The sequence below is a fragment of the Pyrus communis genome, chromosome 3 (assembly GCF_041283825.1).
Source record: "Pyrus communis isolate YQ-2024b chromosome 3, ASM4128382v1, whole genome shotgun sequence".
NCBI lineage: Eukaryota > Viridiplantae > Streptophyta > Magnoliopsida > Rosales > Rosaceae > Pyrus > Pyrus communis.
In genome coordinates this window covers 11,644,127-11,705,074 of record NC_142567.1, presented here as the reverse complement: position 1 = coordinate 11,705,074, position 60,948 = coordinate 11,644,127, and the positions used below count along the sequence as shown (strand labels likewise).

Below are 60,948 nucleotides of genomic sequence, written 5' to 3'. Positions count from 1 at the left end.
GCCGAAGCTTGATGATTTTTGCTGCCAATAATTGATCGAAAATTGCATCAGCCTTGGTGATATCAAAAGTGTATACTTTTGATGACTTACTCGTTTCCTCGGTGGCCAAACGGGTTTTGGCGTCTTTGGTATTTACTTGCGCCAAGGCCTTGCAAACATAGGGTTTGTCTATTATTATCTCGGCCGCATCCACACTAACATACTGAGGGTCTTCACTTTCGGCCGATGCATAGCTCACCGTGGGGTTCTTATACAACGTCCCCCGGGATGGTGACTTGGATATCTTTTCTTCTCGGAGCAGATACTCATATTGTTCGACGTGTTGAGCAAGTTCGTACATATCTCGAATATTTGCCCCCAGAAACTTCTTTTTGTACTCCACGTCTAATCCGTTAAGGGCGATCCTGACGAACTCCACCTCCGGGAGTGGTACTCGGCACCAATTCCTGGCCGACTTAAACCTTGTTAGGTATTCCATTGGAGATTCGTCAGATGCTTGAGCCATCCTGGCCAACGATGATACGGACATCTCCATCCCTGGCCGATAAAATTGTTCATGGAACTTTTCGACCAACTTTTCCCAACTTTGCACGGAGTTGGGTGGAAGATTAATGTACCAGGCGAAAGCTGAGCCTGTCAGTGAAAAGTTAAACAGCCGTAGTTTGTAGAAATCGCTATTGACGTCCCCACACTGCGCTGTGAACCGAGCCACATGTTCTAGTGAGGATAAAGATGATTCTCCGGCGAAGAGGCTGAAATCGGGGATCTTAAATCCTCGTGGGTATTCAAACCTTTCTACATAAGCTGGGTATGGATGGATAAATTTTGGAAACTTCGGCCCTTTCTTCAGGGCCGAGTCAATCATTCTCTGGACTTCGGTGATGTTTACGGAAGCGGCTTCTTCTCCCTGGCTTGGTCCCTCGGCTCTATTTCCTGGTCCTCTTCTTTCCAAGAGGACTGGTTGTGGCCGAGCGGACCCTCTCTCGGCTGGGATGGGCAAATTCGTCGGGAGCTGCCGAGGCTGGCCGACCTGGCCATCTTCGAAGGCTTTACTAACCAGTAGTTCAAGCATTCTGGTCTGTGTATCGCTGTTACTACGTATTGCGTCTAGCAAATCATTCATCTTCTGACCAATCGACTGCTCGACCTGACGATATTGTTCATCTAGTCGTCTCCGAAGGAATGTCCTAGTTGGTGGATCGGAACCTTCCCCACCATCGTCATCACAATCTTCCACAATCCCTTCCATGAACATCCCAGCTGTTTGATTCGGGACTGCGGGGTTGTAAGGTTGCCCGCCGAGACAGACTTCATTCTCTCGGCGTATTACACTTGTGGCCTCGGGCGGCGCTATTATGATCGGATTTTTTGTAGAGTGCAAATCCTGCCCAAGGCCTTGCACTGGCAAGTCAGTCGTTGACTTTCCCATGGTTGTTTTCTGCTTCGTAGACCGTGTCTCAATGGTCATGAACTCCGAAGGTTTAGCACAAATGGTCCCACTGGGCGTGCCAAAATGTTGACCCTAATAATTACAAAACCTACGTGGCGCGCAGGCCGAGCAACTAGTAAGCTAACTACGTCCTTCGGTTGAATGCGGGGCGTGCCAACTCGTCGGCCGAGCTCGGCCGAGGAGTAAAATTTGTTGATGTCGCTTGGAGCGCGTCGTTGACTTCTGTATCTTGCGATTGCGACCGAGGAAGGAACGCTCTCGGTCTCTGAGTTCTACAACCTGAAGACAAGGCTGCCAATTCTGCGGAGTTCAATAATCGTCGGAGCCCGATTCGGTCACCGTGATTATATTCGTGAGAGTATAAGCACGTCGAATCGAGACCAAGGTGTATGGGCACAGGTACTCGAACGTGATGTATGTCTTGATGGTAAACGTAGTTCGGCCGTCGGAATGCCGAACCCTGAAACCTACTTGCGAGTATCCAATCATAAAACCACTCGGCGTCCTGTACGCCGAGCAATGCGATTCGTAACACCTAACTATGCCGAGAAAGCTTAGCAAGGTGACCTCTGCCAACAAAGGTTCGAAAACCTTTCTCGACCGAGACTTGGATAGATAATCGGTCGACCTCGACGCAGTGCTGTTTATCCAAACTGAAGGTGCTTCTCGGTCGGCTGATTCTGCGGCAGCAGTGCTGTTTATCCAAACTGAAGGTGCTCGCCGGGCGCTTCCACAGTGCTGTTTATCCAAACTGAAGGTGTGTCGGCAGGAAAAGAAAAGGAAAAATCTCAAGGTGTTTGAGAGGTTTTGCGCAGGGCAATTGTATGCTGATTGTGAAAATCCTTTTCTGTTGCATGATTTCTTGTATTTATAGTCCCCCATTCCCTGAATCTGACTCCGATTTGGATCGGGAGTCCTTTTCCCAATTCGCCTCTTCCTCGAACAATCCTACTCCTACTGGGATTCTGAATTTTCCTTCTTTTCGGGACTTCATTCCTTGCTGGTCGAGAATCCTAATTGCATCAGGATTTCCTCGACCTTTCTATTTATCCGGATTACCTCTGATGGGATTTGGCCGACCCTGCCAGCTGGCCCGGGCCTTATTATTCGGCCCATAGTATTTATCATCTCCTTGGGCCGAGCACATCCTGCTGCTCGGCCCAGCAATAATATTTCGGGCCCAAACACCAACAAAAAGAAGCAATCAATTAAATCCATATAATAAAAAATTTACAAAACAAATCAAGCAATCTAAATTCCTCATCGTTTTTCCATTGTTTCTGGAAGAAATCTATGCAAATAATAACAAAATTGTTTAGGGTTTTACCTAGGGAGATTGATGAATTTTGTACCAACGTCTCGTTCTTACGAGTCTTCTTTATTTGCCAGCACGAACGCTACCATTTTTGTATTCCGATGCATCTAGCCCAGCTAAAGGACGCTTAAGCCAGGTCCACTATGCAAAGAATATTCCATATCCTTTCGTTGTTAAATAAAGATTTAACCAAATAGATATTTTTATAATCCACATCTTATTTTGGTGGATTATATTGTTTTACCAAGTCCAATAAAGTTAGAAAACTTTAACAAAAATCTTCCGATACTATTCACTTTAATGAAAAATCATATTTTTACACTAAAAAATTAATTTTGGTACTATTCATTTTACCCCTTATTTTGTCATTATCGTTAAAACTTAAATTTTTCAAACCATTTTCATTAGTTTTCTTATAAAATTATCATCTCTCACCCAAATAGAAGTGGTGTCCTCAAATTCACAACACTATCATCATCCTCTCGTTCTCATATTCACAAGGGCGTATTGTGGCGCGACCTAGTGAAACCGTATACAACATGCGAACGAAAATCAATAAACTATTCTCATAGTTGTCAAAAAGGTTCACCCAAAAACATATCGCTTATACCCAGAATGTTTGTCACAAAACACCAACAAGACATTCTTAATCCTTAAGAAAGCAATGTCTTTGTCCCACAAGCGTTATATGTACTCATGTTCTCGTATTTTACATGAAAGCTGACCAGTTAATGAGCCATATTAAATGTGGTGTAATAACAAATTGTCTTCTCTAAGCATTCATGTCAGTTCGATTAGACTTGATCGTTTTCCCAGACATGCAGTAATGATTGCCGACCTCCGTATATGAGTATGCTAAAGTAGCAATTGTCAAAGTATCTTCTTTTTGACATTGTCTTTGGTCCAAATGCTATACATATTGGATTAAAATCCAGTGGCTCACATAGTAATGAAGAAGGGATTCATTCATTACACCCACTACTTTGGTCAACTTAAGCACATATAGTTGTCTGAATCATCATACGAATCTTATTACAAGCCCTATGCCAATACTCGACCTGAATCTCTCAATATAGATGCCCTTTTGGCGCCCACCTAACAACTCACATTCAACTGTAATCGGGCTACTTGGAGTAATGGAAACACATACATAAATTACTCCAAGATCGACATTCTCCATAATAATAAGGTCACATTTTAGTTCTCTCTCTAAGATGACATATCAGACAATATATGGCATTCTTTGCTGTGCCAAGTAATGCATGCGTCCGGATGCATTCTCTACGCCCAGGACATGTCTGGATGCACTCTATACATTCAAGACATGAATCTCTCAACTTGCTCACTATCTCAAAGCGTCAAGGTGAAATTTCGTGTGAGAGAACCAATTCAAAGCCCAGTGACACATAATGAAGATGTGTCTGCATCATTTCACTTACATGTATGAAATATGGTACCAAACATTAATCATCACAAGAGCAACTCGTGGATATAACCATGTATGTTGCTCAAGATGCTTCTCTAGACTGCACCTTCTTTGTGCACTTTTATTTGAAACAATCATTTCTGATAGGGACAACCATATGTTTGGATCTTCCTATATTAGAGACTAATTGCATGGACTAGGGCAGTTATTTTCTGCATTCGAGTACAGCTCCCAATCTCTTAAGCTATCTAGTCTTTGCAAGATCCTCAAAACCTCATCCTTTGAGAGCATTTAGGTGTTTCACCTTATACTATGTTGCCTCTCTCTCTCTTTCCATTACCTACCCTTAAGGGATGTCTCTAGTCCACCTTAAGGTCACTAGTAGGGAAAGGCAAAGGTCCCACCGTGATTTTGAAGCTCTCTTCATTTATTCACATGAGTATGTTCAAAAGTTTGCTTAATGAACACAATTAACTCTAAGTTAATTTTAAGATTGCTCATATATATATCAATATCAAAGGCGGCGTGACTCGTTTGTATTTTTTTATTTGGATCGGCACTGCCTAGAAAACACAAGGCGGCGTGAGTTTGTTTGGGTTGGCTTTAGGTTTCAAAACCAGCTAGAAAGGGTTTGGTTAGCTGTAATTTGCACAACGACATTGAGTTTAGGGTTAGGGAACAGACTGGTCGAAACATGCACTAACGGCAAGATAAAAGTTGATTTAGGATTTTGAATTTTTTTTCGTCTTTTATTTCTCTCAATAGGAGGACAATATACATATATAAAAGTATAAGGATGTGTGGGATATGGAATCCATATTCTGGGAACACTGAATTCCTATACTAGATATTTGACCACGCCAATATGTATTGAATTCCTGCAGTACATTGACTCTCGCCAACATACATTAAATCCATATTCTAAGTATATTGACTCACGCCAACAAAAATTACATCACAATTTTGAAACAATAAAAAAAAGGTGTGTGAGAAAGTTGGGGAAACATTGATGGTAAGTAAAAGGACACATATAACACTCGTCTTAATATGATGGATCTAGGCACCAATCATAATTTGCACCCCGTATAAGTTGATGGTCAAATACGGATGCACGGGACTTGTGACACATTATATTTGAAACATAATAGGGGTCTATGCGAATTCGTAAATTCAGTGAACACTAAACCCCAAAACCAAAGTTTTTACGCACATATACCTTTGTTGTAGAACTCGTATGAATTACAAGTTATAGTCCAAACAAGGTAACTCATGCGCAGAAGATAATTTTTAGTCGATATGGACACCCATTTGTATTTGGGACTTGTGTTATGAATGTGAATTATCACAAAATTCATATATAGAAGTAGGGATTTTGAAAATCAGAAGGACAAATCTTGTCCGTTTGATTATTAGAGCAATTTTGAACAACCAGAATGGATAAGATTTAGATGTCTGCAAATCAGCAAGGTCCTCCAAAGCTTGCAAAGTACAAAGCTGCATTTGTACGAAACAATTTCGAAAAATCAAGCTGTACCACATTGACATTGTAGTACATTTAAATCCAATATATAATAAATAAACGTGTATATGGTCAAACAAGAAGATTTGTACTAGAAAGATACACGTAGTACAATGGAGTGAAAATAGTACACAACTAAGTTCTAAGTTGTGCTATATATTACCATACTAAGGCAAGGAAGTTGTACAGAGATAAGCCAAAGCGGTAGAGGGGCTCCACAGGAGTGACCTGAGATCACACGTAGCGTTTGTGTATTGCGCTTGATGTGTTCTCAGGTCGCCCCTGCGGTACCTTCTCTACCATATCATTGCACTGCTGTAGATTTGAATGGACATTGATAACGGCCCCGATGTGCTACATTGAAAGGTGAGAAAGTTCTACCATGTTTCGGTGTATTGAAATATAAGAAACATTACTTGCTCTCGACTGCTTGCATATATTATTTTGACCAAAACTGAGTTTTATAGGTCTCATGGCACTACATTGTTTCAGTTCCCACTTCTCTTCTCTTCCTAGTAATCCAGGAACCTTTTCTGCGACATTATTGACATCCAGCCAGAAAACCCAACAGCTCGAGGCAACATTCCAATCAGACGCCGGTTCCATGATTTGGCGAGAACCCATTTGTTCGTATTTTCGACATCAACATCTGTCTTCTTCAATTCCTTGCTCTTCATTTTGCGACATTAGTCAGTTCTAGCTTCTTTGCCGCTTGACTTACGATTCATCTTGCTTTATATATAGATTATTTGTATTTTGAAGAACACTACAACAGCATCTTCTGCAGTATCCGAATGTGATGAAACTAAAAAGCAGTCCTCTGTCAGCTATGCAAGATGGAGGAGAGAATCCATGAGCCTGTTATTAGCAAAAGCTGATACAACAAGCCATTTGCATAGGAGCTCAACCAGAATTGCTTTGGAGATGGTTTTTTTTCTGCTCAAGAAACTTTTAGTTCCGCTTCAAAATCTTTTTCATGACAAGGTTCTAATTCTTTGAAATTTCTGACGAGCCATGTGAACAGAGAGGAGAGGGGTTCAACCTCTGCCCTGGCAACCAGGATAAGAACATTTGGATACTTCTAAGTTTTGAGCACTTGAGAAATCCATCAGACGCTCAATTTGGTGAAGCAGAAGACTTTGTATATCCAACTTTACACGACGTTGAATTCATGCTAGGAACTGAGAGTATCAAATGCATAATTTAACACAAATTAAAAGCAGGTGTGTGCACTCTGAAATTAGACTCCGAAACTAAATACACCATCCACCTAAAACTGCATCTGGCTAGCTGCCATGAACAATGAACATGCTTACGGGCTCCTCTCCATGACCATAAGCTGTTGTATAGTATTTTATACTAAAAAAAGGACGCTTACACAGAAATTTTGTATGCTCAATGTCGATTATTCATCTAGCCTAATTCAGCAGCTTATGCTCCAGAACCACACATAAGCACACGCTTTTCCAACCTAAGGGAAACATAGTATTTTGTACATTCCTGTTTAGTAGCTACCAAATGTAATACAAAGGTTGAAGTATGTAATTTGATGACAGGAAGAAAGACGAAATATATATCAGCATTCAAACTGTTTCATGTAAATATCATAAGATTCTATGCAGAACCTCAGCATAAGTTTACCAGACAATCTGAATATGGAACAAACAAATACAAAGAAATTAAGGTCATGTGATTACCCGTCTCATACATCACTCCTTCCTGAGTCTCAATCATATCAAGGACTGCGTTCGGAAGAGCCAGAAGTAACTCCGGTTCCTTATTTGAAATTTTTTTCATCACAAGCTTCCATCAGTTAATGAAATATGTAGGCTTGGGAAGTTCGGAAGAGCCAGAAGTAACTCCGGTTCCTTATTACTTCCAAACTACAGCCAGATTCCATTCAATACTGTTATTTAAACCACGTTTGGTTCAACTAACACTACAGATAATAGAGAGAGATGATAAAAATTTATTTACGAAGAAAGCGACTGGAACTTACATGAAAAAAGAAAAGTAATTTGGTAAACTCTCTCTCAAAATCTCACCCATTTTCAAAAAACAAAGTTTGAGAAGAAATTTAGACTTGCTTTTCTCTTTTGTTCTTTCTTTTTCATTCTTATGTTAGAACGAAATGTTGGTATGTGGTGGAATTCAAATACTTAATTTTCTAATCCTTCTTCCACAGGGAAACCAAACAAAATGCAAGCGTACACCAAAAACTTTGCCACCTTCCACTAAATTACTAAAGTTAGGGCTCAATGTAACGTCCAGATTTCTATGAAAGGATATCGCCAGTCATTAGTGACAAAAACTTATTACGTCCATAAAGCCAATTACTATATTTCCACCTATAGAAAAATTGAAATTTGACACAACAAAAATCTGCTCTCATCGGAAAATAGAGGTTCCATTGTTTATATGCATATTTTGATGTGGTGTTTAGCCTGAGATGGGAAGGAAGGGAATGACGACAACAACATGTAACCCTTCCATAAACTGTTTTTTATTTTTTTTTTGAAAACAAAAATAGAAAATCTTTTTCTGTATTGTAGACACGAAACAAACGAGAAAATCCATTCACATTGATTGTTGATACTAAATTTTTTTCATTGTCTTCATAACAAAAGGCACTCGTGAGTTGAAATTTGTCACAAGTCAATTAAGTGAAAATGTGCTTCCTTATTTCTGTAAATTATTATTAAAGTTGAATGGTAAAACAAAGCTCGTTTTCACAGCTTAATAGAATTCAGAAATCTTCTCAACTATTTTGTGCACCCACAAGTAGTTTTCTCAGACACCGAACAATGTCTTAGTAGGAATTTTATTACGATTATTCATCACCAAATAAACTAGATGCATCAAACATAAAATCTAAACATTAAGAGTAAACAACAGAAGAATCTGAAGAAACAAAACTTTGAAGTACCAAGCGTGATCCGTACCTTCACTGATGCACCATGAAGAACCTCAAGTGTGGGAAGATCACGGTGAGATCCCTCTAAAAAAGAATTCAATACAAAGCGAAAGAAAAAAGAAATATCAACATGCAGTATCACAAGTATTCAAAAAAATCACTTAAATACCCAAAACCTAAAGGCTTAACCAATGAACAAAAGAAAAATGTACAAATGAAATGTTGAGTTTCTCACCATGATGAATATCAATCAGTGGACGTGGAATGTCAATTGCATCAGCAGCCACAACAATTAAACCTCTGTTTTCTTCCATGTTTTCTTGGCAACACCATTCACAAGGCTTCAGAAACATGACCACTAGTGTGAAGCTAACTTATTCATGTAGCACTACCTGCGACAAAATTGAAAAGGATGCAAAAAATAAATATGAGCATAAATAATAATCCCCAACGAATTTGAGTGAATTACATTTATTTTTATATGAGCACAAATTCATGGAAGGCCAATCAATTACAAATATCTCTGTTGTATGCCTAACCATGAAAAACCTTCAAAACTATATTGTTATACAACTATTATCACATATGTGATGGGACATAGAGCTTTTACTATTATTAAGGGGAGTGGGGAGTGTTTGAAACTATTATATTAAACTAGGAGAGGGGGGAGTTTTGAACTCGGGACACATGGTTAGAACCCAACACCCTATCGGCCTATCCACTAGGATATTGGACCACATGCAAAAAATTGGAAATAATAAGCGCTATATCAAAAGAACTCCTGACAACAACTTTGGATGCTTAAAGACTTCCAAATGATTTGTACAACAAACATATACATCTGCTATATATGGAGTTTCAAAAGGTTGGAGTTCTTTCTGAGAACTACCAAATTTTAGTAAAACGTTTCCTTCTACATACTTATTGAATGGGAAGGTTCCAGGTATAGCTGAAAGTGTAATGCAGTTGGGATAAGTCAACAACTCAATATTTTTTTTTTTGCCGTGGGTGGAGAGAGAGAGAGAGAGAGAGAGAGAGAGAGAGAGAACACATGACGATAAGGGAGTAAAGAAAAGAACAGAGATGTAAGAACACAACATTTCCTCTGGAAGCGAATTATCACTTGATTGATTCGTTTTACAATTATCTAAATCATGTCCAATCTATAGTTCACAAAACACATACATTAAGTTAGCAAAGTAGAACAAACACATTATCCCCCGCCCCGTCGGGAAAAAAACGACATAAGAAGTTGATCTGAAAAGGCTCCGAGGAGTGGAGTTGGGTGAAAAACGTACCTAAACTGAGGATCTTTTTGCTGAATTCAACAATCGTTTCGGTAACTTCAACCGCAACAGGAGGACATCATCTGCTTCTCCATGCTGATATCGGTTGACAACAATTCAAAGACGATGAAGACCACATAAGAAATTGCCAGAAACCTCCACAAAACTCAATTAAAAGCAAAACCCACTTGAGAAATAAATAAAAAAAAAAAAAAAAAAAAAACAGAAGTATGTCTATTGTTTTCAAAATTATCGCAAAAATGAAGTTGGATTCTCTTACTCTTCTCAAAGCGGAGGCCAGAATCAGGTGAATTCGAAAAGAGAGATTCAAGCCACTCGTCCCAGCTCAACCAACGCACCTATATGTAGCTGTACGACGGCGGCGTTGATATGCCCAGGTCCTCATAATCTCTTGATTCTTCCGAAAACCCTAAAAGTGCCTCCACTGCAACTCTTCCATTCGCTCCGGCAGCACTAACAACAGTCAATGACAGAACATAGTTGAGACGAGTGAACGTGTCTAGATATCCATATATTTCATTTTAGTTTTTATATATTTTTATTAATTAATTAAAAAAAATCAACGAACATAAATTATTAAGAATGTGTGAGAAGTAATATGTAAATAGCACATTCCAAAATTTATATAAACTACGATGACACTATTGATCTATAGTGTCCGGACGGATTTGCCCTTCACCTTCCTTTCTTTTTTTAATTTTTTTGGAAACTTCCCTTCAGCTTCTTCTTGGTTCTATGTTTTTATCCTCATTTGCACCACGAAATGACAACTTCGGCCCTCGATGGCCACGCGTTCATCATCGATGGCCTTTCCTGTTCAATTTCTCTGCTGTTTCTGCTTTTCATTTTGCTTCTTTCTCTCACGCCATTTCTTGTAATTGGCTTTTTCTTTTTCTGCCCCATGTCTACACGTGTTGGTCACCGCGAATTGGAAAACGGTGGAAACTGGAAAGGCGAGGAATACAGTGGAAAAGCCCATTTGCTTCCATTTCATGTTCTCAAAAGGGCATCCCATCCCATCGCCGTTCTTGAGTTCTCTCGATGGCGTCTTCCTTCTCACTTTCTTGCTAAAAATGACAGAACCAGTGCATATCTTTTTTCTGGAAAAATAGAAACGATGGCCTGTTCTTCCCTCATTCTCCAGCTTCCTTCCTCCTCCTCATCCGTTGGACAGCATCCCCTCCATTTGGACCTCTCTTAGAAAGTCAGTGCACATCTCTTCAATTTTCTATCCAGTTTTCTCTGTTAGAATCTCTAGAGAAAAACAAGTTGATTTTTTTTTAAGTTTTTGGTTGGTGGGTTTTTACTTTTTTGATTCTTTGTGCAGGTAAAGGAAGAACCCATAAGAGATATGTTCAGTGAAGTACTTCATAGGAGTGTCCTTCATTGGGTTAGAAAGGTTTGTGAAGAAAAATCATTACCCTCTTCCTTTTTTGGAATTAAAAAAATAAATAAAGTAGGGTTTAATTTTTACAGTTGTTTGATTTAGTTCTCTCAGTAGCATGTTTGGTATTTTACTGCTTCACTACCTGATTAATAAAACCCATATTTTAATTTTTTTAATTTTATGGGTTTTTGGCCTCTGATTTTGGTTTTTAATGTTTTTTTTCAGTGATTAACTTCTTTGGTGTTTAAATTTTTATGTTTTCTCAATGATTGAATTCCAAGATTTCTCAACGTTTTGTCAAAGCTATGGTTTTGACCATTTTATCTTGATCTCACAATCGTCGGTGCAAGACCTTGAGAATATTGGTCTTTGCTTTCGTCTCCAACCACGGAGTTCGAACCGGCTTTCCGATGAATTTTCAGTCCATTCCGGGCACGCCATGCCTTGAAATCATGACCAAGTACATCGTGTGTGTGTATATATATATATATATATATGTAAGTTTTATTTTGAATTTGTGTTGATTCGAACGAAACATAACGACTTTGGTTTCAGGTGTATTGAATCGCTCAGTCTCTCTTAGTTGTGTGTTCATTTGCATTTTGCAGTAATTGAATTCTTCATTTGGATTCTTCTGTTTCAGAGGCTCTCTAACTCATCTTTTAATAAAATCACCCACCTGGGCTTTGTCAAACACTACAATTAATTTCAATTTTTGTAAAGCTGGATCTGCAGGTAAGAGTTCTACTCTGTACAATAGTTATGAACTAGAGTTTGTGTTTGGATGGTTATGATTCATGTTACACGATCTTGATTTATATGTTTAGTCAGAAAAGACATCCCTAAATCAAACTCTATGGTACTGACATCAGTTTCTTTTCTATGATGTTTAAACTTGGGTCGTTTCTTCTTCCTCCTATTCCTTCTCATTGAATCCAGTTCTTCAGGGTGTTGGTCTCTGTTATCATCGGCGATCCCAGAGCTGGGACTGTTGTCGGACAAGTTGAATTGAACTCAGGTATGTTCTAAGATTCATCCCGATCCTATTTGTTTAGGTTTGTTAATTTTTGCTCTATTTTTCTGAAATTGATTGATTAATTTGTTTCATTAGTGTGGTTGTAGATGAGCATTTGAGATAGAGATTTTGGGTTTTCCTTTTGGGTTTTCCCAAAGGCAAGAACTAAAACCTAAACAGATAAATTAGGACATGAATTATGGATAAAAGGCATGCAATAAACCGGCAGAGTCTAAAGCTAATCTAATATGGACAACCATAATCGTGAACTATCAATTTTCCGTCTTTTCAATTTCTACAGAGCACCTTCCTGCAAATGAGTTTTACAAACTTCCACTCGGTTCTATCAATTTTTTTAGAATTAACAATTTTGTTTTGTCGTTTATTTATTCCTGCATACATATATTTGTGCTTTTAAAGGTATGCGCGTTTGGGCGTGAACGCCATCTCTTACATATGAGTTATCCTTGAGCAGATGCATATGAATTGAATTGCAGTTGAGGCAACTATTGTGTCACTGTCCCAGATTCCCCAACCATGCCAGGCATGTAAATTCATTTTGGTAAGTTAAAGTATGTTATGCATGTTAAACAGAAGTTTTGGTTATTTTTGTTATGTAATTAGCTATGTATTTGCCTTAATCTGCATGTGCGTAGTGTAGATAATTTTAACCAACATTATAGAATCCATGTTCTGTTCAAAATTTTGAATGTTCTGAGACGGAAAAGATAAGTTTTGGGATACTTAGTTTCATCCGAAAACAAATAGTGTTTATCATCACCAAGTGGTACAAAGAGTATTTTAAAGTGTTTTTTAACCAATCTATTGTCGAGTTTTCTAGCGGGTTTCTTATTTCATTTTCCGTTGTTTTGCAAGAAACCAAAGCCTTTCCATGCTCGAGAGTTCCACAGGTGACACACCCCGATCGAGATCAGGGCATGCTGGCCGTCACGTGGAAGTGACGTAGCCATGTGCACAGTGCGGAAGCTAATAAAATAGTAATGTAAATAGTACGAATAATAAAAACTAGCATACAAAATGTAATAGAAACAAGTGCTAGCATAAGTGCGATGCTAGTTCAGTTCATAAGCCTAAAGCAGTCCAAATGAAAATGATGCGACAACAGTACACCCGAAGGTGACCCTGCGCTGGTGAATGTCTGTCAGAAATGCCGGAAAGCCCTATGGGAAACCACCAAAGCTGCTAGTCAACTAGAACCTGGAGGGGCGCAAAACAAAAGCGTGAGTGGGCATAAACAAAGCTTTTCGAAAACCATTTAATAAATACGTTCTAATTCCTCGCTGTAAAACCTGTATACTTCCCAGAAAATAGATATACGTATATATATACCAATCATGCTCAAGGATATGCCATGCCAAAACCTCAAAATGAAATGCAAGTGCTCAGGTGTAAATCATATCGATAACATATAACCTGGCAGCCGGAGTCACCTAACGTGGCCTGTACGGCTGGATCTAGAGCTCAAATCTCAAACTCAATAACTGGACCTGCACACGAGTCGGAACCACCTAAAGTGGTATGTACGACAGGTCTGAGTGTAATATATATATACGCTCTAGTGCTACGATCACGTGAAGGCTAGGCGAATAATCGCGGGTCACCTACGAGTCGGAACCACCTAGAGTGGTTTGTATGACAGGATTGTGCACCTAACTTGGATCCAAGCTGAGCGTGTGGTGCGGGAGGTGAACATCACGTGAAGGACTGTGCCATACTCTGGGCGGGAGCACTAACACCGGGGGTGCAGGTTATGAGCTCTCTAAGCATCTCGAATCATTACTGAATGTAAACATGAATAACCCTTACTTGTCACTTACCTGTGCGTCCACAGCACCAAACATGCATATAAATATGAATGTAACTAACCAAGCATAATCAACGGCAATATATAATGCATGGCGTATAACTAATAATATTTCAATCAATTTCTGGGAAAATATATGTATATAGGTATATACGGAAAACCAAAAGTCCACTCACTGGTATGTGGAAGGGTCGTAGCCCCCCTGCCTCGAGTGACCACGCTCGTCCTCGGGATAGGTATCACCTATATGCGAAACAACTACAAAAACGTCAATTTTAAAGCACATAACCAACCTTTAGAAATAACTTCTCATACAATGCTCAAATGGGGTGTATGAATACACCAACGTGATCTACTCAATCTCAGGAACATCCCCATATTTTTAAAATAATTTTTCACCGTCGCACGCGCCCTCACACGCCGGCCACGCGCAGGCACGTGCCTAGCACGCTGATGGCGTCAACTGACGCTGTAGGGAATATTCCGTCAGACTTGACGGAATATTTCGTCGTCTTCTCCGCCGAGCCTCCGACGCCGTCGTCGGCGCCGGAAAATCGGGAAAATTTCAAACTTCGATATCTTCTTCGTTTTTCAACCAAATTTCACAAAATTGGTACTAAAATGAAGCTTAGAACTAGAGGAATACAATCATACCACTTTCAAGTGTTAAAAACCACGAAATCTCACCTGCAAAAACAACCCAACTACGGCCAACTTCGAAACTAGTGATCCCGACGTCCAAAACCTTCAAACGAACCACCCCGAGCCTCCTAGGGACCTCACCAAGCTTCCTACAAGCCTGAAATTCCCTAAAACGTGAGAAATCACGTGTGCATGAACAGTACTCGAAATCGGACATCGAGGATTCGACGTGGAAACGAAGGTGTTCTTACCTGAAAATGGTATGGTTGAACTCCTACAAGCCTCACGAGTTCGAATATGGTCTTAGTTTCCTCGATCTGTGGAAGTTTAATGGGTTTTGGGTGTGTATCCGTACGTATATGGTGAATGGGATGGGAGAAGGGACTCGGGACAGATGCAGGGAAACAGGAGGAAAGGTTGGGGGTGTGTGGCTCCAAACATGCCAACCAAACTCACAACAACAATTAAACGTAAAGAAATCGAACTAGGGGCAATGTCTTTTCACGTTACGTTTTAAATATTTCTGGGACGGGCTGTCACAACCTACCCACCTTAATAGAATTTCGTCCCGAAATTCAAAACAATTAAAATCAACCCTTAGTGATCAAAGAACAACCGAGGATACAAATCCCTCATCCAATCTTCTGTTTCCCACGTAGCTTCCTCGACTGAATGATTCCTCCACAAAACTTTTACTAAGTTCACCGTCCTGTTCCTCAGAACTTTTCCCCTCCAATCTAGTATCGTCACTGGCTCCTCATCATAAGTCAAATCTGGATTAATTTCCAAGGGTTGAGGAGGTATCACATGAGACGGATCAGCAACATAATGTCGAAGCATAGACACGTGAAAAACGTTATGTACTCTAGCCAACTCCGGAGGCAACTCCAACCTGTAAGCTACCTCACCAACTCGCTCTGTGACCATGTATGATCCAATATATCTGGGACTCAACTTACCCTTCTTTCCGAACTGCACAACTCCTCTCCATGGTGAAAGCTTCAGAAATACCCAATCTTCAACCTCATACACTCTGTCCATAGCATGCCGATCTGCTAAACTCTTCTGCCTAACCTGGGCTGCCTTTAGGTTAGACTTAATCACCTGAACATTCTGAGTAGTCTCCTCAACAATCTCTGGACCCACTAAAACTCTTTCTCCGACCTCTGACCAACACAACGGCATGCGACAAGATCTACCATACAATGCCTCAAATGGCGCCATGCCGATACTCGAATGGAAGTTGTTGTTGTAGGCAAATTCCATTAAATCCAACCGCTTGTGCCAAGCATCACCAAACTGTAGCACTGAAGCTCGCAACATATCCTCCAAAGTCTGAATGGTTCTCTCTGACTGTCCGTCTGTCTGAGGATGATACGTCGTACTATAAAGTAATCTCGTAACCAAAGCTTCCTGAAAAGCCACTCAAAACTTGGATGTAAATCGTGGATCACGATCCGAGACAATACTCACAGGAACACCATGATACTTCACAATCTTCGAGATAAACAATTCTGCTAATTGACCCAAAGAATACTTCTCCCTCACAGGAATAAAATGTGCTGACTTAGTAAGCTGATCAACGACCACCCAAATGCCATCAAAACCATTATGTGTACGCGGAAGCTTGTACACAAAATCCATAGTAATATTTTCCCATTTCCATTCTGGAACGGGAAGCGGCTGCAACAACCCAAACGGCTTCTTCCTTTCCGCCTTAACTTGCTGACAAACAGCACACCTACTCACATACTCAGCTATCTCCCTCTTTATACCCGGATAATAATAAAATGGTCGAATGGTATGATACATTTTAGTAGCTCCTGGATGCATAGCGTAAGCCGAGATATGTGCTTCATCGAGAATTGCGTTCTTTAACTCCAAATTATTAGGCACGAACATTCTACTCTCCTGCATTAACATGTCCGATTCACGAACTCTGAGGTCTTTTCTCCTTTCTCGATCTCGAGCTTGGATCAATTCCTGGGTTTCTCGATCAGCTACTTGAGCTTCAAGCACCCGATCAACTAAAATTGGTCTAACTTGAAAATTAGCAAGTAAAGCCACATCTCGGTCTTCTGCTTCCAACCTCACTCCTGTAGAACGTAAATCTGCCAGAAGAGGAATACGACTCGCATACAACGCATTAATGCGGCCCTGTGACTTCCTGATAAGTGCATCAGCAACTACATTTGCACGACCAGGGTGATAATCAATCGTGCAATCATAATCACTGAGCAACTCCAACCAACTCCGTTGACGAAGATTAAGATCTTTCTGCGTAAAAAGATATTGAAGACTCTTGTGATCTGTAAAGATCTTACATTTCTCTCCATAAAGGTAATGTCTCCATATCTTTAACGCAAAAATGATAGCTGCCAACTCCAAATCATGCGTAGGGTAATTCAACTCATGGGGTTTCAACTGTCGTGAAGCATAAGCAATCACCCTACCATGCTGCATCAACACACATCCCAGACCATTCAAAGAAGCATCACTATAAACCTCGAAGTCACCACTATCGTCCGGGAGTGCCAAAACAGGTGCATGAGTGAGACAATACTTCAACTGCTGGAAACTCTGCTCACACTTATCATCCCACTCAAATTTAACGTCTTTCCTCGTTAATCTCGTCAGTGGTAAAGCAATCACGGAAAAATCCTTAACTAACCGCCTATAATACCCTGCTAAACCAAGGAAACTCCTCACCTCTGTGACGGTTCGCGGTTATTCCCAATTCTCCACTGCTGCGACCTTCTGAGGGTCCACCAAAACACCCTGAGCCGAAATGATGTGCCCCAAAAACGCAACTTGGTCTAACCAAAACTGGCAATTGCTAAACTTAGCATACAGTTGGTGTTCCCTCAACCTTTTCAACACCAAAGTAAGATGTCGAACATGCTCCGCTTTCGATTTAGAATACACCAGAATGTTGTCGACGAAGACAATAACAAACCTATCCAAATACGGCTGGAACACCCGATTAATCAAATCCATGAATGCAGCTGGTGCATTCGTCAACCCAAATGGCATAACCAGAAACTCGTAATGACCATAACGAGTCCTGAATGCCGTCTTAGGAACGTCATCCCTACTAATCTTCAGCTGATAATACCCAGACCTCAAGTCAATCTTGGAGAATACACAAGCACCTCGAAGCTGATCAAACACGTCATCAATACGTGGCAACGGATAACGGTTTTTAATCGTCACCCAATTCAATTGCCTGTAATCAATACATAGCCTCAAGGTTCCGTCTTTCTTCCTCACAAACAATACTGGAGCACCCCAAGGTGAAGTACTAGGCTGAATGAAACCCTTATCCACTAATTCCTGCAATTGAACTTTTAATTCCCTTAACTCAGCGGGAGCAATACAATAAGGAGTCAAGAAAATAGGATTAGTACCTGGAAGCAACTCGATAGTAAACTCCATGTCTCGGTCTGGTGGTAAACCAGGTAAATCCTCGGGGAAAACATCGGGAAAGTGCCTGACTACTCTCACATCCTCAACTCTACTAGGAGCGGTCTCATCCAACACCACATGAGCTAGGTACCCCTGGCAACCTTTAGATAACAACCTTTTCGCTCGCAAAGCCGAAATAACGCCATGTCTCACCCCACTCTGCTCGCCCACAAAATTAACCACAGGTAGTCCAGGACGATGAAACGTAACTATTTTTCCGTAACAATCAATATTGGCACGATTGAAATGCAACCAATATGTGCCCAGAATCACATCAAAGTCAACAATATCTAACAGGATAAGATCAGCTGGCATAACCACATCCTCTACTATCACTGGACATCCTAGGTACACACGATCTACAATACATCTCTCCCCTCTAGGCATAGCGAACTCTAAATCATACCCTAGAGGTGTGGGGCGAGGTTGCGTCACTTGAGCAAATGTATGAGAAATCACAGAATGTGTAGCACCATAATCAATTAATACTTTAGCAAAATAGCCAAGGATATTTAACGTACCCATAATCAAATTCGGATTGGTCTGAGCATCCTGCAGAGAAATATTATGAATATGCCCCCTGGGTTTGCTGTCGTCCGCCTCGACCTCTGCTCGCCTGGCCACCACGACTCTGAGTGCCACGCCCCTGACTGGGCTGACCAGACTGCCTCGAAGACCCCGCACTACTCGTAGCAATCTCTCCCTGCTGGAACTGTCCTCCCTGAAACCACTGAGAACCACCTGCTGAAGCTGGAGGATACGACATATAGCCGCCAGAATACGGAGGATAACCACCTTGGGAATATGGGTCATGGGGATACTGATACTGTCCCGAGGCATAAGGAACAACATCGCCCTGATAGTGGTAGGCACCACCTCGACCTGCCTGTCCATAACTACCTGGACCCTGAATCGGCGCAGGTGGCGGCAAGAAAACCTGTTGCGGTTTCTGTTGCTGACTCTGGGGACAATTTGCAGCCCGATGTCCCATCTGCCCACACGTAAAACAACCACTGCTGCCACGCCTACACTCACCAAAATGCCGGTTATTACACCTACGGAAAACAAGGGCCCTGCCTCGACCACCATCACCCTGTCTCTGGCCTCTAGCACCACCAGCAAACCTACCTCCTCGTCCCTGACCAGTGGCACTAAAACCACCGCTAGAAGAGCTCGAACTAGTGCCACCCCTCTTAAAGTTCTGCGTCCTACGAGGTCTGAGTGACGCCTGACCTTTACCCTTATCATCTTTCTTCTGATTGCCATCCTTCTCTTCCTCCTCACTCTCGCTCGGCATGTTCTCTGAATCCTCAATCCTCATCAATATCTCATAGAAATCCTGGTAGGTATCACAGTGAGTAGTGGTCGCCATCGAACGCCACTTCTTCTTAGTACCTAGGCGGAAACGACGAAGCATCTCCGTTGGATTACCTGCAACATCTGGATGGTAGCGAGACAGATCGGTGAACCTCCGATAATACTCATTTGCCGTCAACTTCCCCTGTCTCGACTCAGTGAACTCCTGCTTCTTACGATCAATGTACTCAGGAGGCACAAATCTTCTCCTGAACAACTCCTGGAAAACATCCCAATCAGTCCTCTCAACTGGAGTCAAACAACGAGATTCCTGCTCCCACCAAGCTGCAGACTCCTTACCCAGAAACCATGATGTCGTCTCAACCCACCTCTCAATAAGAAGGTTCCCCTGATTGTGCAACACACGAAAAGTCTTCTCAATATGCTCCAACCATCTCTCTGCACCCTCATGACCTTTACTACCTTCGAACTTATCTAGTTTCAAATTGTACAGTCTCCAGAGGAGTCCTCTGGGTAGGGCGGATCACCGACTGAATGGCTGTATCAATAACTTCCCCCAGCTGAGCAACATCGGGAAAACTAGGCTCAATAGAGCGACGTGGTTCCCGACGAGGCGGCATAATTCTGACAGAAGACACCAAAACCATTAGAATACTCACTAAAACACAGGACTGCCAAAACTAGGCTTTGATACCAAACTGACACACCCCGATCGAGATCAGGGCATGCTGGCCGTCACGTGGAAGTGACGTAGCCATGTGCACAGTGCGGAAACTAATAAAATAGTAATGTAAATAGTACGAATAATAAAAACTAGCATACAAAATGTAATAGAAACAAGTGCTAGCGTAAGTGCGACGCTAGTTCAGTTCATAAGCCTAAAGCAGTCCAAATGAAAATGATGCGACAACAGTACACCCGAAGGTGACCCTACGCTGGTGAATGTCTGTCAGAAATGCCGGAAAGCCCTCTGGGAAACCACCAAACCTGCTAGTCAATTAGAACCTGGAGGGGCGCAAAACAAAAGCGTGAGTGGACATAAACAAAGCTTTTCGAAAACCATTTAATAAATACTTTCTAACCCCTCGCCGTAAAACCTGTATACTTCCCAGAAAATAGATATACGTATATATATACCAATCATGCTCAAGGATATGCCATGCCAAAACCTCAAAATGAAATGCAAGTGCTCAGGTGTAAATCATATCAATAACATATAATCTGGCAGCCGGAGTCACCTAACGTGACCTGTACGGCTGGATCTAGAGCTCAAATCTCAAACTCAATAACTGGACCTGCACACGAGTCGGAACCACCTAAAGTGGTACGTACGACAGGCCTGGGTGTAATATATATATACGCTCTAGTGCTACGATTACGTGAAGGCTGAGCGAATAATCGCGGATCACCTACGAGTCGGAACCACCTAGAGTGGTCTGTACGACATGACTGTGCACCTAACTTGGATCCAAGCTGAGCGTGTGGTGCGGGAGGTGAACATCACGTGAAGGACTGTGCCCTACTCTGGGCGGGAGCACTAACACCGGGGGTGCAGGTTATGAGCTCTCTAAGCATCTCGAATCATTACTGAATGTAAACATGAATAACACTTACTTGGCACTTACATGTGCGTCCACAGCACCAAACATGCATATAAATATGAATGTAACTAACCAAGCATAATCAACGGCAATATATAATGCATGGCGTATAACTAATAATATTTCAATCAATTTCTGGGAAAATATATGTATATAGGTATATACGGAAAACCAAAAGTCCACTCACTGGTATGTGGAAGGGTCGTAGCCCCCCTGCCTCGAGTGACCACGCTCGTCCTCGGGATAGGTATCACCTATATGCGAAACAACTACAAAAACGTCAATTTTAAAGCACATAACCAACCTTTAGAAATAACTTCTCATACAATGCTCAAATGGGGTGTATGAATACACCAACGTGATCTACTCAATCTCAGGAACATCCCCATATTTTTAAAATAATTTTTCACCGTCGCACGCGCCCCCACGCGCCGGCCAAGGCACGACCACACGCGCCGGCCACGCGCAGGCACGTGTCTGGCACGCTGACGGCGTCAACTGACGCCGTAGGGAATATTCCGTCAGACTTGACGGAATATTCTGTCGTCTTCTCCGGCAAGCCTCCGGCGCCGGAAAATCGGGAAAATTTCAAACTTCGATATCTTCTTCGTTTTTCAACCAAATTTCACAAAATTGGTACTAAAATGAAGCTTAGAACTAGAGGAACACAATCATACCACTTTCAAGTGTTAAAAACCACGAAATCTCACCTGCAAAAACAACCCAACTCCGGCCAACTTCGAAACTAGTGATCCCGACATCCAAAACCTTCAAACGAACCACCCCGAGCCTCCTAGGGACCTCACCAAGCTTCCTACAAGCCTGAAATTCCCTAAAACGTGAGAAATCACGTGTGCATGAACAGTACTCGAAATCGGACATCGAGGATTCGACGTGGAAACGAAGGTGTTCTTACCTGAAAATGGTATGGTTGGACTCCTACAAGCCTCACGAGTTCGAATATGGTCTTAGTTTCCTCGATCTGTGGAAGTTTAATGGGTTTTGGGTGTGTGTCCATACGTATATGGTGAATGGGATGGGAGAAGGGACTCGGGACAGATGCAGGGAAACAGGAGGAAAGGTTGGGGGTGTGTGTGGGAAGGTGTGTGTGGCTCTAAACATACCAACCAAACTCACAACAACAATTAAACGTAAAGAAATCGAACTAGGGGCAATCTCATCTTTTCACGTTACGTTTTAAATATTTCTGGGACGGGCTGTCACAATAGGTATGTCACCGCTCTTTTACATATTTCTGCTTTGATTTCCAATACGAGGTTAAATTCTTTGATTTCCAACAAATTTCAGTTAGGTAATTTGATTTCCCTCAAAAGATATAAATTATGTGTTTTCTTTAATCCTCTTGTTATAATATTCAACCCATTTCAATTTAATACCAACTGAATCCTAATTTGTTCAATTTCTTTTCATTAGGCAATTGAGTGTGGTTGTTTGCCGTTCTCTTTGAGGTGAGATAAAATTTATATATGTAGATATATGTATCTTAACAACAACCATGGGAGTTGCTAATGACTTTTCTTTTTCTCTAAATTATTTATTTTTTTCAAGTGCTTCTCAAGAATTTACTTCTTTTTGTCACTATTTATATTGCAGAAATTACAAGCTATGCTACAATTCCAGTTAGTGTTTTAAGTTGTTAACTTACTATTTAAACTTCAATTTTCCAGCCCCATTACGAAAATTTGGTAGGCTTTTCAGTGTTCCTGGTGCTGTACATCCATTGAGACCAAGGTGGACTGTACATCAAAGATATATATCTTTGTGTGTCTATTTACTTACCCTTTTCAAACTTTATACTTCTCGAGTGAAATGGTAATTTAATTTCTTAAGCTTACCGTTTATCACTATAAAAGATGGCCTATTTTCTGAGCATTATAATGTCTACGTTTGCACATTAACCAACTTGCTTCCAGGAAGTTAAGATAATTATATGCATGTATAGAATTTTGTTTAAGGGGAGAAAGAATTTTGAATTTTAGTCTTTATTTGATTCTTCTCAAATATATGTATAATTCAAGGAAAGAACATGTATGCTTTTTTGGTGGATTTGATTCAAATTGGTGGATTTTGGTAAGAAAGAAACTTTAATCTTTTCTTTCGATTTTAAGAACTGAAATGGACCTGCAAGAGATTGAAGAATTTTTTATTTATCGTGCTGGGATGACAAGGTATTAGCATGACAGGATTAAATAATCAATTTGATAAATTAAATAGTGTGACTTAATAAGATTATCTGTTGGGTGAACCTGTATATGCTTAATAAAGTGTTTGATGAGTTCTAAATCTCTATGTATTTGAGATAGGTTTTTTTTTTTTTTTTAATTTAAATTTTATTTGTGTATGGTCAAGGAAAATTCTGGTGCCCTAATCATTTGACTTAATTTTGTTGCCACTTTTAAAAGTTTTTCCTGTAATTTTCTGTAATAAAAGGATTGTTTTGTTGCAAAAAGTAGGGTCACTTTGTTTAGGGCTTGAAGTACATTCACGTCACGTTTATCTTTGACTTCAGGTATTTTGCTTCATTGATGACTTAAAGTCAACTGTAACTACACAGTTTGATTATGATTAGTTAACATAGGTCGATTATATTTCATGAGGATATCAATAGGGACTATCTACCAAATTTTTGTGTGTAAATAGTACGTATATGCACATCAAATATTATTTATCAAATATTATTTTTTGTATGTAAATAAAATTACATACAAAAAAATTTGTACGGTTGACAGTTAGGAGTTCAATTTGTAAAAGATGTAAATATTAGAACAAATGGCAATAGAAAAAATATTAGAACAAATTGACAGTTAGGAGTTCAATTTGCATATTGTATGTATTTAGAACTTTCTGCATATGTTATACAGTTTTAAGACCCGCAACATCGTGCGGGCACCGTTGCTAGTTATATATACTTCAACACAATGGAAAAAACATTGTTCTTAACTGTGGAGCCAAAAATAATCACAAGGCGACACATAGATGATTGGATAATGGAGGAAAAAAATACCCTTAAGGCATACTGGGATTCCTACGTGCGAGCAGCAGGTAGTCATCCCTCAACCAAGTCAAAAGCGCCCAAAGAAGGTAACAAATTCAAAATTATTTCATCCTTCCTCATTTCATATTCTCTACAAAGCAGTCATTCCATAACCTTCAAAACATTCCATAAAAATTAGGTTAATTGGTTAATTAATGAATTTATTTCCTAATTAATCCATTAATCACCAATTAAATCACCCATTACACACCAAAAATACCCCAAAGGGCTGGCCATCTTTTCTCCAAAGGGAACCGGTCATGCTCTATATATTGAACCCCATTTTTTTCTAAAAAGCTAGGTCTTCACTCTTGCTAAAATTCTTCAAAACTCTAAAACATTTTTCTCTTAAATTCTAACTTTGGCATCGGAGGTTCTTCGGCCAAAGCCCCCCCATTCATTGTGGGTGCGTAAGGCTCTTGGTTTTGACCTAAGGTGATATTTGTTTTGTAGGTGCAATTTTGTCCAAGATCAAGGAGGAAGAAATTTGCATCCACACTAAGCACAATGAATTGACGGAAATATCCTTGTTTTACTGTTTAAATATTTTTGTCTTTTTCTTATTTGCACAATAAAATGACCAAAAAGCCAAGACATACGTGTTGCTTTTATATGATAGTGTGTTGTCGTTTACTTCGTGCTGTCGTTTCCTCTCTATTTGGTTTATCTTTACACTGCCATCAAACCCTCACAGTGTAAGATCCCACATCGACCAACGGAGAGGGGGTAATGTGTCTTATATGTACATGCTCCTCCTTCCTATATCATAAGACATTTTGGAAACTCACTAGCTCCGGATCCCGTAAGAACTCCGAAGTTAAGCGAGTTTAGGCGAGAGCAGTCTTATGATGGGTGACGTCCTAGGGAAATTCTCGTGTTGAAACCCAAAAACAAAACCGTGAGGGAATGGTAAGCCCAGAGCGGAAAATATTATGCTACGGCAGAGTCGAGTTGGGATATGGCAATTTGTTATCAGAGCCACTCTGCCGTTCGATGCAAATGTGTTGGCGAAGACGCCGGGTTCCCTTTAAGTGAGGTGAATTGTAAGATCCCACATCAACTAACGAAGAAGGGGGTGATGTGCCTTATATGTACATGCTCCCCTCCTTATAACACGAGGTCTTTTGGGAACTCACTGGCTTCGGATCCCATAAGAACTCCGACGTTAAGCAAGTTTGGGCAAAAACAGCCCTACGATGGGTGACCCCCCCTCGGGGGGAAGTTCTCGTGCCGAAACCCAAAAACAAAATTGTGAGGGAATAAGCCCAGAGTGGACAATATTGTGCTACATGATGCGTGATTTATACGCACACAAATTAAACCCTCTTTTATCAATTGTAGTAAGTATGCAAGTAGGGATCGTTCTGGACCGGGGATTAGGAGGGATTGTTAATCACTTGGATTTGACTCAAAAACGTAAAATAAATTTTAAAACACTATACTAGACTCAAAGAATTGCAAAACTAAACTTTAAAACACTCAAACAAACCAAAAGACTCAAACAGTACCCAAAGCACTTATAAACACAAACTAAATGTATTTCTAATTAATCTAACACTTTAAAATAAATGGGGGATTGGTTTTGGATGAATTTAAACTAAAACAGAAACTTGGAATTAAAACAGATTCTAAAAAAAAAACGAAATTAATGAAATAGAATGATGAAAAACTAGTTAGAGGGTTCCTTATCCACACATGAACATAAGCATATAATTTGACTCCCAGTTATGACTTCAACAAACGATGAATGACAATGCTCCAAGTTAATTAGGTCCGCTTAAATTAACCTTCAGATTTCCCTAGATTCATTGGATTGAATGGGATACGCATTACAACCAAATTATTCCTAATCAAAGTCTCTCACATGGAATACGCATGATAGAGACATTCAACAAAGATCATTAAGTTCAACGGAAATCATAAACATTGACTAGGCATTCATAACTATGGAATACGCATGTTAATCTAGCCTAGGGTTTACTAAACACAATCGTGACTAGCGATTTTTACTACTCATGAATATAAGTTCATAACGATTAGGTGAAATTCCCTTATATCCTAGCATCAAGTCTTAGGCATGCAAATTAAGTGTCGACCCTCAACCCACATACATAAACAAGTTCTTAATCAAAACAGAAAAGTAACCCACATCTAAAGTTCATGAATTCATAACTGGAGTAAATCAAATCATAACCAACATATGTCCATGGCTTCAAATTCGCCTCTAACTAAAAAGAAATTAGTTTCACATGTTTAACATAATTGAATAACAAGTTAAATTAAACATGAAAACAGAAACAAGAAAAGAAAGAACAAATGGATGGAAAGTTAGCTACGGGGTTCATCTCCACATATGTTATACTTGCATAATAAAACGATTTCCAATTGCATTTCAACAAATCATTAATTCTCAACGCCCCTGGTCAATTAGGTCCGCTTAAATTAACCGTCAAGTTTTCCTTAAGTTAATGAATTGGATGGGTTAGCGCAACGCAATTCACCACATTCTCCAAAAGTCCTTTACGTGAACAGCACAATAAAGATACAATCAAAGATCATTAAGCATTATGAAAACTATAAGTGTTGACGAGGCATTCGTTACTATGGAATACGCATGAAACTAGTGCCAAGAATTCATTTAACGCGATTGTTTATAAGCAACCTCCACTACTTGTGAATATAAGTTCGTAACTATTAGGTGAAACTCACTTATATTCTAGCGTCATATTTATGCATGAAAATTAAGCGCGCATTCTCAATAAACATACATAAATAAGTTATCAATCAAACGGTTAAACAAATTGAATCCACAACTTATGAAACGCAATTAGAAGTAATCAAATTATAATGCAAGCATAAACATATATTTCGAATCACCCCCTAGCTAAAGGGGGTTTAGTTTATTATAACATTGAAATCAAAGAAATACCTAAACATTCCAACAACTCAAACTTGAATTGTATGAACGTTTAGGCACTCTTCTCTTCCATTCCTCATACGTACAAACAAAGAGAATTGAATTTAAACATTGAAATCAAAGAAACACCTAAACATTCCAACAACTCAAACTTGAATTGTATGAACGTTTAGGCACTCTTCTCTTCCTCGTTGTTGTAGCACAAGGTCTAAGGATAGTTTGATGGTGTGAATGGTTTGGGGAGTGGTGTTTGGATTAATAGGGAAATGGAAAAATGGTGTGTTGTGTATGAAATGAGATGTGAATTGAATGAATGAATGCAAGGGTATTTATAGGAGTAGTGGAGGGAACATATGGCTATGTCATTTGTAGGTGAAGTAGGTGGATGTTGTAGGTGAAGTAGGTGGATGTTGTAGGTGAATTAGGTGGATGTTGTAGGTGAAGTAGGTGGATGTTGTGGATGTTGTAGGTGAAGTAGGTGGATGTTGTAGGTGATTATGAGTGATAAGTGATAAGTGTATGATATGTTAAGTGATAAGTGAATGATTATGATAAGTGATAAATGAATGTATGATATGATAAGTGGTGAATGATAAGTGATAAGTGGTGATGATATGTGATAAGTAATGAGTGGTGATGATAAGTATGGAGCATGTGAATTAACTAATGAAGGAAATGCATGTGCAATGACAATGTGTTAGAATGGATGTGTGTTATGCATGGCATGATTGGGATTAGGAAAGGTTTTAAATGTCCTAAAACTAAAGAGAACAAGGTTCCAACACTTTGGTCTTCAATTAGGTCTTCAATTTCGTCCAACACTTTGGCTCCAAGCATAAGCTATCCATCCTTAGCCCAAAAGTGCTCCAAAAGTCTCCAAAATGCATCTTTTTGCTCCTTTAGCCCTTTGGACCTATAAACACACGAAAATAGCTTAAAGTACTAAAATAACTAAAGAAACATAACGTAAATGCACGAGAACAAGCCATTTAAGTCGCATGAATATGCTCCTATCAAATACCCCCACACTTAGCTTTTGCTAGTCCTCGAGCAACACAAAACAAAAGAAACCAAAAACAAAACAAAACGAACAAAACACAACCTACACCTTCCAACAATCGTCTCACGGATTTCCAATGCACATGACAAGTTAAAAATCATTAATCCCACAGATTTTAGCCATCTTTACACTTAAGTACATTCTTAATCATAGTCACCACATACTAGTTCACAATTAAGCATTTAAAACACATTTCGAATGTAGTAACATGCCTTAGAGAATTTGCTCAAATCCTTACAAGATATGCACTTGTTTTTCACACAGATTTTCTGACTACACACCCTACACTAGTTATATGTGAGAAGATTGATGTAAATATGAATTCTAACACTCACATATGTTATATCAAAGAAAGCATTTTCTGGAATGTATATGAATATGATCTCATGAAAGGAATGCTACTAATTAGATGCGAGAACCAGGGACACCATATGCTTATATCAATTCCAAACTCCACATTATTGAAAACATAATGATCAAGATTGAAGCATAAGGGTTGTAATGGGTTAAGGGTGATTGGCTAACAATGAAAGGTAAGGATAACAAACGTTCTTTAGGCAATAACAAGCAAAGTAATGAAATTTGACACTTAGAATCACTCGTGATTGCAGAAACTCACTTAGACACACAAGGGGAAAATTCACACAACTCTTAGGGCCATATTCAACGTTTTGGACCCTTTCTTCAACTACCATAAACATGTGAGCTTATTTTCACTTATTTCATACTCTTTTTCCACGAATTTTTTTTTTTTTTTTTTTTTTTTCTTTTTATTCTCACTCATGCCTTATTTCTTTTTTTTTTTTTTTTTTTTTTTTTTTTTTGTGGCATATCAACACACACACAAAAATTCCCCCACACTTGTTGTTTTGCATAATCGAAAGGATTCCCTCTAAATCATGCTTACTATGCTTCAAGAACAAGGGTATGGGTGGTCCTAATCTAGGCTAGGTAGGGATGATATGGATAAACAAATAACAAAGGCTAACGATGGCTCAATGGGGATTATGACCTACAATATATAGTGCATGGGTTGGCTATTTGGTTGATGGCTTCACTACACACTTCATCTTGATATATATTATGCAATCATGCTTTGAATGGAATGGATGCAAGTTCTAGCATTTGGAACTAAGTGATGAAACGCCTTCTAATTAGCAACCAAGCAAGAATAATGAGATCATGCAACGACTTTAGAAAACAAGAAATCACAGAAAATAACTCTCCAAAGAACGTTATAGGCTCAAGTCTCTCAGGGTTGTAGTGTTTGTTTGAGTTCCTTCCTTCAAGCATGTTACAAAAACGAATTTTTTTTTTTTTTTTTTTTCTTTTATGATTGCATGTGAAGTCATACATTATAACCATAACCAACCATTTACCAAGAGTAAATCAAACTTTTCTCTATGTTCATAACTCTTTCTAACCGTCATGCAATTATAAACCAAATCCTTATCATTGTGTTGGAAGGTACCCTAAGACACAAACACACAAAAATGACTCAAAACACTCTTTTTAGGCTTTTCAAAACATTTTCTTCAAATTTTTATGTGATTTTCGGAGTTATAAAACAAAACACACTAAAACACTTAAAAACACCTTAAAACAGCGAGGAATAACATTTGAAGTTATGGGTGATAAAATCCCACGAATTTGCATTAACAACATTAGTTACCCCCCCACACTTAAATCAAACATTGTCCTCAATGTTCTAAGCATAGATTCATACAAAGCATAAGTAAACACACAAAAAGCATTTAAGCATACTAAACATGGCAGAATGTAATTAATCAAAGAGAAGAGTTTAGAGACGCAAATCTGGTTATAGAGTGTAAATTCCATCTTCTCCTTGGTAATTGCATTGAGGCTTTGATCTTTGTGAATCCACAGGCTTACTCTTGAACTGCGCTGCTCCCATCGTTGATTTTCCTTTGTGCTACTCTTGAACTGGGCAGCAGGCTTCTTTTGGTCTCCCCCGAAGGTCTGAGCTTACTCCTTTGGTCTGTTTCTTTGTTCAATCTTTCCAATTCGTATTGAAAAGGGTTGGAGGATAACTCAGCCTATGTTTGTCTCCACATGCTTCAATGTATCATTTTCACTTGCCTTGCTTGCTCCCCTTGCAGAAGTGGTCCCTTCTCCGGAAGTGTGTCAACCGTTGAAGATGACTACTCGAGAGCAACTCTAGGTAAGCAATCAGGAATGGATTCCAGGCAGTCGGTTCCAGAACAGAAGACTGACTCCAAGTGCCTCTGATTGCTTTTGTTTACTTTGCCATGCGAGTAATAACAAGGGCAAAGGAAAAGATAGGGAAAGAGCATGATATGAGATACTTTTGCTTTAGACCTTGATGATATGAGATACCTTTGCTTTTGAAGAAGCGGTGAATGAATCAGCACATGTATTTGTTGTGCTGTTTCCACCTGGGTCATATGTACTCCAGGCATCTGGTATCATCATTGGGGAAGAAGGAAGAATTAAGTATTTCGAAAGGCTTTGCTGGGAGTGCGACCTCAGAGGTGAGGAAGAGTTGGGCATTTTCTTCAAGTTTGCCTTGCCATAAGAGACGAAGGTTGACATATATAGAGATAGTGGCGCCTCTTCGATTTCTGAACGACGCCCCTTCGATTTCTGAGCAGGCGGCCCGTCGATTTCTAAACGACACGTAGTTGTGCGGATGCGACTCCTTTTGAAAAAGCTGCACGCGTTTTCTGAAAAGCAGAGAAAGTGTCGCCGAAATTTACGCTTGTCGGCAAAATTGTAGCTGCGATAATGACCTCCACGTGAACTTTTGACAAAGTTGAACGCGTTTCTGAAAAGCCGAGAACGCGTCGCCTAATTTACGCCGGAAATTCCGGCTTTTTGAATCGATGGACGCATCGCCTTGGCTTCTTATAGAGCTATCGATCACCACAACAAACACACTCTGAAGATTTCCCATTCTTTGAAAATCGACTCCGGCCCTTTGAGAATTAACTCCATCCACCCCATCTCTTTGAACACTTTTGAAAAATGGCAAACCCATCGAACCTTAGCTTAGATTTGAGTCTCAGCAGCGATCTGGTTGCGCCCCGTCAAGGTAATGTATGGCGTCCTTCTTTTTTATCTTCTAACGGTCTTCTTACAGGTGAAGACTCCGTGATGCAGGACGCCACAACAGCTACAATAGTAGCTAGAAACCTCCTTACTCCAAAAGATAGTAGGCTGCTGTCAGGACGGTCCGATGAGTTGGCCGTTCAAGAGTCCCTCGCACTTAGTGTTCAGTGTGCGAGTTCTGTGTCCAACATGGGCCAACGCCTGCTTGCCCGCTCCCGTCAGGTGGAATCATTGATGGCGGAGGTGGAAAGTCTTAAGCAAGAGATCAAACTGCTTAAGTACGAGAATAGAAGTTTGCATGTGCTTGCAAACAACTATTCGACGGGCATGAAAAGGAAGCTTGATGAGCTGCAAGAATCCAATGGTCGTATGCAAAGTGACCGTCAAAGTGACCGTCAAAGGCTTGCGGCTTACTTCCAGAGGCATATTTTTCCTGGGTCATCCAGCGCTTGGCCAAGTATTGAGGCCTGGAATGCTCTAGCTCCGATGCCTTCCGCTCCGAGGGCTTCCGCTCCGATGCCTCCCGCTTCTATGCCTCCTGCTTCTATGCCTCCTGCTCCTATGCCTTCCGCTCCGACGCCTCGTAGCGGGGCTTCACGTAAACAACCTTTGTGAAGCTCCATCTTTCTCCATGTTTAGTATCTTTTTTTTTTTATTTTTTTATTTATTTTTTTTTATTTTTTTTATTTATTTATTTTTTTTTTATGAACATGCTTTGTTTTATTTAGTGCATTGGGTTGCCTCCCAAGTAGCGCTTTCTTTTACGTCTTGCAGCCGGACGAAGAACCCAATCACTCCAGGATATGTTCACGAATCGGATGAGAACTCCGAGTCATAAACTAGTACCTAGAACAAGAAACAAAACACAAATCAGAAACTAAAACTAAAATACATAATAAAGACGAACAATCCAAGGAATTAGCAAATTTTCTAATCCCCGGCAACGGCGCCAAAATTTGATGCGTGATTTATACGCACACAAATTAAACCCTCTTTTATCAATTGTAGTAAGTATGCAAGTAGGGATCGTTCTGGACCGGGGATTAGGAGGGATTGTTAATCACTTGGATTTGACTCAAAAACGTAAAATAAATTTTAAAACACTATACTAGACTCAAAGAATTGCAAAACTAAACTTTAAAACACTCAAACAAACCAAAAGACTCAAACAGTACCCAAAGCACTTATAAACACAAACTAAATGTATTTCTAATTAATCTAACACTTTAAAATAAATGGGGGATTGGTTTTGGATGAATTTAAACTAAAACAGAAACTTGGAATTAAAACAGATTCTAAAAAAAAAACGAAATTAATGAAATAGAATGATGAAAAACTAGTTAGAGGGTTCCTTATCCACACATGAACATAAGCATATAATTTGACTCCCAGTTATGACTTCAACAAACGATGAATGACAATGCTCCAAGTTAATTAGGTCCGCTTAAATTAACCTTCAGATTTCCCTAGATTCATTGGATTGAATGGGATACGCATTACAACCAAATTATTCCTAATCAAAGTCTCTCACATGGAATACGCATGATAGAGACATTCAACAAAGATCATTAAGTTCAACGGAAATCATAAACATTGACTAGGCATTCATAACTATGGAATACGCATGTTAATCTAGCCTAGGGTTTACTAAACACAATCGTGACTAGCGATTTTTACTACTCATGAATATAAGTTCATAACGATTAGGTGAAATTCCCTTATATCCTAGCATCAAGTCTTAGGCATGCAAATTAAGTGTCGACCCTCAACCCACATACATAAACAAGTTCTTAATCAAAACAGAAAAGTAACCCACATCTAAAGTTCATGAATTCATAACTGGAGTAAATCAAATCATAACCAACATATGTCCATGGCTTCAAATTCGCCTCTAACTAAAAAGAAATTAGTTTCACATGTTTAACATAATTGAATAACAAGTTAAATTAAACATGAAAACAGAAACAAGAAAAGAAAGAACAAATGGATGGAAAGTTAGCTACGGGGTTCATCTCCACATATGTTATACTTGCATAATAAAACGATTTCCAATTGCATTTCAACAAATCATTAATTCTCAACGCCCCTGGTCAATTAGGTCCGCTTAAATTAACCGTCAAGTTTTCCTTAAGTTAATGAATTGGATGGGTTAGCGCAACGCAATTCACCACATTCTCCAAAAGTCCTTTACGTGAACAGCACAATAAAGATACAATCAAAGATCATTAAGCATTATGAAAACTATAAGTGTTGACGAGGCATTCGTTACTATGGAATACGCATGAAACTAGTGCCAAGAATTCATTTAACGCGATTGTTTATAAGCAACCTCCACTACTTGTGAATATAAGTTCGTAACTATTAGGTGAAACTCACTTATATTCTAGCGTCATATTTATGCATGAAAATTAAGCGCGCATTCTCAATAAACATACATAAATAAGTTATCAATCAAACGGTTAAACAAATTGAATCCACAACTTATGAAACGCAATTAGAAGTAATCAAATTATAATGCAAGCATAAACATATATTTCGAATCACCCCCTAGCTAAAGGGGGTTTAGTTTATTATAACATTGAAATCAAAGAAATACCTAAACATTCCAACAACTCAAACTTGAATTGTATGAACGTTTAGGCACTCTTCTCTTCCATTCCTCATACGTACAAACAAAGAGAATTGAATTTAAACATTGAAATCAAAGAAACACCTAAACATTCCAACAACTCAAACTTGAATTGTATGAACGTTTAGGCACTCTTCTCTTCCTCGTTGTTGTAGCACAAGGTCTAAGGATAGTTTGATGGTGTGAATGGTTTGGGGAGTGGTGTTTGGATTAATAGGGAAATGGAAAAATGGTGTGTTGTGTATGAAATGAGATGTGAATTGAATGAATGAATGCAAGGGTATTTATAGGAGTAGTGGAGGGAACATATGGCTATGTCATTTGTAGGTGAAGTAGGTGGATGTTGTAGGTGAAGTAGGTGGATGTTGTAGGTGAATTAGGTGGATGTTGTAGGTGAAGTAGGTGGATGTTGTGGATGTTGTAGGTGAAGTAGGTGGATGTTGTAGGTGAAGTAGGTGGATGTTGTAGGTGATTATGAGTGATAAGTGATAAGTGTATGATATGTTAAGTGATAAGTGAATGATTATGATAAGTAATAAATGAATGTATGATATGATAAGTGGTGAATGATAAGTGATAAGTGGTGATGATATGTGATAAGTAATGAGTGGTGATGATAAGTATGGAGCATGTGAATTAACTAATGAAGGAAATGCATGTGCAATGACAATGTGTTAGAATGGATGTGTGTTATGCATGGCATGATTGGGATTAGGAAAGGTTTTAAATGTCCTAAAACTAAAGAGAACAAGGTTCCAACACTTTGGTCTTCAATTAGGTCTTCAATTTCGTCCAACACTTTGGCTCCAAGCATAAGCTATCCATCCTTAGCCCAAAAGTGCTCCAAAAGTCTCCAAAATGCATCTTTTTGCTCCTTTAGCCCTTTGGACCTATAAACACACGAAAATAGCTTAAAGTACTAAAATAACTAAAGAAACATAACGTAAATGCACGAGAACAAGCCATTTAAGTCGCATGAATATGCTCCTATCACTACAACGGAGTTGAGTTGGAATGTGGCAATTTGGTATTAGAGCCACTTTGCTATTCGGTGCGGATGTGTCGGCAAGGACTCCGGGTTCCCCTTAAGTGGGGTGGATTGTAAGATCCCACATCGACTAACGGGTGATGTGCCTTATATGTACATGCTCCCCTCCTTATAGCACAAGGCATTTTGGGAACTCAGTGGCTTTGGATCCCATAAGAACTCTGAAGTTAAGCGAGTTTAGGTGAGAGCAGTCCTACGATGAGTGACCCCCCTGGGAAGTTCTCGTGCCGAAACCCAAAAACAAAACTTTGAGAGAAGGGTAAGTCCAGAGCGGACAATATCGTGCTACGGCGGAGTCAAGCTGGGATGTGACACACTGCCTTTTTCTCTCACTCACAGCCATTGCAAAACCCCTCAAACCAACAAATTCAATATCGCAATCTCTCACACCTAATCGAAACCCTCACACCTATCCCTCGCAACTTTACTATCAAGTATTTAAGGTATGGATTGAACTCTGAATCTTCCTTTACAAATCTTTTCACTTTTTCATATGGGTTTTTTTGAATTTCAGAAAATATGCTCTTCCCAGGGTTCAATATTTGTTAATTTTAGTTGTTTTCTCCTAATTTTGGTGATTAGATTTTGAACTTTTTTTTTTCCCCATATCCACATCAACATGGGTTTGTGGTTGTTTTAAGGAAGTGCAAGAAGACAATGGCATTTGCTAAACTCAAAGCTTTTCTTTCAATGGTTAATCAATACATTCTTAACTCAGAGCATCTCCAAAGGAGATGTCAAAATATCCAAATCAGCAATAACAGTAAAAAAAAAGGCAGCTGCAATGCTTTCCAACCAAGAAGCCAAATCTGATGTGGCATGGCATGGAATAGCAACTCTCCCCATTGTGTCAAATTTGACAGCAGCGCCAAATATGTTTTTATTAATTTTTTTTATCTCTGCAACTCTCATCGCCCATACGCATATGGCAGACTTGTGCATTTCCCAGTCCTCCCTTTTCCTCATACGCCCCAAAATTGGAGCTTTCCACAACATCGCCTTTTCTCTTCCCCTCGCCGACGGCGAAGCTCGACGCTTGCAGCACAACAACAGTCTCACCTTTCACGGATTCGAAGCATCTCGCGGTTTGAGCTACACCACGTCGATTCAAAAGCTTGGAGTGGTTTCCGACACCAAAACTACCACCATATTCACTGTTGATTCGGGAATCAAGGATATCGGTATCGAACTGGTTGCTGGTGGCGGAGAAGGTGGGGTGATTTTGGCGGTAGGGGAGGCGGTGGTGGAGGGGGTGGAGGTGGAGGTGATAATAGTGAGGGTAAGGGGCGAGGAGGGACCTGAAAAGATCAAGAAGAAAGGGAGGGCGAGGAAGACTTGAAGAGATCAAGAAGAAAGGGATAAAATAATAGTTTAATAAAATAAAAAGAAAAGAAAATAATATAATAAAATAATATTTAATTTGACATACCGGGTGGAGAGTAAAATTTTGAAAGATGTCAAAATGCCACATAGACTGTCAAATTCAAATTTTATGTTTAAAATCTCCTCTGGACATGCTCTTATTTGCCAAAATCTCATCAATTTTAACATCAACGACCACCACTCTTCCCCAAAGGTAAATTTCTCTCCTCTTTCTTGCATTCAGAATCTTCGAAATCCTCATCTACATTGTTTGATTTTTGTATTTTTGATTCCCCACAAACATGGTTCTCTACAGCACAACCCATTTTCCACCAAAATCACATCTCAAACTCTTCCAATTTCAAACATAACATGCCCGGCGAAGGTCAGTACCCTCACTCATACCCAATTTCCCCAAAGATAATTTTAATATCAGTGATGGGGTTTTAACAGGGGCTTCAGTTGAGTTAGGGTTTTGTTCAATTAAATCTCATTAGTTTGATTCTAATTCAATAAATTTGAGTTAGGGTTTTGTTCAATTCAATTTTATTAGTTTGATTCTAATTAATAAATTTTCTTTCATAGTCCATTCAATTTATTTTATTTTCTAATTTGGATTTTGAAAGTGAGTAAATTTTGTATTTGTTTGCTTGCTACAATTATTCAACTTATGTCTCTACAATATTTGTTTACTTACAGGTGCTGCAGCCATTGTAAGGGTTAATTTGTATCTTTTTTGTTCCTTAATGCATCAACTACATCTTTGCACCGACTATTGAGATGACCATGGCAATAGTCGAGCTAAAAAAAAGGAGCAAGATGAGAATGAGCGTTGATATGCAATAATTTAGTTCCTGAGAGAGTAGTGTTGAATCTACTTTTATTATATATTCAATTTATAATTTAATCTTATTTTGCCTTCAATTTCTTTAGAAATAAGAATTTCGATTTCAATTTTTTTTTTTTTTGAGAATTCATATACTTACTTTTCTTTTTACAGATTCCTAAAGCCTATGATAAACCTTCCTCTTTAGATATAGATATATCTTCGTTTAATGCACTTGGATGCTTTAATTTTTGATGAACAATTGTTTTGGCTGAACAATTGTTTTGGCTGAACAATTTGTATGTGCAGAGTAATGAAATCTATCATTGGTATCAGTGGCATTCAAACACATCTATCTAATGAATGATTGAAATGATGGATATAATATGCATTTTCTTTGTCATTTCAATGCAGTGATAAGCTAGGTTTAAGCGTTGAATTGGGTTCCTTTGCAGCTGGACTAATTATATCAACTACTGATCTCATATGGTCAAGAAATATGTAAGCTGTCTTTATACTCGAGAGAAATTAAGTACATTGGACAACACCATTCATCCTCTTTGTTTTTCTATTTACTTTTTTTTAATTTATTTTCCCCTTTAAATTTTTCTGCCATGCTATTTCATTTGGTTTTTTATTTTCCTACAGGTTTTCATTTTGAAAGGTAAGTATTACATTCGTATGAATTCTATGTCGCTGCTCAGGTTTATAATTTTTTTTTTTGTTTTTTTTCTTGCTCAGGCATTATTTTCTTTTCGCTTCATATTGATATTGAGTTTCTGTTTGGAAATGCCTCGGTTTTTTTGTTCACTTGCTGAGAATGTATCTGCCAAATTTTTAAGGGCCTTTTCTTTGTTTCTTCTTATCTTCCTCTTTCTTTGTCCAATTATAAAGTAGTTTTTTGTTTTTGTCGCTATAAAGAGCTTTTCTTTGTCCATTTATGCCTAACGCAACTCTTTCTAATTTAAATGCACTCCTTTTATCATATATTGTATCTAATAGAGCAAATAAAAAAGAGTGAAAGACAGATTATATATGCTCCCTCATTATCATAAGAAAACTCCATCTTAGCTATTGGTTATGTGTCCCCCATTTGTTTACTTATATGTTCTACTGTTTTGAGTTAAATTTAACAAACCATCCACACTTAAGAGCTCCCTATTTCAAAATGCGAACCCATCCAGAGAAAATCCATAAGAGAAAATTGCAAATTCCATTTTTTCTAGAATAACAAATTCCATTTCTAGCTTACTTTATATATTATTCTACATATGTATGCCCTCCTCCAGTACGACATTGTACATCAATGTCTTCTCTATTTTAACTTTACATGTTACTCATTTGTATGTTGCTCTCAGACTTCATATAATCCTCATTCGCTTTTTAACACTCTAATGTTGCATTGTTTGCAAATGATTCCTTTATATATGGTTTCTTTGTGAAATTAATCACAGTAGATTATTGCATCTTCGTCATAACGATACCTTCTTTACTATTTTAATTTCTACATACGCATTTTTTTTTACTGTTTTTGTTGCTAGCAGTGATTTATTTGAACTCCCCAACTCTATTTAATTAGTATCGTTGAGATATATTTGATATAGGAGTGAAGTGCGAAAAATGGGTTGGTTTGAATGCACTCATTTTACTCTTTTTGCATCTGATAGAGCAGGTGAAAATAGAGGGAAACAAAAATCTCATTTGCACCTTCAGATTCACAAATGAATTCTATCTCAGTTTTATTTATGTCCCCCTTTTGTTTTCTTATATGTACGAACTAACAACTCCTTTTTTATCAAAATTTGTAGGAACTAGCTGAAACCTTAAACCTCAACATAATGAAGATGAAGATGAGCCGGAAACAGTGAAGTAGGAAAATCTAGATTCAGTAACATGTTCATAGTCTATCTAAATACTTTGAATAATAAGCAGTTTAATGCTGTTAATCTTTTGATCATAGTAATATGTTGCTAAGTTACCTTCTCAAACAATATACATGTAAATATTGATATATAAAACTTATTTTGTGTTAAATAGTATTGTCTTAAACGGTGTTTCTAAAACTTGGAGCAAAGTGCTGGTATTCATGCTTGTAAACTCAAAAATCTAACACGTAAATATTTTCTACAAAATGGCTCCCCCTAAACTTTTTTAGCTAAATGAAGAGCCCACTAATATGAGTAAACTGTCGATTTTCTTCATAAACCTTCACTTAGTTTTCGATTTCTCGTCTAAATTTTTTAATTGGAAAATTAACGACTCAAACTAATTTTTTTTTGCCGATTTAGTTTTTAATTCATTCCATCCAAATTTCTATTGAATGGAAGTATGTGCACAATATGTAAGAATATTTCGGTTGCTTCGTTCTTTTAAATAATTGAAAACCCTAGATTTCTAAAATGTCAACCTATGCAAATTTGGATGATTTTATAGCTTTTATGTCTGAAGGTCTAGCGAAGTGGCACTTTTTGTCCTCAAAGGAGAATCACGTGGTGTGCACATCATAAAATTTAACATTAATTTAGATGGAATCTATGAAAAATTAACAGTAGGGGAAAATCGGCCAAAAAAATAGTTTAAGTCCTTAATTTTCCAATTAAGAAGTTAAGGGGGAAATCAAAAGCTAAGTGAAAGTTCGGGGGGGGGGGGGTGGGTTTAGGGTTTAGGCAGTTTACTCCGACTAATATTCCCACACCCATTCCAACATTCTTGGAAGCTACAACATCACCAAACTTCCATTATCATGGCAATGAGTAAAAGTCAAAGACATTAAAGACAAGATTAATTATTAAGTTCAATCTTTAATACATTCATTATTGCATATCAACTCAAACAAGTAAACAAAAATCAAAATTGATTCTATCATCATTCCAAGATATTATCGCATAATTAATATCTTGAAATTATTCTTTCTTCATTCATATTACGGATGACACACTTTGACCAATGGGAAGCCATCATGTATAGGGCAAAACCCTAACACTTAAGCTAGTCACCTCCCTATAATACCCCCTTCTCCACCAAATTCTGGTAAGCTACCCATTAAACCCAAAATACACACTCTTTTAAGAGAAACTGATTTTGGCATCGGAGATTCATTGGCCAAACCCACACACTTTGTGAGCTCGTAAGGTATTGCCATGTGTTTATTTGTTTTGTAAGTACAAATTCTTCAAGGCTGAAGATGGTGAACTTTTGCTACCACAAATTAGTGCTTTCATTAAGAGCCCGATTTACTATTCTCGAATAAGGCTTTGGCATTCACTTTTGAAATTTTCTATTACGTTGAATTTCTCACAGTGTCATTTAATTTTCTTAGACATGCGAACCTAACGCGCTCCATCCCAAGGCCAGGCGAGCTGACCCGACTCTGTGTCTTGACCCAAGCCCGCACCCGTGTGCCCCATGCAGTCTCAACCATCCAAACTTGTCCCTAGACTAGTTCAGCAGAACCGGCCCTTAGTCATTGAACTGGCTTTATCTCAGACCGAACTAGCCAGACCAACGATCAAACGGATGACTAAACATGAGGTGTAAATATTGTGTTACTATAGATGAACTCTAGAAGGATGTATTTATACAATTCGTGGATAAGACTTTTTAGGATAGTAGAATCCGTATTAAGCTGGGAGAATCCATAAGGATAACTAGGAAGTAGATATTGCATCCTTTTAGGAAATGTGATTACTTGTAGGACATGACAATGCTTAGATTGTAATGACTCCAAGATTATAGGGAACCTGTTGATTCCATACTGGATTAGGTTCCCGAATCTTGCTGAACAAGAAAGGTTTATTGCAGCGAAGTTGGCAGACTTCATCCACTGATTCTAGAACAGGATGATGGTGGCATCGCTGATCCATTTAGTCAGCTTTGTTAAGGAGACTGTTGAGTTAAGGATTGAACTTCTAAGGTAGGCATACTCTGATCCGTCTTACTCTAGCCCTGGAAAATCATGGTCCCATAATTGCCCCAAACTAAGCATCAGAAATGACTAGTTCCCCTTGAGGGTAGTTACCTAGAGACCATGCCTTTTAGAGTAAGTTAGAATATGTATCGTTTTCTTCATTTCAGACGTGTGGCGTCCTAACTTTATTTCTCGTGAGCTTGTGGACATCGAAGCGTTCAGTATTCAGGCACACTACCTTGTAAATCATGCCTTCAATATCGCAATGATGAGGATTGTCGCAGTTGCGTGTGCGTGGAAAACGAGGTTTTGTTCGTTGTTTTCTCTAGCCTAATCTAGCAGTTGGATCCACTGATGATCGTCCATATTCAATGGCCAAACGACTTTCAGATATCCTTTTTTAAATATTCTCAAATTTCTTCTTTAGTCTTCTTAAAGAATTCCCAAATTGCTTCAAAAAGGTCTTGCATCCCCCTTTTTCAAATCAACCTTTCACCTCTTTGTTTACTTCCTTCAAATTCCTTCACCCAAACCAATGGCCGCGCCTTTAATCGAGCTTCCTCATCCTGCTGCTAACTATGATTCTCAGTTCAAACCTCTAATGGTGAAGGTGCGAAGTGAAGAAGAAGCAAAAGTTTTTGCTGGTCTCCGTCGGCATCTTCTAAACAGCTGCACCATCACATGGCAGAGGGGCCATAATGTCCAAAATCCCTTGCCACAACCTTCAAATCCCAAACGTCCTTGTGCTAGAATCCACCATTGGTATTCGAATCTGGGTTTGAGGTTTCCTCATTCCCCTTTCCTAAAACAATTGTTGAATTGCTTTGGTGTTGCTCTATGTAACTTGACCCCCGCTTCATTTCGTATACTCTTCTGCTTCGAGCGCCTGAACAAGTGGTATGGGGCGGAGTTGGGTATATCTAGGAGTTCTCCATGTTTTGCACTATGCACAAGAGCTCCGACCCCCACTACTTCTAACCCAAATGAAATCTAAACCCCCCACCCGCCTTACTTCCTTATCCCCACTCATTTTTCTCTCAACTAATCACTAAAATGGCTAGGAATTTGGAGTATAAAGAGAAGCTAAAATTAAAAAAAAAAAAAAAAAAATTGATGGCAGATTGGGTGTGTGCGATGACTATGTCTAGGCATTTGTTTGGGCCCAAAATAATATTGTTAGGGCCGAGCAGTAGGATGTGCTCGGCCCAAGGTTATGTCATACTATGGGCCGAATGATAAATCCCGGGCCTGTTGGCAGGGTCGGTCAAGTCCTATCCTAAGTAATCCGGATAAATAAAAGAGGTCGAGGGAGTCCTGGTGCGACCAGGATTCCCGACCGGCAAAGAATAAAGCCTCGAAAGGAAGGAAAATTCAGAATCCCAGTGGGAGTAGGTTTGTTCGAGTTAGAGTAGAAACGGGACAAGGACTCCCAATCCAGATCAGAATGCAAATCGGTCTCAAGGAATGGGGTGCTATAAATACAAGAAATCATGCAACAGAATGACCCCTTCAAGATCTGCATACAATCGCCCTGCGCAAAACCTCTCAAATACCTTGAGATTTTTCCTTTTTCTTTTTCTGCCGACACACCTTCAGTTTGGATAAACAACACTGTGGAGGCACCCGACGAGCACCTTCAGTTTGGATAAACAGCACTGCTGCCGCATAATCAGCCGACCGAGAAGCACCTTCAGTTTGGATAAACAACACTGCGTCGAGGCCGATCGGTTACTTATCTAAGTCTCGGCTGAGAAGGGTTTTCGAACCCTTGTTGGTAGAGGTCATCTTGCTAGCCTTCTCGTCAGGTGTTACGAATTGCATTGCTCGGCGTATTGGATGTCGAGTGATTTTATGATTGGATACTCGTAAGTAAGTTTCAGGGTTCGGCATTCCGACGGCCGAACTATGTTTACTATCAAGACATACATCACATTTGAGTACCTGTGCCCATATAGTTTGGTCTCGATTCGGTGTGCTTATACTCTTACGAATATAATCACAGTGACCGAATCGGGGTCCGACGATTTGTGAACTCCGGAGAATTAGTAGCCTTGTCTTCAGGCTATAGAACCCAGAGACCGATAATGTTCCTTCCTCGGTCGCAATCACAAGATAGAGAAGTCAACGACGCGCTCGACGCGACATCAACAAATTTTACTCCTCGGCCAAGCTCGGCCGACGAGTTGGCACGCCCCGCATTCAACCGAAGGACGTAGTTAGCTTGTTAGTTACTCAGCCTGCGCGCCACGTAGGTTTTGTAATTTTTAGAGTCAACAACATTCCATTAGGGTTTGGGTCGAAAAGGATGCGTTAGATCTCATGGAGGGATTGGTCGATGGCTAGGTTTTGGGTAGTTAGGTGCAGCGAGTGGAGAGGTACGAATGAAGGAGATGAGGGATGGGGACAGTGCTGAAGATGACGGCTGGACGACATTGTCTGATAGGTTGAGAGACGAAGAGGCAAGCCTTTATTTTCCGTTTTTTCTCATTTTCATTTTGTTTTTTGTCTCATTTTCATTTTGTTTTTATATATTCTAGAATTAATAAATTAACTATTTGTGTGTAATCCGTGTGGAACGCCACATCTTCACACTAACAGAAAATTTAACAGATTTCTAATGAAAAGACTATATTGGTCAATGTTAGGGACAAAACTGAGGAATTTGGCCAATCTCAAGGATACTTTGGCTAAAAAGCCAATTTATAAAGAGGATCTTCTTAAGGTAGTCTTTAAAAAAATTCAATACATTGATGCGAGAAAGCAATAACTAAAGTTGAAACAAACTTTAGAACTCACACTAATTATCAGTTTCTAAATATCTTTACATAATAAGTAAAGAGAGTTACAAAAATAACCATTACTAAATAAACAACAATTAGTACAATCTTAATAAACCAAATAACAAAACCTTTAAAATGTACAACATTAAAGTTTCATTTAAAGATGGTTGTCCGTGCATTTTTTGCTGTAAAATCATCATTAAATTAAATTGTAAGGGCCACTAAAGTATTATTAGGTTGCTAAAAAAAATCAGAAAACTGAAAAAGCTTAAAAATGGGAAAGTTGAAAAATAGGTAGTTGTAGGTCCCACTTGAAACTTTTTTCGCGTTTAACTATGTAAACATTTTCGGTCATATATAACGCGCTATATATTTTAGATAACACAAGTATTTTTGAGCTCTGTGCGGCTGAACACTTCCCTTCACCCTCCCCACCTTCCGGGCGCCCCACCAAAACCACCACTGCAAGAAATCCCTAAATACGGTTGATTTTAATGAAAATACCAGTTGCATAAGCATTATTATTTTTCTCTCTTTAGATGTACGATTACAAGAGGAACAAACCTTGAGGGCAAAATAACTGCGGACTAATGAACATTTCTGATTGTCAAGTCAGAAATCTGTATCAAGTTCAAACCGATGTGCTCAGGTTTAGGAGACTGTTGCATGCCGTGAGTTGATAAGTTGTAAAACAAGTTTAGGTATAACTTAAAACTATGAAAGAATCTTGGGTCAAAGAGCTTTATTGCTCCCTCAATCTGTAAGATGAATTGAATGCCAAATCCAACTAGATTTGGCGGTTTGGGTTAGGTAAGTCGAATCAGGATTCATCTCCCTTGCCTTGCGGCCACTCAAGCTAATTTGGCTTGACCCGGAAGCTATTCGTATAATGGGTTTTGGTGGACAAGAAGTCCAACCCATATTCTTTTATCTTAAACTCACATGTATATTTTATTTTACTTTTCTATTTTCTCATGGGATACCTAGCAGACCCTTTTTAACGGTATCATACAGTATATATTCATTCATATGCATATGAAAAGCTTTATAGTCTTTCCTAAGACATATAAAAATACAAACTACATCAAAATTCTTTATGCATAATGACGGACGTGCATTGTTACTATGTTAATATGGTCGAAAATGTATTGACAACGTATTAATAATTTTTATTGACGACAATATAATATAATCACATTATATATGAATCAAGATATACAGACAAATGTTCATTCTAAAGTTGGACTATACAAAATTACAATAAACTTTGATATGGATGCATGACCAAATATAGGGATGAACTAGTTAAAAAAAGATATTATGCAACTGAAAAAAGAAATTTTAATTCTAATACAAAAGAAGCGAATGACGGACTGCTCTGGTGGATTCGTCTTTCACTTTAAACTATTATATTACAATTTTCCATTCTCTTGGTTGAGCTTAGAATAAAAATATTACTAGTAATAAAAAGAATATAAGCAATTTTACTTTGATAACAACTAAATTTTGTTGCACTCACGAATACGTATGGAGAGAAAGAAAGAAAACAATACGTACAATTTGCATAGCCCACCAATTCTGCTGAATGAGGGTGGCCTATCGTATCATTTTGCATGAGCCCATCACATGAAGGATTCGCACGCCAACTTTTGCAGAGGTGTCACCTCTACTAAGCGTGATTTACGGGGATCATCCCCTCTTATGTTTAATAATCAACACACGCATGCAAGGGTTGAGTGTTGGCGAAATTCTAACCCCAATTAGATTTAGACATGATATACTTTTTAGTTATTTTGAGAACTTAAGTACTCTTTTTCGAATCCAGGTTCACTAGATCTGCTTTCATACACATGTGGCATCTTATTTGAAACCAATGAAATTTAGTTACCACAATTACAATAAAGTTATATAGAAACTAGTACATGACCAAATATAAGGATGAACCAATTTAAACAAAGATTTATGCAACTAAAAGGGCAATGCTCTAATAGAAAAAGAAGCAAATGGTGGATTGCTCTGGGATTAGCATTTCTCTTTAATCTACTATATCCCAGATTCAAACTCTCCTCTTTTTTTATTTTTTATTTTATTTTTTTTATTGTAGCTTAGACTACGAATTTCTCTTATAATAAAAAGAAAAAACTATTTTACTATTTTACTTTAACAAAAATTAAATTTTGTACTAGTCACAAATACATATATATAATAATCAAGAAAACAATACGTACAATTAGCAAACCTTTCTTTCTTCTTATGCCCTTAATTAGCTACTAGTATAGTAAATTTACAAATTAACTTTTCCCTTGATACAAAATTCAATTAAATTGTATAAAAACAAAAAGGAAATTAACTAGATGACTTCCTCCTCTTTTTCTTTCCACTCCAGCCCTATATATTTGCATGGTGAAAACCTAACCTTATACTCAGAAATGGTTTCAAGCTTAGGCGACCATAATTGCTCTTTAGACACAACGAGTTGTTCATAGTGCTTTTGCAGCTCAGGTGTGCTACAAAGAAAAGTAGTACTTACAGAACTATCAGCCTCAGACGACCCATCAATTTCCTTGTGACTTCTTGCAATTAGCCTTGCTATGAACTCTGGCACCACCTTGATCAAGACCCTTCCGTTTGAACCCTTTATGTACTCAAACGGGCACTCCCCGAAATTGATAGGAGCTGCCTTCTTGTTGGGCCTCGACGATGAGCCTAGGGCGGCGAGGGTCGAGGCTGAGAGGACGCTGCATGCGAAACGATCAATCGGAAGAACGAAATAGGTCTGGCCAAGCATGAGCTCGTCGTTGATGGCTAAGGCAGGAATCGGGCGGCCGATGAAGAAAGAGTCTGCGTGGCAAACCATTTGGTCAGGGAACTCGAACATGATCTCTCCAGCGATGTGGTTTCCTTTGAGGAATCTTGTGGTGCTGCCTTCTGAAAATATTACTTTCACAACTGAGTTTGTTTTTTGCTGAAAGCAGGGAGAAACTGCATTGCCCATATGATTGGATGGAGTGAGATGATAGTTAAGGAATTAGGATTTAGGAAGGTAGTTGGCTTTTAGGTAATGGACGACGGGAGAGAAAGGGTGTTGGGGGTTATTATATGAGAGGGAAGGGATGAAGTTGACTTGGATAAAGTCTTTCCTTGTTTTCTTTTAGATTTGAGCATGCCGGTGGTCAGTTATGACGGCTTTGACAAGCTCTATCTTTTGGTACGTGATTAATTGTTCTTTTCAAAGTTACTTTAACCAGATCGTTTTCTTTTTTCTGTGGTGCACTTTATGTTACCTTAAATTCGGTTTTTCGGTCGTGAAAGTAAGGTGTAACTAATACATAGATAATACCATTATCTATGAGATAACACAGAGAAAGAAGTGGGAGTATATTGTGGAAGATTATTTTTTTATTATTATTTTATACTTTTCGTGTAAAATTTAATCTTTGTAAATTAAAGAGGGAAACTGGAATCCATTCCGTCCTCTCTCTCTCTCTCTCTCTCTCTCTATATATATATATATATATATATATATATTTTTTTTTTTTTTTTAAATTTAGATGTCCCTCACTCAGCCATACTTTTATTTTTCATACAAGCACATGCATATAATGCGTGGAGATTGCCAGCTAGTATATATATAAACAAAGGATAATGTCAGGGAGATTAAATTCGTAAACTAATTTTGTAAACTATATGATATAAAAGTTGATGATTGAATTATTACTTAAACGTTAATAAATGTGTTCATTTCTATTGATGACACATCATTTAATTTACAAATTTTATCTACAAATTTAGTTTCTTAACATTACCCATATACAAAATACCTTCAATTGCACGTGATCATACCTAAAGCCCTTAAATTGTGTGCCGACAAATGGTTTTTCAGTTACTTCTTAATATCTGAATTTTAATTCCGACAACATCTTTGATTTTAGGGTTAGGAGAGGTGAGGGTTTAGATTAGCTATGGTCTATGGATGACTCATGTTGAAGATTGAATCGCATCGTTTGGACCAAGAGAGATACCCAAACGGAGTGCAAAAACTACAAAAGGTTTTGTTTACAGATACATACTGTAAACATGAAAATTCTATAACGAATAAAAAAAGAACACGAGTACAAAGTAGATTTGTATTGACTTGAATTTGTACGTTACAATCTCTGTTTACAATCTTCCTCTGACGAACAGTTGAACGTTTGTATTGATCTCGGACGAACGGTTGAACGATTGCTTCAAGTTTTGAGCTTGAAAACAACGCGTGGATGATCTTCACCTCATGGGTGTGGCAAAGATAGTGTTTGATGCGGGATTGTGTTGCTTCAAGGGTCTTGGCGACTTGATCTTGAAACGAACATTGCTACAAGTTTATAAGATTACAACAATGGCTTGAAGGAATTAGCACGAGTGCTTGTTGATTCTTCAAGGAAGTGCTTAGGCTTTGGTCGAGAGAAAGATTCGGCTTTGGTTGAATGTTATTCGAAGAGAGCTTTGGCAACATATTAGTCTTCAAAGGTTTGGCAGAGGTTCTTCAGTGTAGAGATTTTTCCTTGTATTTATAGGCTTTTCAAAGCTTGCCTTTGGATGGATTTGGCTTTGATTTATGTCCTAATTCATCCATGGGAGAATTTAGGTATGTTTTGTGTCTTAATTCCCTTGCTTGGTCGAATTTAAGAGCCAATCTTCAATTCTTGCTTGTTTTATGAAGATGCTTTAACTTTCTTTCCGGTTTTAAGATCAATTTGGATCCTTTTGCTGAATTTAAGGGAGATTTCTCCCCTTTGCCACATTTTGGGGAAGTTTTCTACTTCTTTTGCTTGACTTGTGCAACATGTCATTGATGACTTGTCCATTTGTGATGAGTCATATGCCACGTGGAGCTTGGTGATGCATCTTTTGTATGCAACGAAATTCACATGTCTACACATACATGTTTTCTTAATAATCATTTTGATTCTGGTCTCTAGTCAACCTAATTGTTAGAATGAAACATTGTTTATTTAAATAATTTGATCGAGATCTCTAACATCATTTAAGGGACTTAATGTGACATCCCACATCGCCCAGGGGAGTGATCCGTATATGTATATTCCCATCCTTACCTAGCACGAGGCCTTTTGGGAGCTCATTGGCTTCGGGTTCCATGGGAACTCCGAAGTTAAGCGAGTAGCATGCGAGAGCATTCCCAGGATGGGTGACCCATCAGGAAGTTCTCGTGTGAGTTCCCAAAAACAAAACCGTGACGGCCAGCATGCCCTGATCTCGGTCGGGATTGGTATCAGAGCCTAACCCTAGTTGCGTGTGTGCCGACGAGGACGTCGGGCCCCTAAGGGGGGTGGATTGTGACATCCCACATCGCCTAGGGGAGTGATCCTTATATGTATATTCCCATCCTTACTTAGCACGAGGCCTTTTGGGAGTTCACTGGCTTTGGGTTCCATGGGAACTCCGAAGTTAAGCGAGTAGCGTGCAAGAGCATTCCCAGGATGGGTGACCCATTGGGAAGTTCTTGCGTGAGTTCCCAAAAACAAAACCGTGAGGGCGTGGTTAGGGCCCAAAGCGGACAATATCGTGCTACGGTGGTGGAGCGGGCCTGGGAAGTGGTCCCTCCGGGCCGGGATGTGACACTTAACTTCTGCATTTATGCATTCAATATCTCACAAATATTGAAATTTAAACAAATTCAAATAATATTTCTATAATATAATAATTACTTAAAAATCAATAATAGTCTTCACTTAGTTCTAGCAAAAAGATAATGTACCCACGTAATTATTAATATATTTTAAGAAATAACTATTAATATATTTTGAAACATGAAATAAATACATGCAATTAACATGGGTACATTCAGCAAAAAAAAAAAAAAAAAGAAAAAAAACCTCATCAGGGACTCAAGAATGGTTGATTGCCCCATCCTCGTTATCTCATCCACTTGGTCTGCAGATGCTCCATATGCAAGCATCCGCAAGGCAGCAGTAATTTTTTGCTCAGGCAGTAGACCCATAGCACCAAAAGCATCTTTTTTTTGCACAAAATAAGAATCATGGTTGCAAACAGCAATCATGATTTTGTTGAACAAATGTCGTTCCATTCTAAAACGACGTCTAAAGTACGTATCAGGGAATGCACTATTAGGAACAAAATAATCATCCAAGAGTTCCATACCTCGTCGTTGCCTGCTTCTATCAAGGTTTCCGGAAAGGCTGGGCCTGCAGATCTGAGCCGCAGCTTGGATGACTCGACGGGAATGTGAGGCTCTGCCCCTTCTTACTTCGTCATTTCTCATTTGACGTTCCTCATCCTCTTCCCTCTCATTTCTTACCCTCTGGTGATTGAAGATTGCTTCAGATTCGTTAAACAATTCTTCCTCTTCCTGATTGTATTCCCACATCATCCTTGAGGAAGAAGAAGACGACATTGAAAGAAAGAAACAGAAACTATGAATAATGATACAAATTTTTGTGAATAAGGAAGCAGAAACTATGAATAATGATAGAGATCTTGAGAATTTTGGTGTGAGATTTGTGAGGATGGATGGTCGATTATATAGAGGATTCAGAAAGGATTAGGTTCTGCATAATGCCACGTGGCATGCCGTCATTCGTTACAAATCTGATGGAAATCTATCCTCAAAGATTGTGAACAGATTATGACACGTGGCATGCCGTCATTCGTTAAAAATCTGATAGAAATCTATCCTCAAAGATTGTGAACCGATTATGACACGTGGCGCGACGTGATTGGTTAATAATCTTATCAGAAATCCATCACCAATAATTGTATTATTTTGTATTATTTAATAATACTTCGGATAATGACACGTGGCGCAACGAGAACGATTAAAAATCTTATCCGATATTACAATTAAAATTATTTTGTATTATTTTATAAATAAAAAAAAATACTAATATTTTATTGTCTATTGCCAGGGCTATTGAAGTGTAACGGTGGAGATGCAAATTCTATTGCCAGGGCTACTTACTGTTCATTAAGGGCAGTTACTGTTCATTAGGTGGATTGAATAGTGTATTGCCAGGGGGAGGGCTCCAACGCTGGAGTTGCTCTTATGTTTAATAATCAACACACGCATGCAAGGGTTGAGTGTTGGCGAAATTCTAACCCCAATTAGATTTAGACATGATATACTTTTTAGTTATTTTGAGAACTTAAGTACTGTTTTTTCGAATCCAGGTTCACTAGATCTGTTTTCATACACATGTGGCATCTCATTTGAAACCGATGAAATTTAGTTACGACAATTACAATAGAGTTATATAGTGACTAATACATGACCAAATATAAGGATGAACCAATTTAAACAAAGATTTATGCAACTAAAAGGGCAATGCTCTAATAGAAAAAGAAGCAAATGGTGGATTTATTTTATTTTATTTTTTTATTGTAGCTTAGACTACGAATATCTCTTATAATAAAAAGAAAAAACTATTTTACTATTTTACTTTAACAAAAATTAAATTTTGTACTAGTCACAAATACATATATATAATAATCAAGAAAACAATACGTACAATTAGCAAACCTTTCTTTCTTCTTATGCCCTTAATTAGCTACTAGTATAGTAAATTTACAAATTAACTTTTCCTTGATACAAAATTCAATTAAATTGTATAAAAACAAAAAGGAAATTAACTAGATGACTTCCTGCTCTTTTTCTTTCCACTCCAGCCCTATATATTTGCATGGTGAAAACCTAACCTTATACTCAGAAATGGTTTCAAGCTTAGGCGACCATAATTGCTCTTTAGACACAACGAGTTGTTCATAGTGCTTTTGCAGCTCAGGTGTGCTACAAAGAAAAGTAGTACTTACAGAACTATCAGCCTCAGACGACCCATCAATTTCCTTGTGACTTCTTGCAATTAGCCTTGCTATGAACTCTGGCACCACCTTGATCAAGACCTTTCCGTTTGAACCCCTTATGTACTCAAACGGGCACTCCCCGAAATTGATAGGAGCTGCCTTCTTGTTGGGCCTCGACGATGAGCCTAGGGCAGCGAGGGTCGAGGCTGAGAGGACGCTGCATGCGAAACGATCAATCGGAAGAACGAAATATGTCTGGCCAAGCATGAGCTCGTCGTTGATGGCTAAGGCAGGAACCGGGCGGCCGATGAAGAAAGAGTCTGCGTGGCAAACCATTTGGTCAGGGAACTCAAACATGATCTCTCCAGCGATGTGGTTTCCTTTGAGGAATCTTGTGGTGCTGCCTTCTGAAAATATTACTTTCACAACTGAGTTTGTTTTTTGCTGAAAGCAGGGAGAAACTGCATTGCCCATATGATTGGATGGAGTGAGATGATAGTTAAGGAATTAGGATTTAGGAAGGTAGTTGGCTTTTAGGTAATGGACGACGGGAGAGAAAGGGTGTTGGGGGTTATTATATGAGAGGGAAGGGATGAAGTTGACTTGGATAAAGTCTTTCCTTGTTTTCTTTTAGATTTGAGCATGCCGGTGGTCAGTTATGACGGCTTTGACAAGCTCTATCTTTTGGTACGTGATTAATTGTTCTTTTCAAAGTTACTTTAACCAGATTGTTTTCTGTTTTCTGTGGTGCACTTTATGTTACCTTAAATTCGGGTTTTCGGTCATGAAAGTAAGGTGTAACTAATACATAGATAATACCATTATCTATGAGATAACACAGAGAAAGAAGTGGGAGTATATTGTGGAAGATTATTTTTTATTATTATTTTATACTTTTCGTGTAAAATTTAATCTTTGTAAATTTAAGAGGGAAACTGGAATCCATTCCGTCCTCTCTCTCTCTCTCTCTCTCTCTCTCTCTCTCTCTATATATATATATATATATATATATATATTTTTTTTTTTTTATAAATTTAGATGTCCCTCACTCAGCCATACTTTTATTTTTCATACAAGCACATGCATATAATGCGTGGAGATTGCGAGCTAGTATATATATATAAACAAAGGATAATGTCAGGGAGATTAAATTCGTAAACTAATTTTGTAAACTATATGATATGAAAGTTGATGATTGAATTATTACTTAAACGTTAATAAATGTGTTCATTTCTATTGATGACACATAATTTAATTTACAAATTTTATCTACAAATTTAATTTCTTAACATTACCCATCTACAAAATACCTTCAATTGCACGTGATCATACCTAAATCCCTTAAATTGTGTGCCGACAAATGGTTTTTTAGTTACTTCTTAATATCTGAATTTTAATTCCGACAACATCTTTGATTTTAGGGTTAGGAGAGGTGAGGGTTTAGATTAGCTATGGTCTATGGATGACTCATGTTGAAGATTGAATCGCATCGTTTGGACCAAGAGAGATACCCAAATGGAGTGCAAAAACTAGAAAAGGTTTTGTTTACAGATACATACTGTAAACATGAAAATTCTATAACGAATGAAACGAGAACACGAGTACAAAGTAGATTTGTATTGATTTGAATCTGTATGTTACAATCTCTGTTTACAATCTTCCTCTGACGAACGGTTGAACGTTTGTATTGATCTCGGACGAATAGTTGAACGATTGCTTCAAGTTTTGAGCTTGAAAACAACGTGTGGATGATCTTCACCTCATGGGTGCGGCAAAGATAGTGTTTGATGCGGGATTGTGTTGCTTCAAGGGTCTTGGCGACTTGATCTTGAAACAAACATTGCTACAAGTTTATAAGATTACAACAATGCCTTGAAGGAATTAGCACGAGTGCTTGTTGATTCTTCAAGGAAGTGCTTAGGCTTTGGTCGAGAGAAAGATTCGGCTTTGGTTGAATGTTCTTCGAAGAGAGCTTTGGCAACATATTAGTCTTCAAAGGTTCAGCAGAGGTTCTTCAGTGTAGAGATTTTTCCTTGTATTTATAGGCTTTTCAAAACTTGCCTTTGGATAGATTTGGCTTTGATTTATGTCCTAATTCATCCATGGGAGAATTTAGGTATGTTTTGTGTCTTAATTCCCTTGCTTGGTCAAATTTAAGAGCCAATCTTCAATTCTTGCTTGTTCTATGAAGATGCTTTAACTTTCTTTCCGGTTTTAGGATCAATTTGGATCCTTTTGCTGAATTTAAGGGAGATTTCTCCCCTTTGCCACATTTTGGGGAAGTTTTCTACTTCTTTTGCTTGACTTGTGCAACATATCATTGATGACTTGTCCATTTGTGATGAGTCATATGCCACGTGGAGCTTGGTGATGCATCTTTTGTATGCAACAAAATTTACATGTCTACACATACATGTTTTCTTAATAATCATTTTGATTCTGGTCTCTAGTCAACCTAATTGTTAGAATGAAACATTGTTTATTTAAATAGTTTGATCAAGATCTCTAACATCATTTAAGGGACTTAATGTGACATCCCACATCGCCTAGGAAAGTGATCCTTATATGTATATTCCCATCCTTACCTAGCACGAGGCCTTTTGGAAGCTCACTGGCTTCGGGTTCCATGGGAACTCCGAAGTTAAGCGAGTAGCGTGCAAGAGCATTCCCAGGATGGGTGACCCATCACGAAGTTCTCGTGTGAGTTCCCAAAAACAAAACTGTGACGGCCAGCATGCCCTGATCTCGGTTGGGATTGGTATCAGAGTCTAACCCTAGCTGCATGTGTGCCGACGAGGACGTCGGGCCCCTAAGGGGGGTGGATTGTGACATCCCACATCGCCCAGGGGAGTGATCCTTATATGTATATTCCCATCCTTACCTAGCACGAGGCCTTTTGGGAGCTCACTGGCTTCGGGTTCCATGGGAACTCCGAAGTTAAACGAGTAGCGTGCGAGAGCATTCCCATGATGGGTGACCTATCGGGAAGTTCTCGTGTGAGTTCTCAAAAACAAAACCATGAGGGTGTGGTCAGGGCCCAAAGCGGACAATATCGTGCTACGGTGGTGGAGCGGGCCCTGGAAGTGGTCCCCCAAGGCCGGGATGTGATACTTAACTTCTGCATTTATGCATTCAATATCTCACAAATAATGAAATTTAAACAAATTCAAATAATATTTCTATAATATAATAATTACTTAAAAATCAATAATAGTCTTCACATATTTCTAGCAAAAAGGTAATGTACCCCCGTAATTATTAATATATTTTAAGAAATAACTATGAATATATTTTGAAACATAAAATAAATACATGCAATTAACATGGGTACATTTAGTAGTAAAAAAAAAAAAAAAAAAAAAAAAGAATACAAATTTCCAAACTTTCTATAATTAGAAAGAAAAATACACTTGTGAGGAATGTAGAATGAGATTTTTCGAGTGCTAATAATAGTTCCCTTTGGAAATGATTAATAAGCTTAACATTTTAAAATGTACATATGATGACATGTAAATAATTTAATATTCAAATAATGACATGAAAAAAGTCAATTTATAAAATAAAAAAAAACAAAGAATGATAACCTAATTTATATCAGAATAGATGGATAACCGTGACTTGCCACTAGTTGTCTCATTTAAAAAAAAATTGATAACCTAATTTATCCACTTTTAATTAACTTGCAACATGTTTAATTATTAGAATCAAGAATGATTCTTAAAACGGAAATGGAATGAATATTCATGTGGAATGTCTTATTCCATTGTTAGGTTTTTTTTCTTTCGTTAAAGAAATTCCATTGTTGGGTTGACAAACAGTAAATAAATAAATAAATATGTGAACCAGCAGTCCCTTGAGGGATTTCTTAAATATTTTATTTAAGGGATACCTTTTGATCTTTATTACATAACGTTTTTTATTTATAGATCGTTCTTAAAAAAAAAAAAAAATTAAATAAATTCAAAGTTATTAATACATTCAATTGTAGTGTAGAAAATAGACTAATATAATTTTTCAAAGACAAACTAATATGATTACCATTTAATCCAACGGTCAAATGATATTGGATTTAGGTGAATTTTGGTAGTGATAGTCTTTGAGAAAAAAACCGAATGATGTATGGTTGGATCATTCTGCAAAAAGATCCTCAAATAAGTTTATTTAAGAGATTGTCCTCCAAAAAAACGTTTATTTAAGAGATCCCTTAACCAAAGAAGAATTTTTAAACCAGTACCCCAAAATAATGGATATATATGTAAACCAGTGCGCCAAGGAACGTTCAAAATAGTTTTATTTCACCTTTTAACTCTCTTCAGTGCCTCCATATCCTTATTTCTTATTTTTATTTTGCAAAATATATAAGTACTAAGGAATGATGAATTTTTATTTGGAAAATAATAAACACATCCTTTTTAGCCTCTAACACGCTTCTGTTTAATTTAGACCGTTATTTTCTTTTGAATTATTCAATTGGATGGCTAAAAATCAAAAGGAGCGTGTGAGAACCTAAAATAGTGTGTGAAAGCCCCTCTCTCTTCATTTTTAGTGCTTTGCTTAGCTTCTACCTAGTTAATTATATTTTGAACGGGTATAATCATGAGGCACTTAATATTTAAGAAACTCTGGAGTTATCATCAATTCATGGTTTCAAATTAAGAACAGCCACACGCTTGATACTTGGTTAAGTCCCATGCTGTTGATTTGTTGACCCATTGCATGAGACACTTACCCAGACCCATAGGACCATGCATAACATGCGTGAACTAAAACTTGTCCCTAGATTCAAAGGCCGGTTAGGGTTTGTCTTAATCATTGGTTCACTGTTCTAGCCAGCCAATTTGTGCTTATTTATGAGATATGCGGAAAAGTTTATAACTTTGACCATATTTTCTAACTCAATTTTAATTAACTGAAGAGATTTGAATTAGGATACAATGATACAAGTCAGACACAGTGAACAAACTGGTCTAACTTCCATCTTAGCTTGTTATCTTTAGGTTCGCATAGTAAATCTTACTGATGATCCTAAATTATAACATGGATGTGGATTGTTGAATGGTTCTTCAATCTTTGCAGAAAACACACGCATATATGCTGAATTTGAAACCACGTTTGAATGGTTTTCATAATTCTTTTTTCCCACAATGTTCATGTCTACCTTTGCCGTGTTGCACGTAGCAGCAAATAGAATAGTAGATATCTACTCCACTAATTTTTTAATTAAACCAAAAAGTCAGCCCTCAAATTAGCACGTGACTTTTAATTTGTAAATCATTGCTAGATTTGATACAATGAATCATATGGAGCAAAAAATAATCAAGAAAAATATGAAGGTGATATGTGGATTCTAGAGTGAAAATGATAAAATTACCTTTGAGGAATACTAGAATTCCTACGCATGAGCAGTGGACAATCATAACTCAATCAAGGTCAAAAGTGCTCAAAATAGGTAATTATTCAAAACCTATTTCATCCATCCTCATCAAATTTTCTCCACAAGGCCAAATCATTCATTTTAAATTATATTAATTATCTAATTAATTGATTTATTACTCAATTAATTTATTAATTAGCTAACAAATTATGAATCACACCAAAAAAACCATCCAAGTGGCCGGCCATATCCTTATAAATTATACCTCATTTTCTCCAAAACTCCATTCCAACTCTCTTACAAAATTCTCTAAATTCTCCAAACACTTTTCCCTCAAAATTCTAACTTTGGCATCGGAGGCTCTTCCAATCCAAATGGAAAACAACACTTGTCTGGACAAGTTATAGAATTAACGAGTGCCCTCGCACATCAAATGACCTTGATGAATCAGCTCTTGCAGTGCACAGAGATGCAACGTGCCATAGACGAGGTGTCTAGAAGTAGGACAAGGTCAAACGAAGAACCTCTCTAGTAGTATCCCAGCAAGCAGCCACGAACTGAGCGTTCGGGTAGTGTACACTCCTGATTGGGCCATTGAGATAGTGTATATTCTTATCTTAGCGCACGGAAGAGCATGCACTCTTGACTAAGCCCATGGACAAGCATACATTCATGATTGAGGCCACACTCCGATAGTCAATATGAGTAACCTTCCAGGCAAAGTGTTCATTCGCGGCTAGGCCCATAAGGAGCATCATTCACCTCACATCGGAGTAGGCATCATAATGGATGGAGAGAAGCAGTCACTCAGTCTGACTCCAGCATAGACGAGTCGAGCACGTAGAAGAGCAGCCTAAACTAGTAGGTCACAACTGAGGGCAGCTGAGAGCTTCATTACCCCCAACAAAGGCAAATTCAGGAAGAAGTAGAGAGGCTTTTGACCGAGCGATTGCATGATTTCCAACGCAACAAGGTCACTAACGAGGCATTACGATGAGACATGACCAACATAAGTAGGTTATCCTTCACGGACGAGATCGAGTAGGCAGAGCCTCCATGCAAGTTCAGCATACCGCATTTCATATCCTTCAAAGGGGATGATGGCCCGTCGAGACACCTAAAGCACTACTAAAGCTCAATGATCCTCCATCGAAACAATGACTTTCTTATATGCAAGATATTTGCCACCACTATACAAGGCCAGACGCAAGATTGGTTCTACACCCTGCCGCCACAATCCACCCGGAGTTTCAATGAATTTTCTTTGGTTTTCACCAAAGAATATTCATCCTATCGCTCAATCAAGAAAAAGTCCTACCATTTGTTTAACGTCAAGAAGAACCCAAATGAGTTGTTTTGGGATTATGTGAAGAGGTTTAAAGCAAAGAAGGCAAAGATAGTCGGATGCAATGACTAGATAGCTAGAGCAGCCTTCCAAAAATGACTCCTAGCAGACCACCTGCTGTTCAGAGAGTTGATCATGAAAGAAGATCTAACTCTAGCAAACTTTTTCAGTCTGGCAGAGAAGCATGCACTTTGGAATGAGTTTTGTCGATGCACATTCAAGGCAAATCTGAGTGATTTTGAATATGAAGTCCCTTACTACTCTAAAGGAGATTTAAGGTCTGACTGGATGAGCAACCGCATCTGAAACAACAATAAGCTTTGCCCTCACATAAGAAGAGCTGGGGGCTCAACTACTTATATTCCATAGTTCAAAAGCTCTCTTCAATGCAGAAACCAGCTACCAGAAATTCAAAAGCTAACTTTGGCGACAATTGTTGCAACCCGAAAGCTCAAGTTATACCTTCAAACGCACACAATCATCCTTATGACGCACTATTCCACCCAATCCAGACGCCCGACGATAAAGGCGCCAACACTGGCAGTGCAAAGTTTTTTGACGAATGTAACAACTCAGCTCAAAATGTACTCTAAAGGCAAACGAACACTAGAAGGACAGTCAGAAGCAAGTTTTGTCCTCGTTGCCCTAGAAGATTATACATAAAAGCAACATGTATCGGCAAGTTGAGCACTACTTCCTGCTGTGCATCACACGGCCCTAGCCTACCCTTGCTCCATAATTCAGCTCTAGAGAGGCCTAATACCGGCAGTTAAGCATCTCCTGCTACGGTAACATAGCCCCAGCTCTGTGGCTCCCTACCTCGCTTTCACGCCTAGCCTAAACGATGCAACAAAGCGACCTAACGACGCTCCGAAGGCAGCCGAGCACACCCTAGCCACGCTTGCTTCGCCCAATGAAGACTTCTGGAAGCAAGCATGGTTCTTGTCAACCTAAACAGTTTGATGCTCGAGTAGGCGATTACTCTAGGCTTCAAGGCATCCAACAATGAAGTAGAGTATGAAGCCCTACTAACAGGCCTCCGAATGGCAAAAAACTTGGCGGTGAAAAAGCTTGCAATTCTTTTTGATTCCCAGCTAATTACCAGCCAGACTAGTGGGGTAATACTTAGAGAAAGTACGCAAGCAACTGAGGCATTTCAGACTTACACCCTCACTTAAGTTCCGCGGGCAAACAATGCCCACGCGAACTCATTAGCCGGCCTAGGCTCTGCCCTCGACCACCAACTCAAACGCTCTATCCTGGTGGAATATCTAGACAAGCCAAGCATAGAGGCAGAGCCAGAAGCTGAAGTGTCACAGGTTAGTACAATTCCAAACTGGCAAAGTTATATTATAGACTACCTGGTCAATGACACACTCTCCACGGCAAGGTTGGAGTCTAGAAAGCTCCAAATAAAGGCAGCACACTATTACATGTTAAACGACATTCTTGCCCGAAGATCCTACATTGGACAACATCTTAACTGCCTTCGGATGATTGCCTCTGCTGGGAATCGATTCATGCCAAATGGGACTTCTTCATTTGTCAGTCGCCCGAGGCGCTTCTTGTTTTATTTTCTCTCCTGGGTAAAGTAGTATCCATTTTTTTATATTTTTTTAAGTGGGTTTTACTTTATTGTGGCTTCTCGGGGTTTCCAGGGATCCTCACTGCCTGTTCGGTGGTCCACCCTAATTTAACATCTGCCTGAACTCCCGATCTACTTTTAAATAAACAAAAAAACTTTCAATTTGTTTAGAGAAGAAACAAGAGACAAGAAAACATCTTTGAGGCGCCTCTCGACGACCTAAAGATTCTAAGCTCAATCCACGAATACGTTTGTGGAAATCACTCCAAAGGTCGATCCTTAGTGCAAAGGGCTCTTAACGCAGGTTACTATTAGCTTACCATGCATTAAGACGCTAAGAAGTTTGTGCAAAAGTACGACTGCTGCCAACGCTACAAACCGGTACCAGCACTGCCTGCCAGCGAACTACAACCACAGACGAGTCTTTGGCCGTTCATGCATTAGGCAATCAACTTGGTAAGGCCAATGTTGCCCGTTACTAGAGGCAGAGGCATGATGATCATGGCAACTGATTACTTTACCAAACGAGTAGAAGTAAAGCCCATGACAACCATGACTTAGGCAAACATAGAGCGCTTCATATAGAGGAATATTATTTGTCGATTTGGCATCCCTAATCCATCGTCACCGACAACAACCCATAATTTGTGGGCAAAGATTTGACAAAGTTCTTCCAAAAATATGGCATCAAGTAGCATATGTCCACACCGAAATATCCTCAAGGCAATGAGCAAGCTGAAGCATCCAACAAGATGATTCTCAACTGCTTCAAGAAATCCTTCTCCAACAAGAATGGAAAGTGGCCAAACGAGTTTCCCGGATGTCTATGGGCATATCTCATGTCCAAATGACGAGCCACCGGTGAGACTTCTTTCTTTTTGGCATTTGGTTCAGAAGCAATCATTCCTCCCAAATGTTATCATGCCAAGTATCAGCACTCTACTGCCAAACATTAAGTAGAACAGTAAG

The 60,948-nt window shown here is 38.7% G+C and overlaps 3 protein-coding genes, 1 long non-coding RNA gene and 1 pseudogene across 42 annotated transcripts; 1 reads left to right on the top strand and 4 right to left on the bottom strand.

Annotated features, from left to right (window-relative positions):
* Positions 1-5,779: 5,779 nt before the first annotated feature.
* On the bottom strand, positions 5,780-8,938 carry LOC148697940 (uncharacterized; annotated as a pseudogene). Its single transcript, XR_015960385.1, has 3 exons — positions 8,860-8,938; positions 8,653-8,708; positions 5,780-6,791 (listed from the first exon to the last, which is right to left on the bottom strand). The product of XR_015960385.1 is annotated as an uncharacterized LOC148697940 (transcript).
* Positions 8,939-9,726: 788 nt separating this feature from the next.
* On the bottom strand, positions 9,727-10,449 carry LOC137714715 (uncharacterized). The gene is made up of 3 exons (XR_011065439.2): positions 10,191-10,449; positions 9,923-10,006; positions 9,727-9,787 (listed from the first exon to the last, which is right to left on the bottom strand). It is a non-coding gene; the product is annotated as an uncharacterized LOC137714715 (long non-coding RNA).
* Positions 10,450-10,699: 250 nt separating this feature from the next.
* Positions 10,700-24,017, top strand: LOC137716168 (uncharacterized). 38 transcript variants are annotated; one of them, XM_088691030.1, is made up of 8 exons: positions 10,700-11,135; positions 11,259-11,330; positions 12,258-12,336; positions 12,831-12,895; positions 13,210-13,244; positions 22,413-22,495; positions 22,618-22,652; positions 22,903-24,017. In XM_088691030.1, exons 2-7 carry the CDS (start codon positions 11,283-11,285, stop codon positions 22,623-22,625), a joined length of 318 nt encoding a protein of 105 aa, XP_088547156.1. In that variant the 5' UTR covers positions 10,700-11,135; positions 11,259-11,282; the 3' UTR covers positions 22,626-22,652; positions 22,903-24,017. The 38 variants fall into 38 exon arrangements, 9 of the variants coding, with proteins under 9 accessions (XP_088547156.1, XP_088547155.1, XP_088547162.1 ...); XM_088691029.1 differs by having other exon boundaries at positions 22,798-24,017; XR_015960741.1 differs by adding an exon at positions 11,962-12,053 and having other exon boundaries at positions 12,266-12,336; positions 12,809-12,895; positions 22,413-24,017.
* Positions 24,018-45,774: 21,757 nt separating this feature from the next.
* LOC137716591 (uncharacterized) lies at positions 45,775-46,939 on the bottom strand. Its single transcript, XM_068456038.2, has one exon. It carries the CDS (start codon positions 46,850-46,852, stop codon positions 46,208-46,210), a length of 645 nt encoding a protein of 214 aa, XP_068312139.2. The 5' UTR covers positions 46,853-46,939; the 3' UTR covers positions 45,775-46,207.
* Positions 46,940-51,319: 4,380 nt separating this feature from the next.
* On the bottom strand, positions 51,320-52,245 carry LOC148697939 (uncharacterized). Its single transcript, XM_088690241.1, has one exon. It carries the CDS (start codon positions 52,147-52,149, stop codon positions 51,505-51,507), a length of 645 nt encoding a protein of 214 aa, XP_088546367.1. The 5' UTR covers positions 52,150-52,245; the 3' UTR covers positions 51,320-51,504.
* Between the last annotated feature and the right edge of the window lie 8,703 nt (positions 52,246-60,948).

Coding starts and splice junctions, on each gene's coding strand:
- LOC137716591 (XM_068456038.2), bottom strand. CDS start 46,852: ATGGGCAATGCAGTTTCTCCCTGCTTTCAGCAAAAAACAAACTCAGTT.
- LOC137716168 (XM_088691030.1), top strand. CDS start 11,283: ATGTTCAGTGAAGTACTTCATAGGAGTGTCCTTCATTGGGTTAGAAAG. Junction 11,331..12,257: donor TCCTTCATTGGGTTAGAAAG/GTTTGTGAAGAA, acceptor CATTGAATCCAG/TTCTTCAGGGTGTTGGTCTC. Junction 12,337..12,830: donor ACAAGTTGAATTGAACTCAG/GTATGTTCTAAG, acceptor ATTGAATTGCAG/TTGAGGCAACTATTGTGTCA.
- LOC148697939 (XM_088690241.1), bottom strand. CDS start 52,149: ATGGGCAATGCAGTTTCTCCCTGCTTTCAGCAAAAAACAAACTCAGTT.